Genomic DNA, 72,089 nt, shown 5'->3' with positions numbered 1-72,089 from the left:
TTTATGGTTACTGATCGGATTTTTTACTCTCTTTTCCTTTGACTGCTTTTCATCTATGTGACTGTCATGTAGCAAAGAAGTAAAAACCACAGGAAACAAGAATATATGACAAGAAAAAATTACAGAGGAAGTATCAGTCAGACTGACTAGGTAGCAGCTTCAGGCAAGAGAAGAGAACCTGTCAACCTCTTCATCACTGTGCCAATAATAAGTGAGAGTTCACACAAATAGCCTTCTTGGAAGTAGAGTTTGAAACAAGCCAAACCAAAAGAAGAAACTGATAGAGTAATCATAGGAATGCAGACAGTAAGAGGACATTTTAGGGCACTTTCTCCCTCCACATTTCACAATTTGGGAAGTTTGGGATTTAAAAAAAAAAAAAATCACTCTTAAGCATCTAAGAAGTCAATTCCTGTTTTTCTTCCACATCAAGTATCCAAATGTCAGGCAATATACAGTTCTGGGTAGAAATTAGTACACCTTCTGATGTAGACTTATTTCAGGATTATTCATATTTCAAGAACTGCAAGAAATAAACTCATGATTGCTAGCACTAATCACCTGGAACACATCTTGAACAACACTGCAAGGAGATTCCTGCCTTTTCTGTGAACTATCAGTCACCTTTTCTGTGATGAAAGTTGTAAGAAGGGGATGGGTGCTTTCATCTCAGATTATTTTCTTTGCTTTTCTTCCTTCAGTTGGTATCTCACTTTATTTCTTTGCAGACTTCTGAATTCCCCAGGAATAACCTTCAAAGCCAGGTAGGCATTTCGGGAGACTCTTTGGTTTGCTAGTAATATAATGATAGTTGCCCTATTTTAGATAGAAACTGTCAGCCTGATTCCCTTGTGTTCATTTACATCTTCAGTACAAACTTACTTATATGCATATGACACGCACAGGTCCTGAAATATCCTGGCTCAGCTGTTAAGATCTGTATCTTCCAATCAATACTGATCTAAAAACTTTTCAGTCAGATCTTCTGGGGGTCCATAAGGCCTCTAGATATCCTTTTTCCCTAATCAAATTAGTTGAAAATTAATTGCAAAACAGTCTTTAGGAGTGCATAACCTCTCTACCCCCTGCTAGTCCCCCCAGCACACATACAGTTACAACTTTTAATTCCCACTCATTCCTGCCCTTACATTACTGTGTGACTGGCAGGAAGTTAGAATTCTTTACAGATTTTGCACTAAAGAAAGACACCTTATAAGAATCCCATGTGAAGGAGATGTTACAACATGATTTCACACTTTGCTGGATAACAGTAAGTTCATGAGGTTAAAGCAAGACACAAATCAATAAGACATAGGGTTTTATTTGTTCCACATTTGATTAAACCACTTCTCTGATGGGCAAATATGTTCTGTGGCTGCCCAATACAGGGTTGACCAAAGTGCCAGCAACATAAAGGCTTGCTAAGGAATTGACTCACATGTGCAATCCTACTGCAATGGTGGGAAAGGAATATTGTACTAGGTGCAGAATGAGACTGGGCTAGAAAGGGGACATACAGGACAGGAAGAAAATAAAGACATAGCTGGCATGTTGTGCTCTTATTACCATATCACAACATAGGATAAATGTCTGCCAATGACCAGTACAGCGTAAGTGATATTATAGTGTTTCAGCAAGCATTTTTCCATCAGTACAGATCCCTTAACTCCCTTCCTGGTGGGTTAAATGTCTTGGAAGTGTGCTTGTCTCCAATAAATCTGAGCCACTGTTCCAAACCTTTGGCCATTCCTCAAGTTAAGAGTGCTGAGATTGCTTGAGTGCAAGTTAGTTGGCAACACAACGTTCAGGATCTCACAAATATACATCAGCAACTCCCAACAAGGGTAACAGCAGCAGCAAGGATTATGACACTGATTACTGAGCTTAGTGACCACTGACAATCTGGTGGATACTGGTAATTACAATGCATGATTCAGTTAACAATGAATTTCCCCCTCACAGGCTTGCAAACTTTAACGGCAGTCTCTCTTCCACTCTTCCCTGTAGATGGCTAAACTATGGGCACAGAAAGTAATAAAATCAATTCACTGGGATTTTAAAATATGCAAGCAAATGCTACCCGGGAAGGAATTAAAAAAATCTATGACACAGATCCTTTGAAAACAACAAGAGTAAAAAGAAAATGTAGCATAGAGCAGATAATGGGACAGTTCTCTTTCAAAAGATGCCTTAGTCATCAAAATTAGCATAGCACATCAGAAAATGGGGGAAAGGAGTCAGACAAAACATTTCAAGTCATGGAAAACTGGAAATCTCAATCCTTACTAGCAGACAGCAAGCTACTCACTTATAATAAATTACAAGGGCAGAAATAGAACAAGAGGCTAGAATAGACTTCTGAAAAATTAATATAACTCAAAGTACCACTCTCTATTAACATAACATCCAACGTAGATGCAGAAATGGAAAAAGACAGCTCTAACAACACTGAAATTTAGCTCATGGATGACTGGACAGAAAAGCTTTTGTTAGTCTTTATATGCTCAGGGTGCTCTTCTACAAGAGGTGGGAAAAGATGCATAACTATACTTCACACCAGTCAACAGCCACCTCAGCAGACTCAGCTCTCACACTTCAAGAGAGATAACACTTAACAGTTCAGGCCTAGGGGAGCAGCTTTCTGCTTATGATGTGTTGCATTGCTGTGTTTTGTAAGCATTATCAACATCAACATGCTTGGTCCACCTGTACTGCCTGTGCCCAGGGTCATAGGAAAGCAATGGGCTTATCCAAGCATCCTGCTTGCATGCTTTGAAACTCATACTAAGGACAAACACGAATGTAGCTTTTATAGGGACAAGACAGACAGTCATAAAGATTTAACCTGAGCACCAGTTGGAGGAGTGTGCTTAGCTGTGGAGAGCTAGGCTGAAAGGATAATGTAGGAGGGAATCTTTCCCAATGACTTGCAGCTGTACTGATTACCAAGAAGTGGAAAAACCTGAATCTGCCCAATCAGTTTGGGGGATATAAAGGAGTGGGTGATAAAGGAGCTGGACGCTAGCAACAGGTACTTGCAGGTTGAGACCTGGAATCTGCTGGAGTCTGGGAAGGGGCTGGCTGTGCTGTGAGGAGGCCAGGGATATGTGGTTGTGTAAGGGACAGACAAGGTAAGGAGATGCTGTGTGAGGGACAGACAGGGCCAGATGGCCGGGCAAGGGACAGCTTGGGGTTTAGCCAGCCATGTAGAGTGAAAGGAGAAGTCAGAACTATGTGGAATTACTTATAAGAAAAGGAATCAGTACAATATGAAACTACCAATAAGAGAAGTCGGAGTCATCAGAGAGAGGTCTATGAAAGAAAAGTGGGAGTTGGGTAAGAAAAAGTTCTGTAAAAGAAGGTGTGTAGAGTTTGTGAATAAAGACTGGTGGGAATGCCAGTTGAAGGGTTGGTAGTGATACTGGTCTTGTCTGTCTCCACATAACTGTGACACTTAGCTCATGGCACAGAAACAGTTCTCAGTCAAGACCTAGGAAATAACAGAATATACTGAGTTGAAAAGGACCCATCAGGGTCATTTAGTCCAGCTCCTGTCTGTGGTGTCCTGAAAACAGGGTTTCCTGTTGCTGCCTGTGGGGTGCCAAAATCAGATGAGCATCTGAAAGGTATTTGTATTGATACTTCTATCCCACAGCATTCACATTCAGGATCTCAATGTTTGTCTCTTAGACAGAATTGTATCCCTATCTCCTTGCCTGTGTTTTTGGTAATTAATATCTCAGTCAACAGAAACTTCAATATAATGTATTTTTTTGCCTAAAGTATCCATCTTTCCTATGCCTCCTAGCTGGAAGTTGCCTTTATGACTTCGTATGTAGTCTGGAGTGAGTAAATTAGAAAAAGAGCCAGGAAGAAGGCTTTCAGCTTCTACTTGCAAGGCAACAAAGTCCTCAAGAAAGCACAGCCTGAGACGATTTTATTTAGGGTCTTTGCTATTTATCTGTTTTTATGAAATAAGAGCACATTTGATTAATACCTTTTAACTAAGTATTTAAAAATTCTGCACCAAGATGGATAAGTGTAAATTCCTGCATTTAGGACAGATGCTGTGAGAAAAACAGAAGATTTGAGTTCTGCACAAGTCTAAATGCTAAGTTTTTATTTTAAATTATTTCAATAAAAATAGTCTACCTTCTCAGGAATCAAAAGTCTAAGACATAATTAAGAAGAACCCTGTTCTGAAATGAAGAGCAGACAGCAGCAACTGCCTGAACTGCAGGGAAGGCAGCACTGTGTTATAAAGCAAAGTTATTGTGAATAACACTGATCTCATGAGTCATGGTCATTATGGCCTTGCTTAACAAAGATATTTTTGTCTTTGAATCTTTTCTTATAAGGATTGCAGAGTTGAGTACAAGGTCTTAGGCTTGAACAAAAAAGCTTTTGGCAAAGGCTTTGAAATTTTCTAACGAAAATACTTAGCACATATAGAAGTTGGTATGCAGAAAAGTATATATTATATAGCAACAGATATTTTGAGACATCTGGTAGCCTAAAGTTTTTTGGTTAGTTTTTTTCCTCAAGTTAATGTTAGCCATGTATGATGCTAGCCTCTTCTTAGTTTGGCTGGCTGCTCTCAGGAAGTGAGTTCTTTAGTCTGATTGATCTAGGATACTAGAAAATGTGACCCAGTACATAAATTCTATGAGTGAGAAAGAAATGTGCTTCAAAAGAAGAACATAAGGATCAGCACAAGTGGTTACATTGTTTCCCAACTCTTATGCTTGCTGTCTTAGTACAGGGAAATGCTTTTGTGTGTCTATGATCTGAAAGAAATTCTGCTTCTGAGCAGTAACTTTTGCCTGGGACCATATTTCAACCTGCAGTTTCTCTGTTGATGCAGCATAAAACACAGCCTGATGACTTCCATTTTAATGTTGTGTCTGAAATCTGTGCTGCTAGCTACTAATTAAAAATAGGAAAAGTTAGTGACAGAAGAAATGAGAAATTATGAGTAGAACAGAAGGAGTAAATGGAAAGAACAGTGACTGTCATCTTCCTCCTCCCTGTTTAGAGGATTTTGTCTCCTTTTAACTTTGCTTAATGATATGGGGAAACACTTCCTGTGCCTCCTCAGTTTCAACATTACCATTTGAATCACGCAAGAAGGATCCACTTTTTCATCATTACATGGAAATATTAGCCACCCTGTAGTGAAGGACACAGACAGCTTCTACTAGAAGAATCTATTCAGAAATCTTATTAATTTGGCAAGGAAAAATATCCTGCCATGAAAATTCCTATGCATATTGTGAAGGATCAGGGGAGGGTCTGTAAAAAGACAGAAGAGCTATCAAATGGCTTTGTATAGGTGACTGCGCTGGTTTTGGCTGAGGTAGAATTAGTTGTCTTCCTAGTGGCTGGTACAAGGCTGAGTTTTGGATCTGTGCTGAACACAACATTGATAATACAGAGATGTTTTTGTTAGTGTTGAGCAGGGCTTACACAGAGCCAAGACCTTTTCTGCTTTCCATTCTGCCACAGTGGTGAGGAGGCTGGAGGTGCATGGGAGGTGACACAGCCAGGACAGGTGACCCAGACTGACCAGAGGGATATTGCAGAGCATCATGCTTGGTATATAAAGTGGAGGGAAGAAGGGAGGTGGGGGAGCATTTGGAGTGATGGTGTTTGTCTTCCCAAGGAACTGCTGCACATGATGGGGCTCTAAGCTGTCTTTATTTAGACCCATGAATTCTCTACCTTTTGCCTTTCTAGTTCTGCCCCTGATGCTGCTGGTGTGGGAGTGAGTGAGCAGCTGTGTAGGACTAGGTTTCTGGCTGGGGTGAAACTCTGGCAGTGACTCACTGGTTGAAGTACCCCAGCTTTCAGGTCAGCTTCTAAAGCAGGTAGAGCATTCTGCACTGCCTTCACCTCTGCTTGCTCTCAGGCCTGGCACCATGCAAACCCACCCTAACACCCACCTCTTGAGGTGACAGAAATGCAGCTGGAAGGTTTTGCAGTCAAAAGGACAGGGGATGCTCTCTGAAGACATGAGGGTGAAAGATGTGGGGTCCCATATGTTCCCAGGCCATCCAGATGTAGCAACCTCCCCAAGTTTCCTATATAATTTAGAAAAGAACATTTGTTTCCTTAACAGCTCACATCAAAAGAAATTCTGCCAACTCTTCTGGCCTCTTCCTTCACTCTAATTATTATTTTCTCTACTGGTTTATATCCCAGTGATTTACCTTATACAACCTCATCAAGGAATTAGGTATTTTGTTCTGATATCCATAATTTAAATTCCATGTTACTATTTTTATATCTAAAAACCACTGTTTGTAATTTTTTTCAAGTATGCTGACTTCTGAAAAAAGGTATTAGAATGTCAATTTGTTCAAATTGCAATCTCTCATTTCAAAAGAAGAAAAAGCACATACCCGCAAACACTGAAGATCAAAGAATTCTCTAAGAATTAATTTTGTTCAAGACACAACATTAATGCAATTACCTAAAAATAATCATGAAATAGTCACAATGTATTCTGACTTGAACCAGACATTATAGGTTACCCATTATCTGAAGCAATGAGACAATGTACAGTAATTTCACAATTATAAACTGCACCATGTTGACTAAAATTTTGGTCTGAACCCAAAGTGCGGCTCATAATCGGGTGTAGCGTATATACGGACAAAGAACAAAAAGTTGCTGTTTTAGTTTGGAGGACAGGTGTCTGCTGAGAAAGGCAGGAACATCTCTTTGAAACAGAGAATGTAAACTCCCTCCCTAGAAATTATTATAATTTTGAAATCAAGGGGATTTCAGGCAAAAATATGGGAATTAGGAATAACAGTTCTTTTCTAGGGAAAGTAAAATAGAAATATAGTACTACAAAGAAACAAACTCCATACCCTGACAATGTCAGAGTACAACATGGTAGCAGTCCCATTAAATGGTGGCTGCATCCTCCTGCAGTGACAGATGTGATTCAGTTGGAGCAGTGCTCCTGCAGAAGGTGCAGTTTTCCTGTGGAGTCCAGTGGAAAAAGGGGTTCCCTTAGTGTCCCAAAGCCTCTGTTTTTATCTTGGTAAGAAATGTTGGGCTCTTCCCCCTGGCTGGAGCAACTCCCAATGGGATGAAGTGATTTTTTCAGTCCCACAGTGGGACTCAATGGGCCGTTAGCAGAAGATACCTCCCTGGAGGAAGGATGGGTTGTGAAAAGATAAAGAACAATGCCCTGCCTGGTTTCAATGGATGGCCCATTAGCAGAATATCTGCCGTTGAGATAAGGATCACTGCCCCCACCCTCAACAGATGGTGATAGAATAGATACCTTTTATCACACTCTGTATTGTAATGTGTGGCTTATAATCAGGTGCGGCTTATATATGGACAAAGAATGAAAAGTTGCTGGCATCCGGAAGTGTGGCTTATAATCATTATATTACTGTAGTTAAAATACTAAGTGTTTAGCACTCTGTACTGGACTATCACTTAGACAGAAATACTATGCTAGTGTATGCAAATATAAATGTCTAGCATTTTAAATACATTTCTACTGTGTCATAGGAGAAATATTATACTTTAAGTTTCCTCAGTTATATTTATTTTCCCATACTTTAATAAACAACAAAAAACATACAACAACCAAATAAACAAAATTGACCCTTCCAGTGCTTTACAAATTTCAAATAATGATGCCTTCAGATTATTTTTATTACCCACACAACAACAGGCATCACAGATTATTCAGCAATGAACCAGATAAATCACCTTACATACAGGGTAAAATGTACATGTATATTAGCATTATACAGAAATAGAAGAGCAACACTCAAAAAATCTGATAATGACAGAGAAAAGCATGCATTTCCCCTTAATGAAAATAGCATGAAACTGCCTGATTTAGAAGGCTTATATCTTTGTCATAGCGTCTAAACACCTAATTTTGATTGCATCTCCACTGCCAATGATGTTTGTTTCATGAGGCACCAATAATTCTTACATAACATGTCAAAACACTGCAGTGTACTTAGAACTGTACTAAAGGCCAAAACCTATAGTTACAAAATAGCACATAAAGAGAGCAAAAGTGCTTGAGGAAATTTTTTAAGTAAAATCCTCAGTTGCTGTCAATTGTTTACTGCTCATATTAATGTAGAAGATTTAAAAAAAAAATATCAATCTCACATGAGGCAGATAAAATAGCAGTTAGCTTAGTTTGATTTTTGTTCAGATTGGAAAAGACCTAATTTCAGCCTTTCAGTACCTGAAAGGAATCTACAAATAATAGAGAGTGACTTTTTACAAGAGCACGTAGTGACAGGACAAGGGCAAAGGGCTTGAAACTTAAAGAGAGTAGGTTTATATTTAATATTGGGAAAAACCTTTTTAATGTGAATGGAGTGAGGCCCTGGAACAGGCTGCCCAGAGAAGTTGTGGATAGCCTATCCCTGGAAGTGTTTAAGGAGAGACGGGATGAAGCTCTGAGCTTTGGTCTAGTGGCAAGTATCCCTGTCCATGGCAGGTGTGTTGGACCTAGATGATCTCTAATGTCCCTTCCAACTAAAACCATTTTGATTCATTGTCAAGTGCCTGGAAGTTTTAATATCACAAAGACACCTGCACATTTTCTGTACTTTTTTTCAATATCTCTCCAGATTAGAACAATCCCAACTGTGATTTGGATCAGGTCAAATACCTTTTGCCAATATATTCCTGGGTGTGATTCAGGCATTAGCTCAGACCTGAGGCAATTCTCACTAGGAAATCTGGAATCAACCGCTCTGTTCTATGACATAGAACTCTTGATGTGGAAAGGGACCTCTGGACATTAACTAGTTTCAACACTTGGCTTGGAGCAGTGACAGTTCAAGTAAGTCAGGGCTCTGTCCAGACATGTTTAGAGCATCGCCAGTGAAGAAGGTCACAGACTCTCTATGTAACCAGTATTTGACTAAACTCACTGTAACAGCTTATTTCCTAAAAGTACACAGAATTTCCTACATCAATTTGTCCTTATTGCCCCAGGTCCTGCTGAGAGGATTCTGGCTCTTTCACCTTTACTTCCTGATATCCTCCCAAGCCTTCCCTTCTCCAAGACTAAGTCTCAGCTCTCCTGAATGTAAGATGTGCCCACCTCTCCATCATCTTCATGGCCCTTTGCTCGACTTGTTCCAGTATCTTCATGTCTGTTATATTGGTTCATTGTCTGTTATATTGGTGAGCCAAGGACTACACCCCCCACTCCAGATGTGGCCTCACCTGCGCTGAGCAGAGAGGAAGAATCACCTGCTTTTACCTGCTGGCAATGCTTTTCCTAAAGCAGACCAGTTTGGGAAGATCTTAGCATCTAGTTTTACAGCTGTGGTCAAGACCACAGTAACTGGTTTCAGAAAGAGAACATGGGTCTGGAACTGTTTAACTTGCTATGCATCTAAACTGATAATTTATACTATTGTTCATTTCCAGAACTATATGAAGTAATAGGGAGTTACTAAAAGTCAAAAATAAATTGGGAATTCACAAGGCAAAGGTTTCGGGGTTTCTACAAATTACATCCCTTTGCAAGACAAAAACAATAAAGAAAAACTGCTTTTTTTCCTGGTAAACACCAGTTTGTTTTGGAAAGTGAAGGTATGTGGAAGAGACTAATGTTCAATGCTACTTATCTTTTACTGTTGACAGGCTGTTTCAACACCATTTAAAGGTGCCATACACATATTGGATTTCAGCAGGTTCTCAAAACTAAATGTAAGAAGCCTATGTCTGTTTTAGTGTGATAAGATGTTGCCAATGATTTGGTAAACAGCACTGCTTTGGTAAAAAGGAAAATCTCTATTCAACATGTTATATCTCACCTTGTTATCTCACGTCTTAAGCAGGGAGGTGGGGGGGCTCCTTCCTGCCAGCGCCGCGGGTGCGAGCCGTCTCCATCCCTGCCTGCCGCCACGGGGCAGCGCCAGGCCGGGGCGAGCGCACTGTGCCACCTGGCCCCGTCGGCAGCCCTGTGCAGGGCCGAGCCCGCCCGGCCCCAAGCTGAGCCAGTAAACCCCACAATCCTGCGATTCAGTTACTGATTTGTTACTTTATTGCATATGGGTCCTCACTGTGAATGAGAGTGCAGTTTATAATCAGGTGTGGCTTATATATGGACAAAGAACGAAAAGTTGCTGACACTTGGAAGTGTGGTTTATAATCAGGCGCGGCTTATAATCGTGAAAGTACTGTAATTTGATCCTGATGAAGTTAGATCTTCCCAGGCTTCCTCTACAAGTGGCAATGAGAAATGAACTGTACCTCAAGGGTAACAGAGCACAGAAACCCACTGCAGCAACTCTGCCTATGTGGAGAAGGTTATCTTTCTACATCAGCTACAGAGACAGCCCAACGAGATCATCCATACTAGATAGGAGTAGTCAGTAAGGACAGAAGCAAGTATTAACATGGTCTCAATCCTGAACAGGCAGTAGTAAGAGCCCAGGCTGGCCCAGGATGAGATGTAATCTCCAGGGCAAGGTCAGTTGTTAGTTAAGAATATCCATAAGCTGGTGAGAGTAAGTAGTCTGTATGAATAAGTTTTTTTCATGCCAGGCTTTTAGTCGTAGTATTTACCCAGGATGTAAGAGAGAGGGTTGTAGGTATCTTTAATCCAAAGGGATTCTAGTCTGTTATCTCCTGCACCAGGGTCACATTAGAAAAATCACCAAATAAAAAAAAATAGCACAGGGGGTCACAATCCAGTCCTTTTACTGTCAGCTGGATAAATTCAGTTCCAGGAGCAGTTACTGGTTCCACTCCTCCTGCTTTAGGTGTACAGACCTCAGAGTGTCTAAAAGCATAAGCAAAACAGCAACACTGTGACAGACTTGAAGATCAGCTCCACATCCAAGGTTATTAAATTCAAGGAGATTAACGACCATATGATTTAAAGTTTTTTTCCATGTATGGATAGGGTTATATGCCCAGAGTACAGCAGATTGGACACACAGTGGCTATGGCTTACTGAAGTATATTGGCAAATCACAGCTAAAATTGAAATTTCACCTACATAATGCAGATTTTAAGAGCTCTGTGAAAAGGGAGAACAGAGTGTTACTAGCACCATACTCTTTTCAGATCTACTATTCAATCTAAAATGCTATTTGCTGAAACTTTCCCACATACTATGGCTTTTCTTTTCTTTTTTTTTTTTTATTATTGCACATTGCATTTAAACTCAGGCAAAAAAAATTTTTTTTTTCTATGCACACAAGGTAAATGGTAAACCTCTCCTCTGCAGAACACCAGATGATCTATCTTAATAAAAGTGACAGGAACTTTCCCAGAACACAACTGCCATTCATAATGTAAAACTAAAAGGAAGGAAAAAGATCGATACAGGCCTTACAGATCTGTTGTACATACAAAAAGATTATCCAATCCTCAGTCACACAGCTTGTCAATGGGCCTGATTATACTATTCAACAACTCCAAGAACAATGCAATTCTTCCAAAACAGCAAGAATGTGAAATATAAGAATTGACTCTGTCAAATTTTCCTGGCATATTAGAGCTTCACAGCTCCACGTAAGCATCCTGTGAATGGTAAAATATAATTTTCATTTACAAGTTTGGGATGTGGGAGTATAAAGTTTCCAAAGACCAAGGGTAAGCCAACACAAAAGTCTTTCTGGCCAGTGTCTGGTAGAGCAGACAGCATGAGATCTCTAGCACAATGGATTTGAACACCTTAAAGGTGATGCACTTTTAGCGCATGCAGTAAATAATACATTTTTCTTATATGAAATTGCAAAAATAGCAGGAATCATTAGCAATGATCAACAATTATTAAAAATGAGATCTTAGTAGAACACACACAGAGCCTTTTCCACAGACAGCAAAGCAACAGCAAGAACCGCTAGTGTAAATTAATTTCCCCACATCATAAAGGACTTCCCAAAATGCAATCAATCTTGAGATAAAATGTTTGAATGATCCTTCTATACCCTGTGTACTTATTTGTATCTCACAATCCCAGCAGTGCAGATTAGTCAACTGCAACGGTGCTTTGTGAAAAAAAGACACATATGATGAAAAATGCAGTCACAAAAAGAAACTGACCATAGTAATTTGTATTCATAGAAGGTCTGCCATGTTTCTTATTCATTAATGAACAAAAAAACCCTAGAAGTTTGATCTTTTTTCTTTTCCTCCCTTTATTCTTTCCTCATTGTGCATTTTTAAGCTATTATTGACAATTGCAAATCTAAAGGAAATGCCTTGCAGAATAAACATCTGTGCACCCAACCTACTTATACTGCATGTGGTAGAGACAGCAAATTTTCCTCACAGAAAATTTCCTGCCAGATTGAAAGGCCTCAAAAAATGTCCCCATGAAGGGGAACGAGGCCATCATCAGACTTGCTAATAGATATTTCTACGAAGAGTGTAGGAATGCCCCATTTGCCTGTCCCAAATGCATGTAGCAAAAAGGACATATACTACTAGAGAAAGGGTTTAGTAGAGTGTGAAGATGATATTATGAAATATGCACCTCATTGATCACTGTTTATAGATATTGAAATCAAGAACAAAGCAATAAGTTGTGTTGGGACATCACACAATGCAATTTTAAGTTAGCTGGCACAAGATGCAATATAAATTCTTTTATATAATGAAACATAACATGATTGCTTTGCTATATATATATGGTACAACATAAAAATCGAATTGGTAGAATTTCAAGCCTAAACAAAATAAAGTTGCTTCTAAAAATAGTAATACTAATTTAATAATTCTAGATGAGAAAAAGTTTGTTGATTTAAGGATATGGTAACAGAAATATCTATACAGAAAAAATAAGGCACAATAGCAACCATTAAACACTCAAATTTAATGCTAATAAATTCTTTTTAAATAGGGCATTTGGCATTGAAATGAACTTTTTATGAAATAATTGTAGTAAGATAAGCAAAAGATACAAGTCTCAACCCCATCTCATTTTAATATTTTAGATAATCTCTGTTTCTTCTCAAGATGCTGCATTTTACATGGGTAACGAAATTCATAAATTAATCCTTCAGATGGCATGTTCATCTTCTGTTTAGTCTACCCTTAATATTAATCTATTCACTTTGTATCTCATACCAGTAAAATATTTCAATTTTAGTTCCTTCATTTAATGCATTCTAGTCAGGAAACTCTTTTATCGCTTACCTATCAATATATTGCTGGCTTTGTTTCTATTGCAACTCTTGTTTCACATTAAACCTTGTTCAATATCAGAGTCAGTTCTATCACAGAAGCTGATACAATTTCTCTAGCTCCTCTTATACAATCCGTTTCAAATTTACTGTTTTGTACTCTGAAAGACAAACTGTTCAGTGTCTCTCTTTAGAAGGAATTAAATTCTTTATCTTTCACTACAGCTTTTGCCTTGTAACCTTCTGAAAGGTCATTTTGCACAAAATCTGGATCAATGTTTTTAGGCAATCCCAAAAAGGTGTCTGATAATATTCAAGGAAGAAAATTTCAGGAGTTTTATTAAACTATTACCATTCCACTCTTTTATTTAAAAAGGTTTGATTTTACTGTGGCTTTTATCCTTTTTTAAACAGAAAGATGGAAAATTAATTCCAGTACCTCTGAATCTCTTGAAAGTGGTTAATAGTTAGAAAATATTCCATCACTTTATACTATCTCACCAATACTCTCTGATGCCCTTGTGTTCAGAACTCCCTATTGCTCACCTTTATGAGAGTTCTAACCATCAACCTTAAAAAGATGTCATAGATATTCCACGAAATATGTCAAGGTGCACCACAATCTTTTTATTCAACATTAAGTTGGAAGGAATTTCTACTGTCCTATTGTTGTATAGGGTTTTTCTTAATGAGAGAATGCTTAAACTCAGGAGGATTTTTGCTTACCACCCAGCATTTTTCCTTATTAGTATTTTTACTATTTGACATTTACTTCTTTATGAGTTCCTTATTATGCTGACCTTCACATAGTTACTCAAGTTCCATACACCAAAAACTTTCCAGAATATGATACATAAACAAAGGCCATCCAAGTCAATCCTGAACTAAAATTAAATAAATACATAAAAATATGAAGTCTGGAGACACAAAGTAAATAGTAAGGATATCTGTAGCAGGTGTTGGCAAATTTCACGGTTCCATGTTACCGATCTTCCTTCCAGTATTCTAGTGAGTGATGAAATCCAGAACTTTGGTTACCCACTGATGTGCAGAGCAATCAGCTCCATTTGTTACACTGAGCAACCAGAGACAGCCCAGCAGTGAGGCACAGTGATTGTGAGCTCCTTTCTCCATGTATTCTAGATAATTATGAAGACACGTTCTGATTCATAGTCTCCTACAGTGGCATTCAGCTGGCTACTGTTTAGTAGAAGGTGTCGATTTAATGATGCTACATGGTGGGATGTTTGTGAAGATGACTGTTCTTGCAAACTTAAATAAATACAGTCAGTGCTGCTTTGAAATTCACTGTACAGTCATTTCATTTCCTGGAAACATTCATTCTGCAAACACAACTACTTACCTTGTTCACAAAAAAGGAAAATAAAATATAAATAGAAAACTAATTTTGTTCTCCTTTATAAAATTTTTATGCAACGAATCAAACAGTGAAAGTGTAAGATTTCTTCATTTAAAATAACTGAGTCAGAATAGTATGGGCTTAAAATCTATGGGGCATGAAAGTATTCTTCACTTTCATCTGATTCCTAGAACCTGAAGCACAGAATGATTTCAGATGACAGGCTTTCAAGTGAACACGAGAGAAGAATGAGAATTGCCTGAAGAAAAGTAAAAATCTTTTTTGTAAGAAAGTTCATCCAATGCTATGCTTAATATAACTCAATTAGTAACAGAAAAAAAAAAAGAATCATATATAGTATGTAATTTGATTATAGAGGATAGTTCTTAATTGTATTCCTGGAGAAGAAAATAGTAAAAATTCCCCTGCTTTTTTGGCAGTAGAACAGGCAGTCATGTCTCTGATATGAAAATAAAATTGGTTGTCTTATATCATAACCAAGCTGAAAACAATGATTTTGTTTTGTTTTGTTATTGTTGTTTTGGTTCTTTTTTAAAATCTCCTGTGCCATTGGCCTCTACTTGTTTATGCTCACTTCTTTGTTTAATCACACAAAATAAGACATCAGAGTGGGACCAAGAATAGTTTTTAGGTGACTAGCAATATTATTTTCAACATGGAGTTAGGAAATAGTAGCACATTCTAGCTTTCATCACATTGCTGTTTCAGGTACCTCTTTCCTATGAATCACTAATGATCTAAGCAAATCCTGTAGCAGATCTGACCTATCAGTCCATATAGTTAGGAGAAATTATTTGGCCAAAACCATCTTTTACTTTTTCTTATAGAAAAGATTGAGATTAAGTTGTAAGATCTGTATTGCAATTTAGCAATCTCCACCTTAGGGAATGTTATGTGCAGAAGAAACAGCTAAATTCTACTGTGCTTTTGACCTTGACATAATATCCCAAACAATCTACAAAGTCAATGATTTGGTGTACAGCTAATAAAGAATGACGTAACTTGTACATACAGCAGATGTATTCATTTAAATAAGTTCGTATTAGCAGCAGGTATGCAAAGTGTAGACCACTGCATACTTCATGCAGAGCATTTTTTTGAAGAATAAATGTCCTTTCAGTATCAGGCATTTTGAAGTGAATCATCACTATCATTAATGGAAGACTGTTTGCTACATGGTGAGATGTTCTGATGCTACAAAAGCCTCCTACTAAAGGACAGTCCTCAGCAAACCCCTCACCTGAACCAGGGCTAACAGGAGCCCCAAAAGCATTAACACCCCCAGTGTCTACTCAGAGACTGGATCTCACCAGCAAGACAAGTGTTACGTGTCCAACAATGGTATCACCTCTGATCACAGCTGAGCCCCAGATACTTTTCCTACTTCTTGTGTTGAGCTGTGGTACCATCAATTTTTTTATCATTTCATGATTGGCACCAGGATGCTAACATCTCAAAGCTAAACAGTCTGGCAAACTGAATGGGTTTATTTGGCATGATCCAAAGCCTGTTGATGCTGCAGAGAATACATCTATTGATTTTGATGGGTTTGGTGTTTGCTCTTTTATTACTATGAAGAAGAAATATTTTGGATATTAAAAGAATCACTATTATTGCAGTGTATTAAAAACACCAAGTTCACACCTTAAAATGAGAGAGAATAAATGGCCAAGCATTTCAAGCTAAAGAAGAAATATGTCCTGGTCAAACTACAGCAGCCATGTTAACACATGGAAGATGGCTCATCAGTGGAACACGAATCAGACTCAGGACTATCTCCCAGAGTTGTCACTCAGGCAGAACTGATAGGGAATCTGGGATCTGTGAACAGAGTAATGACGGGTACTACAACTCTTCTAAGGTGTCATTGGCAATACCAGAGCATGGCTTACCCCTTCCAACAGGTGGCTTTAGTGTTATATCAGAAATGACAGGTGGAAAGAGCTCTAGGAAACCACAGTCACAGAAAATAAGCACTAATTGCACTGTTTCCAGTTTTGCTTTGGTAATTCTTTTCCTTCAAAATAATACATAAAAAACACCCAGAGACTTGCCAGATAGCAAGAACAGACAGAACAGCAAAACAGCCCAGGCATCTCCAAACTAATTCAAGACTCAGATCACCTGTCTACAATATAAGTACATACTAGGACATACATATCAGTAAAAGCCACAATAATCTCATTACCTTGTGACTCTTCAAGCAAAATCTAGAGCAGCAGATCTAAGGCACTGTTAAAAGCTGTGAAGGCTGGTGTGAAGCACAGTGTACAGCAATCAGCAATGACTTAACTTCAGCTGCAGCACTTATGGCTTCATATCCACAGAGATAATCAAACCAAAGGGATAAGCAGAGAAATATGGCACCTCATAAATGAAAATTCTGCAAAAGAAAAATCTTGAATTGGAACACCACTGGAATACTAGAATGGCAAAAATAAAAGCACAAAAAGACTAAACACTACCCTTCAAAATTCCATCTAAATATATCTGTTTGCTCAAGGCCTTTTACAGAAATACTCTGCAGACATCCACAAAAACACTTCCAGTTGGTAAAATAAATTCTTAACTGTCATTTGGTGTTGCTGTAAGTAGGATAGTACCACTGTCACAACGGAGCAGCCTCTGTTCAGAATCAGTTGCTCCAAGAAAACCACATGTGAAGAAGAAAGCAAAAGAACAAGTAACCATAGGAATTTACTTGTCTAAACAGAAATGTGTAAGATAAAAGGAAGTGCTCAATAGGGAGTGACATTTTAGACAGGAGAAGCTGAAAGCAACATAAACACAACATCTGTTCTTTTTTTTAACATAAACTTCAAATCTTGAACATAATGTCACTGAAAAGAAGCATTTATGAGACCTGGCGATTAGAGATTAAACCAATATCTAAATTTAAATACAAATTCCTATGAGAAGATCTGGGTGCTGGATAGAAAGGCTTTGTCCTTCAATAAGGAAAAATAAGTAATTACCAACCAGAGGTTTCTTTGCATCAGAAAGTGAAACTGGAAATATTTGAGGTACATATACTGGACCTTGACACAATAGTTCCCCCAGTGAACCTGGTAAATGGAAACCAGCTAATAGGAAGTATTACAAAGACAAGAGAAAGGCAAAGTCATTAGCAGTGAATGCCCAGCACCAGAGTGAATGTCTGCTCTAATGCGAAGGCAGGAACAGTAGCAAAATGCCCAGAACAGGAGGGACCCAAGTACCAGTTCTGGAACCAGGCAGCCTTAGCACAGTGAGCATACCTGCCACCCTTCAGGTAACCATCTCTATGCCTGCATGGTTTACACAAAACAAAACTGTATCCAGAAACAACTAGTATGAGCTTTTCGCTCAAAATTGTGGTAAGAGACAACATTTCATAGACTTTTTTTTCATGTTTAGCTCTCACATGAAATACAACATGACATGTTCAATCAAGGCACTTCCATCAGGACAGAGCATTCTTCATTACGAGCATTGGTATTACTTTATTTTCTTTTCTCTGACCCAGTGTAATTGTCACAATCTGATACCTGTCATGCAAAATATTTCAGACAAATGTGTTTGTAAACAAAAGACTTGATGGTTCCCTATTATTCAGCTGCCGTGCTATAAAAATCTTTCAAACATGAAAATTAACAATTCTAGAGGTAACTGATAAATTAGGTCAAAATCTCACCCTGACTAATCAGCTACTGGGTGCAGCAGATTCGCCTCAGACTAATCAGTACAAAGCCACCCCAGACATGTTTGAGACAGTGGGTGCTATTAATCTCTCTTCTTGGAGAGGGAACAGTGTCTATTCTCACTCTTCCCCCCTACAGTCTGTGACTGTATTTGCATTTTGCATATTTTGTGACTAAGTGCATTTGCATGCTCTGCTGGTGTCTTTAGTCATTTAGATTAGATCACTAATTAAGTAAACATACTTTTTCATTTTAAATTTTAATCAGTTGTGAGCTGCCTGTTTAAACAAAATCTAGTATATGTAGATCTTCCTTTATACTGTTAACCACTACCAGTTCCATTTGAGTAGACAGTCCATAAAAGGTAATTAAAACCAAAGAAATAAAAAGGCATATTTTCTCATTTACTTACCTTTCATCATGTAATTTACTACTGTAATATTGCTTTAGGTTTCATAAAATCTGATAGCCAATAAAGGCTTTAAAATATAAACCCAGAGCGACTCATCAACAGAATATCAAAGATGTGAATTGGAGCTATTTAAAATGAAAACCCCATCCTGCTGTCCTGTCTATCCACTATTGCAAAGATTACATTTTTCCCAGCCCAGTAACTCTCACGACGCACTCAATACATGGTAGAGCTGCATGTACATTGTACAGCATATGTAGAAGGTGGCAAGAATTTAAATTACTGTCTGCAGCCAAACATTTTTGTGTGTGTGTTTAAATGCATTTTATGCCAACTCTCTGCAGAAACAGACTGTCATGTATCAGCACTATGCCATCAAAAGCTTTCGTTCCCTTCCTATATGTCCCATCAATTCATTTGCTGGAATATTACCTGTCCATAAACTGCTCTACCATGGGAAAAAAAAAAAAAATTAAAAAAAAAAGGACAGTGTGTAAAAGTTTTAATTCTTGAGAGTGAGTTATATAAATGCTGAAATTCTACCATAATATTACTATTGTAAGTCTCTCTCTATTGGTGAATGAAAAGTTATTTCCCTTCTTATATTCATCTTTACTTAGTGCTATGACATATTACATTCTTCACTTCAGGTGTTTATGTTATGACTCTTATGGTAACATAATGGAATATTGAAACTGCAAAAGATGTTTGGATTTCAAGAGCATCAACTTGCCTCAGTGTTGCAAAACACAGAACACAAGCAAGATGTGCAATTTCTGCATGGCTTATTTATTTTGCTGTTTTGGAGTGGCAGCCAAGTGTGTCACCTTTCTTACTACGATAAATTGAAAAATCAGTCATAAATAGTCAGGAATGCCCTGGTGATGCACACCTTTGAGATAGACAGACTGAAACCTATAGAGAGGCTCAGGTTTTCCGAGAGAAATGAAAAAATTCTGTAGTTGGTAGTTAACTAAACCCAAGGGAGGATTGCTCCTAGATTCAAATATAGAGACTTGCTGTTATACCCTGGAGGATGACATAAGGATTGATATACTTTCTAACAGCTCCATATTTACCATTATAACACAAGACATTCATATTATACACATGAAACATCAGTTAGTTTTTTTAGTCTGTCATATATTTTCTTCATTCACACCTTTTGGCAGTCAATTATGCACATTAATTGCAGCTGATGCAGTAAAGAGCCCTTTCTTCAATTTTCAATAAGGTCTTTTATTTCCAGTAGAAACACCTTATTTTTGTATAGTGAAACAGTCCAAATGGGAATTACAAATTCACTTTCCCCATGCCATTTATTACTCTGTGCAATGTACAGCTTCCTATACTCACTGCTCATGTCATTTGGCCTTTATACCACATTTTTCCAGCACACTTCAAGCCCCTCAATATCAAACCTTCATAGCCTCTTTTTTAGTATTATATAAAGAGTAAAGAGTCAGCACTGAGATAACTCTGTTTGCTCTTGGATTCACTGATGCTACAAAAGAATTACTTCTTTCTGCAACAGAGATTAGTGATTATAGAACATGACAAAGGTGCCAGAGACAGGGGTCAGTTCTCTCATCAGATAAAGATGTGAGAAGCATTGTCCAGTTGATTAAATCCCAATAAATATTGCAAATTGCAAGTTCTGCCTTTGAAAGGTCATCAAGACGTACTATAAGGATTCTGAATGAATCCCCAGGATGCATAATTAAGCAATCAGATACATTGTATTATCTATTTCCATAAATTAACATCTGAATCAGAATAGTGTACTCAGTCAGTGTATCACAGAGGAAAATGGAATATCAAGAGAGCCACTCACCAGTCAACATTCTTCACTTTTCTCAAGGCAGTCTTTTCTGTAAGGTTAATATGACATTAAGCTGATGGAGTAATTTTTTTGCTGATTGTAGCTGCCTACAAACATTTTTCTGTTACATATCATAGCCTGTAAATAGAATTTGTTTCTGTTGCACAGTCATATGTGCTCAGTTTTTCTCACATGCATTATTTGGATTCCACTTAATGAGGAAAAAAAAAGTTGAAGCAGCTTCCATCATAATTTTACCACTTAATTTAAAAATTTTTATTCCTACTTGCAATCTCCATTAACAATGCAGTTTCATCTACAAATATAGAAATAACTTTGGTAAGGCAGAAGCATTAGACGAGTTTTATACCAGTCCTTATATTCAGAACTATAAAAACTGTTTATAATATGTAATTGCTATATCTCTCATTTCCCAGAATATGGCTGGTTTCAGTAAAGGTCACAACCTGTTTTAGCTACAGAAACTTTCCCTGTGTCACACCATTCAAGAAAGGAAAACTGACCAAAAGCATAATTGTGCAATGAAACGTGTGTTGCCTGTCAGCATAGAACTGTTCTAAATGTCACATGGTGTGTGAATGATCATAGTGTGCTATCTACATGGCAATACAGAAACACAACTGACACATTTCCAGATATAGCAAAAAGTTTCTGCAGTGATTGTACATCACTCATTATTTCATACATTATCATAATTTGAACAGAAATGAGATGCAATGAAAAATAGTAGCTAAAAATCATGTCTTCAGACAGATGGGTATTTAAAGATTATAACTTAATTTTAAAAAGATGCAGGAGTTCGTGTTTTGAAATCACATACTTTTCCCTGCTAATTCTTTCATAGAATGATAACATAAATTCTAGAGGGTTTCAGTCTTTTAGTGGCATTTAAACTTAAAAAAAAAAAAAAGGTGTTTTCCTCTTTAGAAATGCAGACAGCATCAACTCAGTAACCCTGTGTCCCACAGACAACTCTCCAGCACATTTGGGAAAGCAAGGCTGATTGAAGCAACTTTTCATTCATCTGCCAATTGCATGGCTGTGTCCCACAGCCTCTGCTTTATCCCACACATTCCGACTCCAGCCACAGACCTTGATTCTCTGCCTCTCCAGCACACCCGTTTCATCTAGCTTCAGCTCTTGCAAGCAAGCTACCTCTTAATTCTTGATAGATAAATTGGTTTGGACTGGCTTTAGACAAGGAATAATTCTGACAGGACACTGTATTTATTGAATAATCCACCAACTGCTCATTAGTCTTTTGAGACAGTAAAGCTGCAGAGTGGTTAGCAAGTTAACCAAGATCTGGTTTTCTAATGAAAGCACATATTTTGCTGCCTGGGCAAAGGTGTGGTGCCCATCAGCAGCTGCGTCAATTTTTAAACAGAAATTACCTGGAGGCAATGTTTTGGGTTTGTGCCTTACCTGACAGACAGAAGAAAAAGTATTAAATAAAATAATCTAGGGAAAATGGAACAATTATTTAATTTTAACTTTACATTCTTATTAGTATTATTCTAAAAAGACAGTGAAATGGTCTTATCAGCACACATTTATGGAAGCAAAAGTAGTAATAAAATAAAACAACAAAGTCATAATGAAGCCTTTATTAAAAATATATACTAAATTCTCCTTTTCTGGAAAAGACAAAGTTGAAGACAGTATCTAAAATCAGCTTCCAAATACCTATGAGGAGTTTAACAAGATGAAGCCAGACTCCTCTGTCATGTCTGGTGGTAGGACAAGGGAGAGAGACACAAGTTGAAATGAGGGATTCAGACTGAATGTAGGAAAACCTTTTAACCTTTGCTGTCTCAAGGACAGCCATGAGCGTAGGAAGTTGCCCAGAGATTATGTACAGCCTCCAGCCCTGGAAATTCACAAGATCCAACCAGATAAAGCCCTGAGCAGCTTGGTCTAATCTCACAGCTCACCCTGTCTTGAGCAGCAGGTTTCACTACAAACCTTCCACCTCGGTATGATCCAATGAAAGCCTAAAAAAGGTGTACGCATCTTCTAACTTTTTTGCCATTTAACCAGAACATACATCAAAATAGAAAATTCATTGTAGAAGATGTGAAATCACAGATTTTGGGAAAGTTTTCTTTCCTGGGGGAAGGTGGAGGGGGTGGGAGGAAAGAAAAATGGTAATTAAATTAAAACACTTCCGATTTTACTCCAACACTCGCCCTTGCAATGTGCTCTTCTCAGGGGTGTGTTTCTTTCTTTGTGGCTGGCTGGAGTTTTGCTTATTATTGTTTGTTTTTGGGGGGGGGGGTAATTTTAATTAAACAGTGGAATAATATATTAATTGTTAAGTTTATGAAGATGATACCACATTTAATTTCAAAGATCTTATATTTTCTCCTCTGAAGGTAATTACAAGACAAAGAAACAAAGTACAGTAATTTCACGATTATAAGTCGCACCATTTTGACTAAAATTTTAGCCCGAACCCGGAAGTGCAGCTTGTAATCGGGTGCGGCTTATATACGGACAAAGAACAAAAAGTTGCTGTTTTAGTTTGGAGGACAGGTGTCTGCTGAGAAAGGCAGGAACTTCTCTTTGAAATGGAGAATGTTAACCCCCTCTCTCCAAATTATTATACTTTTGAAATCAAGGGGATCTCAGGCAAAGATATGAGAATTAGGAATAACAGTTCTTTTCTAGGGAAATTAAAATAGAAATACAGTATTACAAAGAAACAAACTCCAAACCCTGACAAAGTCAGAGTACAACCTGACACCCTGTCAGGCAGGGTGCTGATAGCAGTCCCATTAAATGGTGGCTGCATCCTCCTGCAGTGACAGATGTGATTCAGTTGGAGTAGTGCTCCTGCAGAAGGTGCAGTTTTCCTCTGGAGGTCCAGTGATGATGTGGAGAAATCCGGTTTTCCTCTGGAGTCCAGTGGAGAAAGGGGCTACTTTAGTGTCCCAAAACCTCTGTTTTTATCTTGATAAGAAATGTTGGGCTCTTCCCCCTGGCTGGTGCAACTTCCAATGGGATGGAGTAATTTTATCAGTCACACAGTGGGACTCAATGGGCCATTAGCAGAAAATGACTGGCTGGAGGAAGGATGGGTTGTGAAAAGATAAAGAACAATGCCCTGCCTGGTTTCAATGGATGGTCCATTAGCAGAATATCTGCCATTGAGATAAGGATCACTGCCCCCACCCTCAACAGACGGTGATAGAATAGATACCTTTTATCACACTCTGTAGTGTAACCCAAGACAGTTGCAGACACCCAGACGTGTGACTTATAATCAGGTGCAGCTTATAATCGTGAAATTAATGTACTTTAATATTTTTTAACATAGGTGTAACCTCAACATTGGCAATAAAAACAGTTATGAGATAATCTTGAAATGTCTAGGTACAAAGCTCTATCTATGATTAGTTTTCATTCCACAACATAACAAACACAAAGCAAATACAGCAACTGCCCACTACATGCAGTCTTACAAGATTTCTAGTACAGAAACACAGGGTAGACAAAGATGTTGAAAAAAGAGCAATTGTTCTTTATTGATCAATTATTTCATTGTTCAGCATCACACAGTTGAAAAACAAGATTAACAAGAAAGAATGCAGCACTGCTACTTCTATTGTTATTCAGTCTAATTATTTTAAACTAAAATATTAAAATCACAGCACATTCAGCTACACTGTAAGGTAGCAATACTAGTTTTATGATAAAAATGGATGGTGATAATGCAAAACGTTGCTGAATATATTGCTTTTAAAAGAACTTTTGTCTCCATAAGTATATGTAATCAACACTGATTTGAAGCTCTTTGCAGCACAGTAGACTTGGACCAGTTTGAATACTGCCCATCCCAGTTGTAGGTCAAGTGAAATTTAGGCCATCTCAAAGCTGAAAATATCTTCACTAACAACAAATGCTATGAAACTATGTCAAGATCCTGACACCTACTAAGCTACATAGGAGCAGGAGATGTAATATCTTTTATTTGACCAACTGGCAATCAGAAAATAGACTTAATGCCTTTAAGCACGGAGTCCTTTCTCCAGGTACAATACATATCTTCATTTCATTCATTCATTCATTTCATTTCATTCATGCTTAGATGTCTATGCCAAAAATAAATTTAGGACCTGAGTTTGACCTCTGAGAACCTTGATATCAAAGGGCTTCAAGAGACAAGATTCTGTCTTGTGGAATATTGTTCCAGGAGTCAGTCTACTGTCTCACTCAAGAGAGAAAGGGGATACCTGCCAATGCAATCAAGTAATTTAAGGAAATAAAGTCTTTATTTTTCCTTAGTCACTTGGATCCTATCACTTTCTCCCAAATAGTTTACATTTAATAATTTTTTCTTGGTTTGGGGAGTTGCATAGTTGATTTGCTTGCCTCAATCAAGCCCAGAACCACCATGGGGTGCCTGAATGGAATAATGGAATCACAAAGTGGCTGAGGTTGGAAGGGTTGGATAGAGGCCATCTGGTCCAAGCTCTCTGCTCAAGCAGGGCTGCATAGAACCAGCCTTTGAGGACCACATCCACATGGCTTTTGACTGTCTCCAAGGAGGAAAGACTCCACAGCCTCTTCAGCCTATGCCTTCACAATAAAAGTAGACTTGTAAACTGCTTCATTATGATGCTCTTAATAAATAAGGCAGAATTTCCGAGAGCAGTTTATTGACAGTACTTTTAAAACATATCAGTCAGACCAGAGAATAGCCAAGGATTGCATCTTAAAAATGTAACTGTAAACAAAAGCAAATCAATACAAGTGTTTAGACTAGCTCTCCACTATGCAAAGAATAAATAAATCTGAGACACTATTTCTCCTTTTTTGGCACTAGTCATTCTAGTTGTTAAAGACCATGTTCTCAACGAGGCAAGTTTTGCTTGCTCACAAAAAACCCCCAAAAGCCTAATCACAATTATCAATAGATAGTGAAAAGCAAAGAAAACAACTTAAATATGCAAACTACACTTAAGAACTCAGATACTACTATAATCTAACTTCTTTGTATCTTTCTCAAAACAGCACAGAAAAGCAGGCTCTCATGTAGTTTCTGATATTATATTTTATTTTACTTGACAGCAAAAGATCCTAATCTGACCCATTTGCAATTTACTTCAATGTTTCACATTGCATTTTGTCTTAACAAGGAAGCTAATTTGAGACAGCTGTATGTTGACTAGCTTCAGCAACTCAGAATTGATAGAAACTTCATTGTGAACATCTTGAAAAAAATCCCTCTAAGTATTTTTTCACTTTTTTTTTTAATTGAAGGATATTCTTTTTGAAGAAGTGTTGCATGCATCTTTGAGGCAAATTGCTGCTATACAAGATAAGTAGGTGTTTTCTTAGCAATCAAAGCAGGTAATATCTCCAGCGTATGTGAAACAATGGTCTGACACTGGAGAGGCACATACACACACAAGAACATGAATACAGCCAATAACTCCTCCAACACAACTGTTCCCTTTTCAGCAAATCCCCAGATGGCTCTGACAGAAAGCACAACAAACCAACCCGCTCATTTTGCTCTGCTAGGCATCCTGCAGTACCAGGAAAATCCCAAATTAACTGTGACAGGGAGGCCCCAGTATCACAGAACAGGATGGAGCTTGATAAAGTGATTTTAGAAATATGACAAAACACACCAGATAAACAGGTTCTCTTCAGAAACAAAAGAACACAAACTAGAAAACAAACCAGGAAGGAGTAGTGTTGATGTCCACTGTAACAAAAGCACCCCCAAGTTTCATACAAGCTCCTCACTGCCAGGTAATAGCACATACAGAAGAGGTTTCTTATCTATAAGCAGTCCGTGAATAGCCTCTTCAATGCAATTCTCAAAATAATCTATATATCTTCCATGGAAGTGCATTCTTTTAAACCTAGATCTGCTAAAGCAGTTGTGTGGAGGAAAGGAATTTTTGTAGGGATTCTCATAGCTTCCTTCAAACACAGCCCCACACCCCTATGAACGGTGTGCCAAGCCCTGTGATTCACTCATACAACACTGACATATACACAGAATTACTCTATACATTTTCACACATAATAGAGATATCTTCTACAGAGCTAAGCTTCTTTCAATTTATGTTGAAAAATCCTGTAAATCACATTTTCAAGCTCCCCATAACAACAGCTCAATAGTTTCAAAAATTTAATGTCCTACTTTTTTGACCTGCACTGGCACTCCTTTACCCTAAAAATTTCATTACTTAAAATGACTGCAGTCATTCCCAGGAGACGAAAAATGAGATTCATGGATGTTCTCCTGCATAGCTAGAATAACTTGGTTTTGCTTCCTTCCCGATTAAATTTTTTTCATTTAACCAATTCCCTGTGATAAAGGCACCACATAAGAAAGTGGGAAACTTCATTTCACTTACTCCTCTTCTATACTATTCTTTGATTAAGACATTTTTTTGCTTACTTTAATTACTGTATTCTTTCACTGATAGAGTATTCAGATACATATTGACAAAAGTTATACATTGTTTAAAAAAGTGCACAAGCCACATAACTGTGTTTTGTCGTAACCAGGAAGCTTTACATTTTTCTGTGCATATCAATTGGTTTAACAACTTTTTTTAATGTTTGCTTAATAAATGAGTAATTCTTCATTTTCTGCTGAAATCTTATAAAAGACAGTAAAAACCACTTCTTATACACAGATGTCATTTTATAAAAAGCCCAGTGAGGTCCAGATAATCCAGCCATGAGGTGAGGGAACACAGCTGGGCACTGGCATGACCAGTAGCAGTTGGGACAGAGGGCCCTGGGCAGAGCCAGAATGGGTTTCCTGCTTCCTTGGGCAGGAGGGGAGGGGGCCAAGAAGGCCTATTACTTTTTCCTTTCTTAAGGATATGGTTTTAGGATGCTGGGGTTGCAAGTTGCTCAGACAGAGTGGTCATGAACTTCAAGAACATTTCAACACAACTAGCATACTCAGTCTTTCATTTGTGATAGTACATTTTTAACTACCAACCTTTCACCACCTATTCAGAACACTTCCTTTTTTAAACAGAAATATGTCTCAAACAAGAATCCAAATTTCAAAAGATCCCTAATATCTATAAAATAAATTTTCCATAATTGCTCACCGGAATCTCTTAATTTACCATCAATTCTCTCCATGAAAGGTTAGTAACAGAGCTCATACCAAGCTCCAAACTCATTCTTTAGGAGGGAAGGAGACTCAAGTCCCTTTTAGGCCTCAGCCATTAGACCTATCCTAATCACTGCTAAATCTTATTATTTATGGCATGTTTCACGTTCTGAAAGATTTTTTTCCCTCAGCAAAATAATCACAAGTCGTCTTACAGAATTATCCCAGATATATAAGTATTTTAGGACACAAAATTTATAAATGTGCCAAATATATTTTCATGTATTTTCTTCCACAAAAGTTGATGCTCTAAAGTCTAAAAATTAAGCATGAATATTCTTATTTTTTACAGAAATCTGTAAGAATAAGCACTTCTTAGGAATTTTGTGAATGATGCAAGAAAAGTCTGAGGCCTTACAAGGAATTTTTGTGCTGTCATTCTTAAGTTTTAAGCATCTGACTTGGAATTAAATCCTTAAACCCCATACCTAGTCATTTTGGCTCTTTATTCAGTGAGTGAAAAGTCAGGCAAGTCTCAGCAATCCTCCTAACACCTAGACCCTTACAAAAACAGAGTGTTGTCTGAAGTCCTCTTCTCCTTAGATTGGTCTTATTTCTGTGTTAGGGAGTCACAGCCCGGATCTGCTCCTGCATTTGGATGTCTTTGGATATGTCTTTTGTGCTTCATGCTTCTTAACACACAGAGGAGCCTACTCTACAGCTTGAGGAAAAATAACACACATCTCTCATCTCTTGCAAATGGGCTGCAGTCAACAAGCTGTGAGCTTTCATTACAGTCTGACAAATTTCTGTTATCACATAACTCACAGTAAAAGACTGATTGGGCCAGAAGGAGACTAAGACTGAGGTTTGGTAGTGAGGGCTTGCAATTGCTTTCTGTGCTATCACCGGTTCTGAACAGCTTGTGGATTAAAGAACCATTTGTCACTGAACACTGCTTTATTCAATACTAAAAAGCCTATACTCTATTAATGTCAACATCTTGATTGACTTTCAAACAGTTTAATGTAAATTTCTCTTATTGCCACAATAAATACCCCGTTGTGAGTAGATAGATATTTCTCTCTTTTTGATATTTTAGAATTTTACAGTACCACTGCTACTCTGAGATCTTCATGAAGTCCTTTATATGACTTCTCAAAGCAATAATTTTAAACATACAAGTCAAAACCTGAGCTGGAGCTCTATGTCAAAAATGATATATTTTTATGTGTTCCTGAGATTTCAGGCTATCCATCTGCTTGAAAACCCATGTTATTGACTTCAGAAAATATTATGGAAAATGTAATCTTTACTTAAGATTCTATCACTGCTCTATATTTGAAGATTTAAATTTTTCAATAACTAATTTTCCACTTACAAAACATGACCTGCCACTATCAGAGTAATTTGAAAACCATATCTATTTCTGATGGTGTAAATACCATAAATGTATATTTTCTTTAAATCTTCACAGAATTATGGTAGTATTCTTTTTTGCACTCCATGAGAATAGAGACTGAAAATGGGGTTTCTTCATGATTTGTGCATTCACCTGTTTGTTACAGAATCATTTGAGAAATTAAGATTAGTCAAGAGATGTTGGAATCAATATTTTCAAAGATTTATTAAATAAAAATCTAGAAAATAAAAAAATTTAGCCTGTAATTTCTAGGTATTGCCCTGTAATTAAAACACTTGACAATCTATAAATTATCTTGAGCACCACATTTATGGAGTATCTTAATGATATTTGTCAAGATGGTATTTCAACATAGTTCTTAGCATATAATAATATTCCAACATGGAGATCATTTACAACTACTCAAAGCAAATATAAGTGCACCATAATCACAGGCAAAATGCTAACCCAGAAGAGAGAATCAAAAGACAATGAGTCTAGATAATTGTGGATGGGAAAAGAAGTATCTTTTCTGCAGGTGTTCTCTTTTTCACAGAATGAGAAATTAATTGAAGGCATCATACTTGAGTCTCACCCAGCTTTTTGTCAAAAAAGCCTAACAGTGTCACCACATCTCACTGCAACAAAACCACTGAAAGCTGAACTGCAAATAGATGCAATTACCCTGGTGAATGTGTCCAATTTTCTGTACCAGTTTTCACTGAAGATGAACAGAAGATTCACTCAGTCTCAACAAGCTACAAAGGAAATCAGCAATATGATAGAAAAAAACAGAAATACATTCAGAGGCAGACAGTGATTTCTGTGAAGGAAGAAGTATAAAAGCTTGCATACAACTAAAGAGCATAAAGGTTACCAAAGACTTTCCAGAATATATTAAAAGAAATTTTAGTATGAACAAAAAAAGTAGAAGCCATATCCCTGTGGAATATAATACGTGTTTCTTTCAGTTCTTAATGAATATTAATGGAAGCTAGGAATATGAGTCTTTGACATTACAGTATGTTCAGTGTTGACTTTGTTTGAAAGTAAAATTATTTATTCACATAAGCATTGATTCTGGACCCACCAAACTTATTGTTAAAATTACCTTGGTCTCCATGGGTATGCCCTGCAAGTAATCAACAAAAATTTTGGTCCTCAAACCACACTTACGGATAAGTCAATAAATACAGGTTCAAGTATCTTTGAATTTTCCTGTTTAAAGCAGTTAGCACTCCTCATCCCCAAGATTACGACCAGCTAATGCACATTTTTCAGTGCATTTTATCCTCCATCAGCTCTCCATCCCACAGTTCTTGGGTCTACTTGGTACTATCAGACAGACCCTAAAAAGGAGATGACAATCACATGAGGAAAGCCGAATAACAGACCCAGAATGACCATACAGCCTCAGATGTCTCCCAGTTTAGCTCATGAATGCCAAAAGGGTCTGTAAAAGGATATTTCAATGTGCTGAAAGAGACATTGCACCAGAAGAACTGGAGCATGGAACAGACTCACCCTCACTGAGTGGGACTGTGTTGTGGTTTGATCTGGGCCAGATGCCAGGCACCCATAAAAGCCTCTCACTCACTCCCCTCCACAACTAGATAGAGGGAAGAAAATATAACAAAGGGTTTATGAGTTAAGGACTGAGAGAAAACACTTAGCAGTTACCATCAAGGGCAAATGAGCATCAACGTAGAGATATTAAGTGAATTTATTACTAACACAATCAGAGGAGGATAATGGGAAGTAAAATAAGCCCTTAAAAACACCTTTCCCCCTGTCCACGCCTCTTTCCCACCAACAGCACAGGAAGACAGAAAGCAGAGGTTTTGATCAGTTTATCATTTATCACATGTGGCTCCTCCCATGGCTCAGGGAGAGGAGTCATTCCCTGTGAGGCTGTGGGGTCCCTCCCACAAGAGACAGTTCTCCATTAACTTCTCTCATGTAACTTCTCTCATGACCCACAATCCTCCCAAAACTGATGCAACGTGAGTCCCTCCCATGGGCACATAGTCCCAAAACTGCTGTGGTGTGGGCCACCTTTCCATGGGGTGCAGTCCTCCAAGGAGAGGCTGTTCCAGCCTGGAAGCAGGGTCCCCTCTCCATGGGTCTCCCATGGGGTCACAGCCTCCTCCAGGGATCCTCCTGTTCTGGCATGGGCACCGCCCCATGGGCTGTGTGTGGATCTCTGCATCCCCATGGATCCCATGGGCTGTGGGTGGATCTCTGCATCCCCATGGATCCCATGGGCTGTGGGTGGATCTCTGCATCCCCATGGATCCCATGGGCTGTGGGTGGATCTCTGCATCCCCATGGATCCCAGGGGCTGTGTGCGGATCTCTGCATCCCCATGGATCCCATGGGCTGTGGGTGGATCTCTGCATCCCCCATGGATTCCATGGGCTATGGGTGGATCTCTGCATCCCCACGGATCCCCACAGGCTGTGGGTGGATCTTTGCATCCCCCATGGATCCCCATGGGCTGCAGAGGGACAGTTGCTTCACCATGGTCATCACCATGACAGAAGAATCTCGGCTCTGGCACCTGGAGCAGCTCCTCCCCTCCTTCTCCACTGACCTTGATGTCTGCAGAGTTGTTCTTCTCACATGTTCTCAGTTCTACTCTGTCTGGAATTAAAACTGCACTACAAACTGTTTTGATTTTCTTCTTAACTATGTCATCACTGAGGTGTTACCAACCTCTCGAATTGGCCCAGCTTTGACCAGCACCATGTCCGTTCTCAGAGCCATCAGGGATTGTTGCTGAAGGACATGATGGAATCTTCCAGCAGCTTCTCACAGAAGCCAACTCTGTGGACCCGCATTACCAAGAGCCAGGCCTTGTAAAACCAATGCAGACTGCTACTACTGAAAAGGTAGGAGATCCTCTGCACTGAATAGAAATGGGAACATGATCAGAAATGCACAGGTATGGAGGTTATTACCACATGGAACACCAGCAAATAGGAAGCACAGAATCCTAAGACTCATGGACTACTCCATCTCTCTTTAGACAGCAAAAGATTTAAATTTATTCCTGTGTTGTAATGAGATACAAGAAAACTTAAACTATTCAAAGAATGCATTGGAATTAAGACCTCAACCTGAAGAAATTTTTTTAAAAGTACAGTAATTTCATGATTATAAGCCGTACTTCCGGGTGTCGGCAACTTTTCGTTCTTTGTCCATATATAAGCCACACCTGATTATAAGACGCACTTTGAGTGTCTGCAACTGTCTTAGGTTACAATACAGAGTGTGATAAAAGGTATCTATTCTATCACCATCTGTTGAGGGTGGGGGCAGTGATCCTTATCTCCACAGGAGATATTCTGCTAATGGGCCATCCATTGAAACCAGGCAGGGCATTGTTCTTTATCTTTTCACAACCCATCCTTCCTCCAGGGAGTCATTGTCTGCTAATGGCCCATTGAGTCCCACTGGGTGACTGATAAAATTACTGCATCCCATTGGAAGTTGCTCCAGCCAGGAGGAAGAGCCCAACATTTCTTACCAAGATAAAAACAGATGTTTTGGGACACTAAGGGAGCACCTTTCTCCACTAGACTCCAGAGGAAAACCGGATTTCTCCACATCATCACTGGACCTCCAGAGGGAAACTGCACCTTCTGCAGGAGCACTGCTTCAACTGAATCACATCTGTCACTGTAGGAGGATGTAGCCACCATTTAATGGGACTGCTACCAACACCGTGCCTGATGGGGTGTCAGGTTGTGCTCTGACTTTGTCAGGGTATGGAGTTTGTTTCTCTGTAGTACTGTATTTCTATTTTAATTTCCCTAGAAAAGAACTGTTATTCCTAATTCCCATATTTTTGCCTGAAATCTCCTTGATTTCAAAATTATAATAATTTGGAGAGAGGGGGTTTACATTCTCTGTTCCAAAGAGAAGCTCCAGCCTTTCTCAGCAGACACCTGTCCTCCAAACTATAACAGAAACTTTTCACTCTTTGTCCATATATAAGCCGCACCTGATTATAAGCCGCGCTTTGGGTTCGGACCAAAATTTTAGTCAAAATGGTGCGGCTTATAATCGTGAAATTACTGTAAATAAATTTTATTCTCTTTATGATGTTTCATAAATACTGGCGACTTTTTTTTTTTAAATGGGGTTTTTTTCCCCTTCTTTTTCCTTTGCATAAGCCTTGAATTTACCTTTCTTGTGACTTTTTATGTTCCAATTTTCTGGCTCAGTAGTCGTAAGTCTTGCCTCTGTGTTCACTTTCTATGGTTGTTCTTCACACATATTAATTGGTCTTTTTTGATAATAATAATGATTTAAAAATCTTACACTGACTATATCATTTTCACAGATAGGTGATTTCTGGGGAGGAAAATATATCTGACCATCTCATGTAGGAATTCACATACCTGTGTTGGTTTGACCCAATCTATAGAGTAGAGCATACTTGCATATCCATGAAAAAATCTATTAGCATTAGAAGAAAATATAATAATGACTACTGAACAACAGAAAATGCCATTATTCAAATAGAAACTGTATTAAATGCAGTGGTGGAACAGAGTCTCCTCACAGGAAATCTATATACTCAATACTATATTATTCACCAGTCCATGTGATTGAAATCACAGGTAAATTTGTAAAATTTAAATGGTTCTTCAAATCATCACAAAGAGAAACTCTTTGAACATGACATGCCTCTGCTCACAGTCAACCACCTAAAACTCTTTACAGCAGCTACCCCTTCCTGAATCACATCAAGACAACACTATAAATCAAAACCACAAATGATAAGAAAGTGCAAATAGAAGCATTAAATAAATGGAATATCTACTCATCTCCAGTACAGAATCAGCACAGGAAGGAAAAACATGATAAAATGCATACAATTTAGAAGAAGACTCCCTTCATACTATTGCTCCTAAACTAACAGCTTCTTCACTGAAAACTCTAAGGAGAAAATTGTGACAATATTTACTACCATATTTTTCTCAAAAAGCAATATTTCTAGATCTCACATGGAGAATACATCTAATGGACCAATGAAAAGAAAGATGAAAAGAAAGCCTTAGATGCTTGTAATCTGAGTGTATGGGTGGTTCCAACCACACATTCTATCAATTTAAATTCCCAGATTAGATGAAACCCGAGGAAGTATATATAAATTCTGTGTAATACACAAAAGCACACTCTATGACTTGCTTTGTAATACCTGGTTGGCTGTGATAAAGGAGTTCCGTGTCAGTAAGTGCAAATCACATCTCTTTCACAGCATGTTGCAAAAATTTATGTTGCAAGCAGCCTCTCCCCTCACAGGCTACAGATACCATCCCGGAGCAATTTGTCTATTTGTGCAGTTTTGCTAGATTTGGCAGTAAACCAAAAATTTCTCTTATGAAAATAAACAATAAAAATCCAAACCAACCTAAATCAATGCTTCTTCTGTAAGAATAAAAGCTGCTTAATCCTTTGGTGCCCAGGATGCAGCAGTTCAGTGATGCTAAGCATTAAAGCAGGCTGTTAATTTTCATAGTCTTTACTGACTTTGTTGAACTGTCATAGACCTGTCTTTGAAGTCACTCAATAGTTCAGAGTTTTCTTCACACTTTTGATCCTTTGAAACATAAAAATGATGATGCCCGGCTGACCTTTGGTTTAGAAGAAACACAAAAGAAGAGACAGTAAGCAGAGATTTGACAAAGGATATGGACACAGATCCTCTTGGGTATAGGCAACTGTGCTTTCACAAAGAGAAGAGGTAACTGTGCCCAATATTTAATGCAGCGTAACTGTGTGTACCATACAATTACAGCAGTCTTGTTAATTTAAGCTCCTCTTTTTTGATATCAGGCATTGTTATCTAAGTTCGTTTATGCTGTTGGGCAAGAACCTTTGCAAATAAGTGTTCTGTTCCTTTCTTTTTGAGAGCTGAAATTATTCATACCTCTTCCTGGTAAACAAGGAGAGTAAAATGAACCAGGAACTCCAGGAGAAAGTGATTTCCAACACTGTCTTGATTTTGCCTGCTTACAGCTTCAATTCCCTCAAAGTATATTCAATTTCATTCACAAATGACAACAGATGACTTTTTATCTTTTTTTTTTTTTTTGCCCCAATGCAGGTGAGGAATCCAGACAAAGGAATGCAGTTACACTTATGACCCATTTGCTTCACAGGGAAGACATGGGAAATAGCGAACATTCTCCATCTAAGTCCCTTCTAAACAGATACAATGAGGAACTTTTAATCCCATTTGTAAAATGTTAGCAAGGTAGTAGAGTGAGCCTGGCTCGCAGTTTGTTCTGTCCATCTGGTCTCCGTAAGTCTGACATGTAGTTCTGCTCTTACTAGTCAAAGAACATACCCCTGGATTGCAGTTATCCATTTACAACTCTGATATCAAAGTATCAACTGCAGGAACTTCTAATACTTACACCTAATACAACAAATAAAACTGTCCCCTCCTTTTTTGGAGCAGGGAAAAGTACATCATGGCCTTTGAAATGAACTAAGAAAGAGTGCTTTAGAAGACAATGAAATTCAATCAACATTGGAATTCTAGTAAAAGCTAGGGATTCAGTTTGATGTTCTTTGTCTGATTCTTTATTCTAATGTCTTGTGGAAATTATTTGTAGCAGAAAAATATTATATTATTGCTTCCCTTTTAATCCATTTTAATGCAGGTGTTGAGAATGAGATTACCTCAAGGCTTGCATAAACAAAATATTTCCTCAAATACCAATGAAAAAAAAGGCAAAGAAAAACATGTACTTTCCTGAAGGACTGAAGATAAACCTATAGGATTATAGCTGTAATAGGTAACTGTGTAGCCTTTGCCAGCAGGGAAGCTCTGGATACTCCTACCCTCATCTTCTCTGCCTATATTCTCTTGAACAGCTGATCCTACAGGGTGCAGTATCAGGAAAACAGAGGGCAACCTGCAAACGAAAAGAGAAAATCTCACTTAGTCCAGGCTTGAGAGGGCCTTCAGCCAGTAAGATGTGCATGAAATAGGAAGGAAATTAGTGTGATATCTATTTTAAAAGTACTAATTCCAGAAGACCTGATTGCTCTCTAAAAATACATCTAGGAATATATCATGAATGGAGAATAGCTGTTTAAAATAAAGAACAAGACTTCAGAATATATGGGTATGAATTAGCAGTGTATAATTTTAGGGTTGAAGTAATAGAAAAAATTAAACAGCAGTGTAGGAGGGTGATAAGACAAAACAAGACAAGACAGTCAAGTAAAAGTTCAAATAAACTTTAGTCTCAAAAAGGTGACATTTGTGAAAAAGATTACAATCTGCAGTTAGTAACTGTAGCATGAGGTTTACAATCTAGAAGGCTTCTGGCTGTGTTTTCTACAAACACTGACGTTACAGCAATCTCTTCAAGCAAAACCATCTAATGGTAGCTACACTGTATTCAACCATTATATATATGTGTTGGCCATAAACACAGTAATAACCACAATTCTGCTCCCAATTGCTTTAAATTAAAATAAATGTTCAAGTTACTTTTTTCATTATTTATTTGGTTTTTATTAAACGGAAGAAAAAAAGGTTTTAACACTAACTTTAAAATAGAATATGGACTACTGCCATTCCTGAAAAGTTTCTTTTTTTCCAAGATGGATTTTCAGTAGTTCTAATAATGGCATGGGACTTGAATAAAAATTTGAAACATAACCAGAGTCCAATTCTGAAATAATCAGAAATGTGTTTTACACTGAAACTTTAAGGAACTCCTAAAATCTCAAAACTTTCCAATTAAATATATTTATTTCTAAAGTCCACACAGCTGCCCAATATATATAGGAAGCTATTGACACTCGATCCCCGGACAGGAGATAAATTAAGATATCTTCTCTCTATCATTCACAAAATGGCAGTGAAAACATTAGTAATAGGAACTTTAAGTTCCCACTTTTTTCACTGAACTCTAGCAGCTGAATTCCAATAATGCTTCTCCACAGACTTAGACTTGGCCATTTCACTTTAAGAATAGAGCAAACAATACAATCCTTGTTTCAGGAATGGAGGAATCGAGAGGCTGCATTTGCAGTTCACACTCAAGCTGTTCAGAAAGCCTTGTCTAACAAGATACAAAGTAGTCCTGTAAACACCACCTTCTATCTAAGTTCTACCAAATAATATTTGAGCCTCTTCTGTAAACATTTTTATGAGTAAAAAGATTCGTTAAGGGGTTCAAATTGCTGTTATAGAAAACAATGAGAGGTTCAAAAGGCAAAGGCCATAAAATGGAACATAGGAGGTGCTCTCAAACTTCAGCACTTTGCTTCTGGGAGGATGACCAAGGACTGGCACAGATTATCCAGGGATTTTGTGGAGTCATTAATCAGAGATATTCAAAAGCTATCTAGAAACGGTCCTCCGCAACCAGGTCTGGGTGACCTCGGGAACTGGCTGAGTTGACCTCCTGAGACCCCTTCCAACCTCCGTCACCTGTTACATACACCTTTCTTTGCTCGCTAAAAATCCTATGACATGGAATTTTGGGAACGCAAGAGGGAGAGAAAAAAACCACAAAACAAGATAGTATTCTTCCTGATGGAAAGACAAATATTATTGTTAAGAACAACCATCAAAACGAATTTTTCAGTACATTCTGTATCTATGTACTGTTTGGCTTTTTTAAACTTTTTTTTTAAGGGGGCTCCTGCTTCAGGTATAGGCTAAGCATTGATTATTTAAGGAATTCTGAAAAGACAGGAAATAAAGCTCTTCTAGGCACCCCAACTTCATTAAGCATAGACACTGGAGACTGAAAATATCAAGTATCAGCAAATTACAGTAATTTCAAGATTATAAGCCGTAACATTTTGACTAAAATTTTAGTCCGAGCCCAAAGTGCGGCTTATAATCAGGTGCGGCTTATATACGGACAAAGAACGAAAAGTTGCTGTTATAGTTTGGAGGACAGGTGTCTGCTGAGAAAGGCAGGAGCTTCTCTTTGAAATGGAGAATGTAAACCCCCTCCCTCCAAATTATTATAATTTTGAAATCAAGAGGATTTCAGGCAAAAATACGGGAATTAGGAATAACAGTTCTTTACTAGGGAGATTAAAATAGAAATACAGTACTACAGAGAAACAAACTCCAAACCCTGACAAAGTCAGAGTACAACCTGACACCCTGTCAGGCAGGGTGTTGGTAGCAGTCCCATTAAATGATGGTTGCAGTCCTCTTGCAGTGACAGATGTGATTCAGTTGAAGCAGTGCTCCTGTAGAAGGTGCAGTTTCCCTCTGGAGGTCCAGTGGTGATGTGGAGAAATCCAGTTTTCCTGTGGAGTCCAGTGGAGAAAGGGGCTCCCTTAGTGTCCCAAAACCTCTGTTTTTATCTTGGTAAGAAATGTTGGGCTCTTCCTCCTGGCTGGAGCAACTCTCAATGGGATGAAGTGATTTTTTCAGTCCCACAGTGGGACTCCGTGGGCCATTAGCAGAAAATGACTCGGTGGAGGAAGGATGGGTTGTGAAAAGATAAAGAACAATGCCCTGCCTGGTTTCAATGGATGGCCCATTAGCAGAATACCTGCCATTGAGATAAGGATCACTGCCCCCACCCTCAACAGATGGTGATAGAATAGATACCTTTTATCAGACTCTGTATTGTAATGTGTGCCTTATAATCAGGTGTGGCTTATGTATGGACAAAGAACGAAAAGTTGCTGACACCCGGAAGTGCGGCGTATACTCAGTGCGGCTTATAATCGTGAAATTACTGGACCAGCATACTTGTTTGTTAAACAATTTTCAGCCATTATCCACCCATGCTTCATCTTCAATTATTTAATATGAACAGTTGACTTCTTATCAAAACTTTCACTTTTGGCAAGTTTCTTCACTGCCCTTTGTGAAATAATTGGCAAAACTCTTTAAGACTTGAAAGATAAAAATTTGGACCACAGAAGGATAATAAATAATTTCATTAGCTGATTTATCATTTTGGGTTTTCAGATATGAGAAGTCCCAAATGAACTAAACAGAAAACATTGATGCATGTTAACCACATTATCAGTTTCATGTGCAAGTAATGCTTTAAACTACTTCTTTAAAAAAAAAAACACAAGATAAAAATTAATATCTTTAAAAATAGCATGATATGAATGCAATTATTCATGTAAAAATTATGTAGTAAGGTTTTAGAAAAACTATTTTTCAGAAAACTTTAACTAAAGATACCCAGAGATTTCTTATTTTTAATGGAATTAGACTAAGAGCAATGGATAACATTTTATGCACTGTTCTGTGCAGTTCTATAGACTATTCTCAGTGCTCCTCAAAACAATTATAATGAACTGAAACAATTCAACCTCAGTTTATCCTTACCTACAGCCTGGAAAAACCATAAACTTATATCTTTCTAAACCCTCAGGAACACAGTAAATAATGTAAGCCTCTTATCCCAACCCTCTTATTTTTAAAAAATGAGTTTTCCCCCTCACAGTACTTTCACACACCTTCTCTTTTCATTTTAACATTCTGCTATTGCAGAAATGGTTTCTCCATACTAGTGAACAGATTTTATCTTTAAAGTCATAGCAACATTTTATTCAAAGTGGTACATATCAAAATACCTTCTTCAGTATTTTCAAGAGGATTTAAAAAACCGATTGTCTCATTAATTGAAATGACACTATACTTTATCTTGCAGCATGTGTCTCTCTAGTCATGTAAATACTGGATTAGTTTCCTGTTGTCTAATATTAATATTGACAGGAAGTAACCAGCTGTAGTACAGTACTTTCTAAAATCTATTCTCTCATCAGTGCCAAGTGTAAAAAGAATTTATCACACTTTGACATATTTACAAGTTAGGTTTTGCCACGCATTTTACCTAAATGAAAGATGCGGGGCATTCTGCTTCTGATGCCTTGATAACTTCAGTCTGGGGCTGTATGGAGTTAGTTTGTTGTACAGGTCTGATGGTGTTTAAAAGATGAAGCCAATGAGATAAGCCTGGGAGCTTATTTTCTCCACATTTATAACTTTAACTGCTGCTTTACCTGAAAGTATTAGAGCAGAGAGTTCATTACTACCTGAAAAGGGCTACTACATTGTATGTGAAGAGGTCATCTGAAACTGATGCCTTTTAAAGGTCATACACAAAATGAATTTTGCTTTGCTGAAAGACTCTCTCCTTGGCACAGCAAAAATCTTATTTTAACAGCAACTGTAAATATTATGTAAGTAGAAATAAGAGATCTAAGCTACCTTTACCTTCTTTCATTCTGCCATGAATTTACTTTTGATCCAATTGTGATAGTCATCAATGGTGATGTTAAAAGTTGTTTTGCTCTGGATCATCATTTGAGTGATTAATTGATAGTTTCTATGATTTTGTTTCATTTTTGCAATTTTTAAAATAAATGTTCTGTTACATATATTTCTGTGATAATGAAGAAGAATCATTTTCATAGTTTGCAGCACTGAGAAGCTTAAAGCCTGCAACATCTGTGCATGCTACAGATTCAGAAATAGACAGACAGGCTCCAAAATAGCACAATAAGAGACACTTTCTTAGTGTGCAACTTCAGCAACTTTCCGATTCTTTCCTCCCTAAGGCTATGTGAAATTTATGGAATATCAGATCACACCTGACGTACAAGCAAACACACACAGAGTCTACTTCTTTACACCCTTCTGGTCACATACATACAAATGTTTTTGTTTTAGTGGATTCTAGGACTTGAATCCTTCCCACATAGCAATGGTACTTAACTAAAACTTCTAAATTAGAACCTCATCTCCCTCTATAGTCAGCACAGAACAATTGGCACTTTCAGAGAATGATTCAGATTTTTTTTGCATTATCTTCCTCACTCCTTTTACAAAACCTGTTGTGTAGCACAAATCCTAACTAACAGACAGGCACTGGTTAGACCTGGACCACCATGTCAGGAGAGAGAAAATGTTCCTAGATATTTATGTGCCACCTTGACATGACACACAGCATACAAAATCAAATCGCTTCTAACTTGCTCCAAGGATGCTAAACGCAGGATGTACGCTTTAGGTACTTATCAACATGAGGAAGGAATGAAGCATAAAAGGCAGAGGACAGATTAATTCAACTAAGAAATGTACTTCAGGTCCAACATAATGCATATAGAGTTCTAGACAAGCAAAAGATGCAGCCCAGCCTGCTGAAGGTGGAATATGATAATCATAAATCAGGAATGGCATGGCCTAAGGAGTCATGTTTGCACTGCACTCAGCCGTTACGTTTACGGGGCAGTAAGCATTCACTGACTAAAACGTACTGCCCGGGGTGCAGGATGAATTGTATTTATACAGTGAAAGATCCCCAGTGACAAAAGACTAGGGACAGAGGATGGGGCTTCATCTCTATGGTGAGGCTAAACTGGCTGGTATACAAAGCCGTCAAATGGTCGAGGAGCCACAACAGCCAGAGAACTACATTCCAAACAGCTCTGAAATATGTAAGGCCATGTCTGGATCAAGGCTACTCCTAAACATATCATACAGACAGAAGAGTGTAACAAGACCCAGGTGTTACATATAGATGCAGATTTTTTTCAAAAACATCCAGAAAAAGCTTCTGTCAACTAGGTATCATCCCACTTTGGAAGACATGGGTGCTGCCTGTTCTTTCCCTGGAGGATACTGCCTGAGCACACTTGTCCAGGCCACTTTGATGTTTTGTTTGGCTCATGCCTTTCACTCTTTTGTCTTTCTGTTTGCCAGTTCCCTTCCTTACTTTCCTGGCCTATATTTGTTGCACTTTACTAAGACCAAGTGTTGCAATAAACTTATTCCTGTTCTGCCAGTCTATCTCACTTTGAGGCTAAAACATAGCACCCCTACAGAATTCACCGCTCACCTTACATTTAACAGTTTTTACTATGGATTCTCTGAAAGGCAGTGGTGACATTACCAAACATCTAAGGTGCCCACCTCCATGTCAGTCATGTCAAATAAAAGTAGTTAAAGAACATTGCCCTGGTGACAAAAACCCTATGGATATAGCACGGAAATTCAAGTGAATTTTGAGCATTTCTCTCTACCGGCATTAAGAGAAGCTTTGCAAAAGGCATGTGTGACTGCCACAACTTACAGTCCACAGAATATTAAGACTTTGGGTAAGTATAAATCTTACTTGTATCTACAGGTCACAGTAGTGCCACAGAGCTGATTCCATTAGGTTCCACTTTGTGGGTTTGCCTCTGTAGGGTTAGAATGTTACTGCATCAAGGCAGAAATGCCCAAATCTCTCTCCATTGTTCATCAAATGATTTGAAAGTAAGACAAAGAATTATAAGCTTCTGGAGAATGCCTTATTCTATTTCCACTGTCATTCCTAAACAAGTGTTTGGATACACTTTTGTTATGTACACCGAATTTAATTACAGTAAATTCACGAATACAAGCCGCACTGACTATAAGCCGCATCTCTGGGTGTTGGCAAATATTTCGGTTTTTGTCCATAGATAAGCCGCACACGAATATAAGCCGCTCTGTCGTTCGCAGCGAGGACCCGCATGCAATTAGTAACAGAACCGCGGGAGGGCGGGGTTTACTGGCTGAGCTAAGGCTGTGCAGGCTCGGCCCGCTAGGGGCCGCTGACGGGGCCAGGTGGGCCAGCACGGTGCTGCCGCTCGGGGCCGGCCGCCGCTGCCACTGGGCTCGGTCACCCCGGGTCGGCGCTGCCCTGCGGTGGCAGGCAGGGACGGAGCTTCCCCTGCTCCTACGGCAGCGGCGGCAGGCGGGGACGGAGCTTTCCCGCGCCCGTGGCGCCGGCGGCGGGCAGGGACGGAGTTTCCCCGCTCCTGCCGCGGCGGCGGCGGGCGGGGACAAAGCACCCCGTCGGCTCCCAGAGCCGCGGCAATGGCTACGCGGGGCTCCCGTCGGCTCCCCGGGCCACAGCAATGGCGGCGCGCGCTTCCCCCCCCCCTCCCCGGGCCGCAGCAATGGCGGCGCGCGCTTCCCCCCCCTCCCCGGGCCGCAACAATGGCAGCGCGGGCTTCCCCCCCCCCTCCCTGGGCCGCAGCAATGGCAGCGCGGGGCTCCCGTCGGCTCCCCGAGCCGCAGCAATGGTGGTGCGGGCTTCCCCCACCCTCCCCGGGCCACGGTAGGGGCGGCCCGGGTCCCCCCTCTCCTCCCCGGGCCGCGGCAATGGCGGCTCCGGGCCCCCCCCCGTCTCTCCCCTGGGCTGTGGCAGAGGAGGAAAGAGAGCTCTCCCGCCTCTCTCCCCGCCCCCCGTGCTGCCTGCTGGCAGCCAGGCTCCACCCGCAGTGCAACAAAGTAGCAATTTGTAACAATCGCAAAATGCCGACTTTGCAGCTGCTCGGCTCAGCACTCTGGCAGGCACTTCTGAGGTTGTATTAGCCGCTCCTGATTATTAGCCGCATTTCCGGTTTAGGAGCAAAATCTTAGTCAAATTGGTGCGGCTTGTATTCGTGAAATTACTGTACAACTTTTTTTATGCCTACTGATATTCATGCAATATATAGTCTGCACCATGGACAAAATAGAGTCAAAATATGAACTTATCTTTAATGCCCAAAACTGTGCCTAAGGAAATGAACAGAACCTTCATTTTAATAGCACACAATCTCTTTGTCTCCAAGTACCTCTGAACAAAATTCTGTAGCTTGTACGGAAGTAAGTAAAAGACATAGAGAAGGTACCTTCATCTCAATTCAAACAGCTGTAAAGAAAGAAAGAAGTATACAATTTTTCAGTTCTCTTGTAAAGGCCAGAAAAATGGGACACACAACCAACATTTCATTCACCACACTAAAAAAAAATTTAACTGAAGGAGGTCTTGTGACTCTTGGCAAAAAAAGAGTCTTGTACTACCTTAGCATAAACTTGATAGGTCCAAATGGAATTGAAAGGTGATGTTCCATTGAAGGTTGATGTTCTATTGCAGCACTTAGTCACATAAGGAGAGGAATTAACTCACAGAATTTGTAACAGGTCTATATGGACAGACATGTACCTATCTCGAGGATTATCTCTCAGAACAAACCTACAATCAAGGGTGATATACAAAGACATGTCAGAGCTACAGAATTGGTTGCTTACAGTATTTCATGGCTAATTCTTTGCAGAGTATGCCATTAGCATGTGAAGAACTTAATCTATGCATAAAGTGGGTTCTCATTTCATACCTGAAATCAGAAGATCATATTCAAAATAAAATCTTATATATTTCTTTTTCTCACAAACCAGCACTCAGTGATCAAAATCAGTGCCCAAGGATATAAGTAAATTAGAAGCTATCTTGCTAACTACCTTGAGAATTTATGTCATAGCTGCTAGTCAAAAATTCCTTTCAAAAGTTTTGGGAGTACAGTGCTCATACTGCATCTCCATGGAACAGACTTTCCAGTCTCAGTTCCTAATTTCCCCTTTCCTCTCCTTCTTGAGCAAAAATGAGTGCCTGAGAATTATGAAAGGATTATGCTGAGCCATTTAAACCTATTTCTTCTTGAAAAAATTTATGACAGTGACACTGCAAAAAAACCCAAACACATTAACAGAGGCTTTGATGGAGGATTTCTTACTTTTCTATTGTAAACTGTACTTTGTGAACTACAAAATTTTTTATCCAACCTTTTACAAGCAATGTTATCTTAGCTATGCCCATGTGCACTTGCAGTGACATAGACCTTTTGCCAAGAGTCCCATCAGTTTTCTGGTCAAAGGTTACTACATTAAGGTTGAACTGGAATCATGGATAGCCTTGGTCATAGTCTTAGCCTCTCTTTTCCCTTCGATTGGTGAGTAATGCAAAATGCATCTATTTCACATTCAGACTGTGACATTGCACTGTCATTCTCAAGCAATAGAATTTTTGAGACTATCTGACATGACCTAAAACTTGCTTTTTTGACTTTTTAAGCAGCACCTAATAGCCAAGAAGTACAGATAACTTAAATACAAAACAAGCCTTAAGCCACAGGAACAACTGGAATGACCATAATATCCTCTGAATGACTGCCTGCTTTGTTCTGCACATTGACGGTAAAACAAAGGGAAAGATATTTTAAAGAGAATAACAATCTGAAGAAGTATCCTGATGCATATTTCATACAACTAGGGAATCCAGGCTACCACACAAAATACCCACCAGCTGGAGAGATATAAGGAAAAGATAAAGTGTGGGTATACCAACACTACTTTAGGTTACTACTTTTTCAGTATGCATGGTTTAGGTATGAAGAGTCACATCATTTGTTGTGCTTAATTTGAATAACTTTTCAGTAATAGAGTGGGACTTAACTGCTAGATTTGCTGTTTAAAACTAAAAGATCATTACTTGTTGTCTTGGAAATCTAGTAGTTTTGTTGTTGAATTTTCTGTTTGCTATTATTTAAACTCCAAGTCATACAGATAAAATATGGGTTTAGACTGACCTTTGTCTCATGTTTTGAATTTTGGATGTAAATTTGCACAATGTTTCAATCAACTGGAACAAAATAACTGCATTAAAATGAAAATCTCACTTGACCAAAGTTCCTCTATAACCATGTTGTTGTCGTTTCCCTCGTTCCCACCTCCCCAGCTCTCAGCAGTAAGTTGTTCTGAAACACCCAGACTCAATATCCCAAACACCATCAGCTTCCCCATTCTCTTTTTTTCTCTATTTAGCTACTGCTTCAAATTCCACTTCAATTTTTATCATGTATAAAAGGGAAAAATTGCTGACAAATGTATAGTTTGGGTCAGAGTGCTTTTGATAAAGACAGCACAGAATTATTCATAAATTTCCAAGACTGCAGTAATTTTTGACAAACAAACCCTTTTATATCATGATCTCATGATCCCTTTTAGGCAGAAAATCAACTTCTCCATGACTGTGGGACTTCCAGTGGCATTAAAAAACCAAAACAGCTACTTTGCTACCTTTCCAAACAGGACAGAAAAGCTGCTGGAAAGTTCTGTCTTCACCATCTCCTGAGACAATTACAAGTGTTCAGGGGAGAGAGAGGGGGAAATACTGTATTATAAATCTAAATCAAGTGTTTAAGAAATGGAAATACTGTGTGGGCTGTTTACTTCCATATAAGAGCCAAAGGATACTCCTGTTTAGAAAGGAAAAAAAAAAAAAAAAAAAAAAAAAAAAAAAAAAAAAAAAAAGTAAAAACTGGATAGGACCTAGAAACACAAATAGCCTTTTAGATATAAATTGACTGCTACTATTATTAAGTGCAGAAAATACTCTTGTCATGAAATTGTTTTTTGTTACTTCAGGAGAATTTAAATGGAGCTGTTGACCTCTCATATATGGATGGTTTTAAACCCAAATCATAGCTGACAGGGTATGCCTCAGATTGGGAAGTGAGATGGTGAAACTGAGAGTATCTCAGCTTAAGCATCTCAGTTTAAGCCTGGATTTTATTTCATCAACCCTTTACAATGTTATAACTCTTATTGCTTGTACCAGTGATGCCTGTGAAAATGCTCAGAAACCACTCCAGAGTAAAAAGTCACAGAGCACCTATGGACCTTGTGGGAACATTAGCACATTTCAGGAGTCACTTTCCACAAACTTAGTTTTCCCTTATGACTTCTACAACAAGTTGCCAAACAGCTCCCAATTGCTGTGCAGAGCTGTAATTCTGGCAGTGGTATTGCCACTGCTAGTAACAGGATACAATCTTTGTATGGAGTTTTCAAAGCCTCAGAACTGAGGTTTATCAAATCTGATTTGTGTGAACTTTGGTTTACATGTTTAGCTGTGACTGCAATTTCCTTAGCTGGTCAGTTGTCTGTATGTAATGTGTTTTACTTTTGTTTAACTCTGAAGAGTGCAACTGTACTTCTAAATGCATAGAAGTAACAAAGACTTATCCAATGTAGAATTAGATATTTATGACTAATATAACAGAATCATAGACTCATTGGATTGGAAGGGATCTTAAATTTCCAACCTTCCTGCCATGGGCAGGGACACATTCCAATAGATCAAGTTGCTCAAAACTCTACCCAGCCTGGCCTTAAACACCTCCAGGAATGGGGCATCAACAACTTCTTCGGGCAACCTGTTCCAGTGTCTCACCCTCTTCCGGTGTTCTGCTCTAATGGGTCCAACTCTTTCTTGGGCTGGACACAGCACTCCAGGTAGGGTCTCATGAGAACAGAGTAAAGAATCACACTGCTCAACCTGGTGGCCAAGCTTCTTTTGATGCAGCCTGGGTATGACAATAAGACAAGAACTACAAGCCTGAGGTGACTGCACAGGCTTTCAGAAGTGGAGGCACCGGATGTGGTACAGGGGAGTATGAACATGGGGTAGTAAGAGGTGGGGCACAGACCTGGCACTGGAGGGTCCATAGTTATGAACAACTCAACCATGGTCAGTTAAAGAAATGCAAACCTGAAGCCAGACAAAAATGGTTTTGGGGTAATAGAGAGAACAAAGACCCAATGACTGATATGTAAAATAGTCCTACATAGTAAGTTCAGACATAATGCAGAGCTGCAGATCAATTAAAAAAAAAAAAAAAAAAAGAAAAAAGAATGCTAACAAACAATAAAATTACCCTGAATCTAATTTTTGATGTAATGAGTGTGACTTTGGAGCTATTAAAATGCTTAGAAGTGTCTTAGATCCATACATAAAATCTATAGTTGTTGAGACTGATTTTTAGCACAGGCACTGAATCCATGAAGATATCACGGATGAGACTCTAGGACCTAACCTGTCACATTCCACAGATCAGATCAGAATCCCACTTTGGATCCAAGGCTCATATCACACAGTCTGCAAAAAAAAATAGGACAATCCCTACATCTGCTCAGCCTTAGTCCCTTCAGCCTTAGTCCCTACTTTCTCCCTCTAGCTGTATATAAAATTTTCTCTAAATCATTTCATGTAGCATTGCAGATCTAAGCTTTCATCTCTCCCTACTTTGCTAGCCAACATTACACTGACTAGTAGAGAAATAGAGATGCTTACAGAAGAACAGAATTCAGTTGTTTAATCTTTTTTTTTTTCAGAGGATGGAGCTGAACATTGTTTCAGTGCAGCAAAGAAACCAACACACCATTCCAGAACTGATTAAACCACTGGGTATCAGTGACCACAGGATGTGGTGCCAGGAGGATGTTTTAACTAGACTATTTCAGTAGTACCTTGTTATTCATCACCTTTCCATCTCTTATTTAAGAGAGTCTTCACAGATCATTTAATACCCTAACCTCCTAACCACTGCTATTACTGTTTTTCTGACCGCCATCCTTTCTTTTTTATGTTAAAATAATTGTAGCAATACAGATATAAGAGTCTAAAGTAAAGGTTTCATTTAATATTTCAGTAAAAATTTAGACTTGTTAGCATGTATGTGGTTAGGACAAGAAGAAGTATAGTGGTATTCATTAGACGACAAGAAGCAAATGGAAAGTGTGCTAAGGATTTTCTCATCCTGCTCTGAGAATAAGGAACTTCTTTGGGCACCCAGGAATATAGAGGTTTCAGTCCCTGATTGCTAGTCCCTCCCTTTCCCAAATGAATATGGGATGTAAAGGAATGTCTACCACAAATATCCTGGGCATAAAAACGGTCATTTTGTATTATTCACATTATTAACATAATTAAAAGAGAGGTCTCTCTCCTGGATTAGAGCGTAGGACATGATAAATATAATCAAATAGCAGCTGGTCTGCGAAATGCAAACCATACTCAAGGTCAAGCAGGAGAGGTGATGCATGATTCCAGCCTCCCTAACCTTTCCAAGGCCTCATATGAATCACTATGCAATGGAAACACAGTTTGGGGAACCAGAAAATATAAGCCACAACAGGAGGAGGAAAATATAGGGGGGATAATTGCCAAGTTCATAAACAGCAAATAAATGGAACTGTCTCCAGTTACTTCCTATTGTTACTGCAGAAATATTTGAATCTAGAAATTTCATGTACAGTAATTTCACGATTACAAGCCGCACCGATTATAAGCTGCACTTCCGGGGTATCAGCAATGTTTTGTTTTTCCTCCATAAATAAACCGCACGGGATTGTAAGCCGCACTTTTGTTCGCAGCGAGGATCCGCGTGCAACTTTCACAAAGTTGCCAATTAGTAACAGAATCGTGGGATTGCGGAGTTTACTGGCTCGGCTCAGGGCCGGGCGAGCTCGGATCAGCCCCACTTTTTCCCCGTCGGGGCCATGCAGGCTTGGATCGGCCCCGCTTTTCCCCTGCCAGGGCTGTGCAGACTCGGATCGGCCCCACTTTTTCCCTGTCAGGGCTGGGCGAGCTCAGATCGGCCCCGCTTTATCCCCCGCCGGGGCCGTGCAGGCTCGGATTGGTCCCGCTTTTCCCCTGCAGGGGCCAGGCGAGCTCGGATTGGCCCCGCTTTATCCCCCGCCGGAGCTGTGCAGGTTCGGCTCAGCCCCACTTTTCCCCTGCCAGGGCCGTGCGAACTCGGATTGGCCCCGCTTGCCCCTACCGGGGCCGTGCAGGCTCAGCTTGGCCCCGCTTTTCCCCTGCAGAGGCTGTGCAGGCTCGGCTCGGCTCGGCCCCGCTTTTCCCCTGCTGGGGCCATGAGGGCTCAGATTGGCTCAGGGCCATGTTAGCAAATTTCTGAACCTCATCAATATATAAGCCGCACCTGATTATAAGCCGCTCTTCGGGTTCGGACCAAAATTTTAGTCAAAATGGTGTGGCTTATAAACGTGAAATTACTCCTAAAATTTTGCAATTCTCCACCCATTTCCTTGGAATATGTCTTCAAAATAAGGCATTGATCAATAATGTCTGTTACTTCTTTCAAGGTGTTTTGCAAGGAAGGAATGGAAATAACCATTAAGATAAAAGTAAAAGAAAAAGCTGATGGTTTGGTTAAAAGTAAAGAGGACATTGGATTATTATCTTTGAAAATTTGCAGCAAGAAAAGGACATCATCAGTTAAGAAAAGGCAAACTAGAATTTTGCACAACCTCACTTTAAAAAATCAAAGGTAATTTTGGTGAAGACAGGGATCTAAATCAAAGGAGAACTCTGATTCTACCTTTTCATAAAGTGCATTCCCTGCAGTCCCTAAGTGACTATTTTCTTCTTAAATTTCACATCAATTAGCTCACCTTCTGCTTACAGCATCAAAGTACTTTCATGCTTTGATATAGCACAGCTGTGAGTGGTCACTGCTCCTTGAATGAACCTCATAGATGTAAAACCAGCAATTTTACAGTGGGTTAGAAATCAGGAAAAAAGTTACCTCACAAGAGCTACTGAAAAAGAAGGCAGGATACATATGAAACACGTTTGCTTAGGGTATATCCCATTATTCTTTTCTGTGATTCCATCAATAGCCTAGGTCCATTCTCGATTTTTCTCAGAGCTCCCTACAGTTGCCAACTACAAATGATGTTTTGGGGTTCATTCATTTTAGGGCTTCTCTTTGTCCTTAGATACAAAAAATCAATTATAGAAGAACAAAAATCACAGAAGCATAGTGTCATAGAATTGTTTAAGTTGAAAAAGACCTTTAAGATCATTGAATACAGCCATGTTCCTAAGTGCCACATCTACGCATCTTTTAAATACCTCCAGAGATGGTGACTGCACCACTTCCATGGGCAGCCTATTAGAGTGCTTGACAACCCTTTTGGTGAAGAATTTTTCCCTAATATCCAATCTCCTCCTCCCCTTGTGCAACCTGAGATGGTTTCTTCTAATTCTGTTGCTTGTAACTTGTTTCAGGCAGTTATAGGGAGCAATAAAGTCTTCCCTGAGCCTCCCTTTCCCCAGACTAAACACCCCCAGCTCCCTCAGCTGCTCCTCACAGGACTTGTGCTCCAGGCCCTTCCCCAGCTCCTTTGCCCTTCCCTGGACTCCCTCCAGCCCCTCAGTGTCTTTCTGACAGTGAGGGGCCCAGAACTGGACACAGACTCGAGGTGTGGCCTCTGCAGTGCTGAGCACAGGGGACAATCCCTGCCCTGCTCCTGCTGGCCACACCATTGCTGACACAGGCCAGGATGCCACTGGCCTTCTTGGCCACCTGGGCACTGCTGGCTCGTGTTCAGCTGCTGTCAGCCAGCACCCCCAGGTCCTTTTCCACAGGGCTGCTTTCCAGACACTGTGTGCCCATCCTGCAGCACTGCAGGGGGTTGTTGTGATCCAAGGGCAGGAGCTGGCTCTTGACCTTGTTGCACCTCATACAATTGGCCTTGGTTCATCGATCCAGCCTGTCTAGATCCCTCTGCAGAGCCTTCCTACCCTGCAGGTGATCAACACTCCCACCCAACCTGGTGTCATCTGCAAAACGGCTGAGGCTGCACCCGGCCTCTCATCCAGATGATTGATAAAGATGTGAAACAGGCCTGGCCCAAATCCTGAGTGCAGAAGAACATCTATTGTGACGGCTCCCAGCTGGATGTAGCTCCATTCACCAGCGCTCTCTGGGCCTGGCCATCCAGCTAGCTCTCACTTCACTTGTCCAAGCCATAAGCAGACAGTTTCTCCAGGAAAATGCTGTGGGAGACAGTGCCAAAGGCTTTACTGAGGTTCAGGCAGACATCCACAGCCCTTCCCTCATCTGCTAAGTGGGTCACCTCATCATAGAAGAAGATCAGGCTGATCAAGCAGGACGTTTTGCCAACCCCTGCTAGCTGGGCCTGATGCCCTGGTTGTCCCAGAGGGGCTGTATGATGCCACTCGAGATGATCTGCTCCAGGAGGAGGTCATACTGACAGGCCTGTAGCTCCCTGGATCCCCATTCTAGCCTGCACCCCAGAAGGATGGGTAGGGCTATTACTGCTATACGTCAACAGAATGTTTCTGCACTATGTGTTTTATAATAGGCTTCTAACACCCAGACACACTGCTTCCAGTTTTATCTCTGGGCTCTGTTAGAGCTCACATTAACATCTTAGTTAACCTCCTAATCTCTTAGAGCCAACACAACAGGCCACATTAAACAAACAACAGATGGAAATGTGAGAGACATTATGACTACACATGTGAAATACCCTGCAATCAGCAATGATTTGCATTGAATTTTAGCAGCATTCCTTCCAGAGTCATTCAAGTTTACTCACAGAGACACATTAAGTTCTCAAGAATGAATTTAAATCCAGCTCAGTGTTTTCCACAGTGAGAATTGTGGGTGTTTGATATACAACACTGTATTATCACAGTATATTTTACTTTCAGCAGTTCATCCTACTGTAGACTGATGAAATAATTCCCTTTGTTTCAGTCTTTGTCTACTAGATTATCTGAAGAACATTGTTCATATTAGGTTCTCCTCTTTCAAAAAATCCACCTTTATTTTAATTTAGTACCACTGCAGTGAAGCTCAGAAGCCATCAAACAAAACTTACTTTTGTACTTACTTGAATACTTGGGTGTTCTGGGAGAAACTGCTACTAGTAAAGAGGAACAGATGTCTTTCCCTATCATGGACAGGTTTGGTTTGTTTGGTTTCTTGGGGCTTTTTTGTATCTGCCTACCCAAGCATTGTAAATTGTTAATATTACCTTTTATATCTGGGAAGAATTTGGATCAGTGGTTTGCATTGTCCCTAGAAAAACAACCAGGGAAACCAGCTGTATTGTGGGTATAAGGTGTCTTGCTACAACCCAATGGTGAAATGTTCTCTGTAGATGCTTCTTATTTACCCTGTCCTAAGACCACAGCCAGTCACCCACTGGTTACTAACACAACCTGTGAGAATATTCATGCAAAGGAAAGCAAAGAAGAGAATGGCAGAGATTCAGTTTGCAGGCAGAGAAGCAGCCAGGTGGAGCTCAGGGAAAAAGTCATCTTCTGTTTGCATATTCTGGGGAACTCCTCAGTAGACAACTATTTGGCAAATAGAGCCATCAACTGCCCTGGCTCAACTGGGTAAAGTAGTTTCTGAAATCCAGGTATTAAATTAGGATTATTCTTCACCCAGACAAGTTACACCAATTCAGTCACAGTTTTGGACACTCCTACAGCAAACATGTCAGAGTCAGTTATTAATAGTCAGTTCAGTTTGCCACTGTCCATTTGCCACATGTCCATTGATAAAGCACACACAGTGCAAAAATGACACTCTTAGTACATCAGTCTAGGCTTCTGCTTCATGTCAAAATCTTCCTCTAAAGGCCTTCAAGAAAAGGTGGCAAATGGCTAACAGACGCTTATAATTTATGATTACTAAATTAGCATTCAACTAAATTCCAGGTGTTTGGCCTATGTGCACAGGAATCCTCTGGAAACTGTCCCATGGATAGCAAAATAGCAGCCTTGTAAGAACTCCTAAGATTCTGAGATTCTTCTAGATGTATTCAAGGGAAAAAATATATAAATCTTATGATTAAGCATTGATATCAAAAGCCTCCATGTAAAAACGAAATTATCTTCAAACTGAAAATGGATCCAGGGTAGGGAACACTTCACAAGCATTGCCTAGGCTTTTTTGGGATGGCAACAGTGACTGGCATACCACCCAGTTATTTTGGACATGTCAGGACATTAAAACTGGGATCTAAGTACTACTGAAATTACTACCACAGGCACAGAAACAGATCTGGAGTATTTCTGTCATGCCATGGTGAACCATGGCAATCACAAGCTTAATCACATGTCCACACAAATACAGTTAGTTCAAGATGTAGTGCCAGAAATCTCAGATTTAATTTTCTCTTCCAATGACTGTGTCCCTTCCTATGACAGTTCATTACACAGATTCTAGAGACATTTTTATTGATTCAGAGACAAAGGATTAGTGACAGACTGCTACAAATTCTTCTGTGCCTGACGTGTAATTATTCCTGAAACAAACTAATAGCTTTCATTTATCTAGAATGAAAATTTCAAGAAAAATAACTCAATCACTTAAAATGTGCCTGTTAGTCCATTTTCTTTTCTTCTGTTACAATTAAGAGATAATGTCAGTGGAAGAGACTTGTTGTGGGACTAACTACAAGATATATAGGATACTATTGATCACAAACTTCAAAACAAAGTAGTTATTTTCAACATGAGTGGACAGTTTTTGACAATAGTTGGCTGTTAAATCTTTAACTGTCCTCCTGCCTTCTTTATTTCTTGTTCTTCTTGTTCTTCTAAAACAGACTCAAAGCTAAAATAACTTGATAATGTAATACAATTAACTTTAAAACTATAAAATAAATTTCAAAATAAATCAGACTCCTTTCTTCCCCTCGTAAAGGTTCCCCTCTCTTTTATATGTCTGGGGGTTTTTCGCATTGAAAGCTTAAGCAAGGAGATTACTCAAACTTTTTTCATAGAGTTTTACTGGATAGTAAACTAATTTGGAATGCTTAATGAAACCAATTACACAAAACCAGATGCTTAAGTGAACATTATTTCATAAATGCTCATTTTAGTTTCCCACAGAATGTATGTATCTAATAAGCTTTCAGACAGGAAAGACTATCTTTAATCTAGTACATAGAAAAAAAATGCAAGTATGTAGCAACATTCTTCTGAGAACAAGCGATCAAAGAGAATAATATGGGTAGAATCGACTACTCACTTTTGCAGATTTTAGATGAGGTGGCTTATTTGAAAAAAATAGACAGGGTAAAAATACCTTTTTTTTCATCTTCATAGTATTTTTTCCCTAACACCTTGAATTCTTCTACCTGTTGGGTGTTTTGATACTTGAATCTGCTTCTGATAGAGTCCTGTGAAGGGACTTCCTCTGTTGTAACAGCACTTCATGCACTCAATTAAACAAGCCAGCATGGTAGAAGAACAATACCAGGAAGTAAGCTAAATACTTGCAGAACACAGGAAAGGGAGGCTTTATAACTTTTCCAGGTGGAAGTGCAGTGTTTGTTGCAGGCTGATAGGAAAAAAAAACCTAAAAATCTTTTCATATGTGACATTCATAGAAACTGACTCTGAATATGAGGGCCAAAAAATGTCGTGGTATCTATTTTCTAAATATATTAGCTGAATGTAGAATACTTTGTATTGCAATATACATTTACTATAACTGTAGAACATACACAAAATAAAATTTGCTCAAGGAAGTAGAGAAGATACCTGCAATGTGCAGTGATAGAGGAAAGTAAAATTTCTTCTATGGTAAAAGAATCACCACTGGGCAAACTCAAAGGAATCTAGTAACTTACATGCATACCAGGTAGTGAGTTAATTTTCTATTGCTTCCCTCATTACCATGTACAGTCATACAGAAAACTGGATGGTAAGCTGATGCCTAGAGAAAAAAAAACAACATACACCTCCCATACACATAAAATGTAAAACCAGAAATATTTATTGGTTGCTATATTTGTGCCAGATCTTGCTAAAATTCATTCTGGAAGAATTAGGAAAAAAATGAAGGAAAAAAGAAAGCCATTGCATTTGTTAACAGACTTTAACCTAAGGGGGGAAAAAAAGCACACCATAAAGAGGAACCTTGATAGAAAATATAAACCCAAACACTTCTACATACTTTTACATTATCATGGAAAAGGTGACTTTTCAAATATGTATTTTACATGTCTACAAGTTTGATTTATATAAAGAGCTAAGCCATATTAGGAAAACACCGTGCAAAGGATGCATATATTTTTGAAACACAGCTTAAAAACATTAAAATAATTTAATGTAGAGACAGTTTTGAAATACCTTTTTCTATATCAAAAGATATTTCTCTAGTTCAGCTGTTTGAGCTTCAAAATAGGAGAAATGCAGTCCAGGGGAAAAAAAAAAACAAACCCAAACAAAGAACAAAAAAAACCCCACAAAAAACCCAAACAAACAAAAACAAACCAACCAACCAACCAACCAACCAACCAAAAAACATTAACAAGCATCTTTCTATGTTTAGATTAGAAGAAACTTGATGAAACTGATTATAACCTTGAATTTAATTTGGGTTTTGCTGAATAATGAATTCTTCTTTTGCTTTGTTGGTTGTCATTTTTTACATTAAAGCTTGTTAGGGACTATAATATATTTGACTTCCCAAAAGTATAGCAGGCTGTGAACAAGTACAGTAATTTCATGATTACAAGCCGCACCATTTTGACTTAAGTTTTGCTCCATACCCGGAAGTGCGGCTTGTATTTGGGAGCGGCTAATATATGAAAAACAATTCAGAAATTTGCCAACTGGAAATGCAAGCACGCAGCAGCCCCGGGCCGGGGCAGCTCCGCGGCTGGGGAGGGGGAGCCGAGCCGGGCCAGGGCACCTCCCCAGCAGGGGAGGGGGAGCCGGGCCGAGCCCACACGGCCTCAAGCCAGTAAACGCCGTGTTCCCACGATTCTGTTACTAATTGGCCACTTTGTGAAAGTTGCACAGGAATCCTCGCTGTGAATGACAGAGCGGCTTATAATCGGGTGCGGCTTGTGTATGGACAAAGAACAAAATGTTGCCGACACCCGGAGGATGCGGCCTATAGTCAGTGCGGCTTGTAATCGTGAAATTACTGTAATCACAAATACTTGATGTTAATTCTTTTTGGAGTTTCAGTAGGGGCAGAGATATAGAAAATGTTTTGGGCTTGTGGAAGATTTATCCTTCATTAGTAATGTAATCAGAATTTTTCCAAACTAAGGCTACCTGTCTTATTCCAAGACAAGCTTGTATTTCTTATCTTTTGAAAACTTTATTTAATTTAGTTGATTTTTCTTCCCTAAACTGTAATATAACCCCTGCCTAGTATCAAAACTGATTTACTTGATAGCTAAAAGGCATATAGTTTAATCTGTATATTTTAATAGTGGTAACATTTTTTGTATTAAAATATCGTCAGGTATTTTAATATAATGCTCCTTACCAAGTAAACACTTAAATGTCTTTCCTTAAACAAGGTAAGTTTCTGATTTTTTATAGCCTCAAAGGATACAGGTATTAGCTAACACCTGGCAATACAGTCCAATCAAGTGTGCCTGTTAAGTGCATTTTATGCAGCTGAATGCAATCACAGTCCTTGAAAGGACTACAACATTTTAACCATGGTAACTGTGCACTGGAATACAGTGACCATGAAAAGCCACAGGGAATATATGCCTTGAACAACTTTCCCTGAAAGCAAATTACTGAACCACATGGCATCTTCTGGTATAAGAAGCAGCAGCTCATATCATTGTGTTGCCACACTCATCTCTTAGCATGATAAAGGAAGAGCAGAGGAGGATTACGAAAGGTGACACCTTTCTCACTGTCAATATGATCATGAAAGATCTGCAACTTTCTTTTCAACAACGAGCTGCTGCCATTCAACAGTCAGTAGATGATAGAAGTAGTACTGAAACAGTTGACATTATAATTTGCTATCTCAGATAATGCAAACAGAAGGCAAAAACAGCAGCACCAAAAAAAAGACAAATGCTCTGGATTTATTCATGGCAGATGCTAATCTTCTTTTCTGGAGTAACAAATACAAAGCATCTTCCCATCTGCATCAGACATAAGTTTGGGCATCAGACTGATTTTCAGTGCTGAGTAAAGAAGGCTCCAGACGTAACAGAAAGACACTCTTTGACTCCTCAGCTGTATCTCAGATTGTACTTTGAGGGATGCTGAGGAACGTGTTTACAACACTGTACTAGAGAACATTGCTTCTTGAATGTTCAGCCTGACTAGAGCTGACAATGAAAGAATTGGATTCAAGCACACAATTTACCAGAAGACACAGTAAATATTTATTCTGATTTCTTCACCCACACAAGAGCAAACATTATCTTTGATAGTCAGTGCAGCTGCAAGAGGGAATTGCCTTAAATATACCTTTTTATAGCCATCGGCCAATTTTGCAGGCTTGGCCCATTGTAACTTCCTACACGTGTTAAGACCTGCAGGTCTTGCTTCAGATTCAGATCATCAATACCTTACCAAAGTAAGGTAAGGTTGATTCTCTTCAAAGGTTTATTGTGCACCCTTACATTCACTCATCCAACTCTCTAATTGTCACGATCCGCTCAGCCTGGGTGGGAGTCGTGATGGGTCATTTGACCCAGGGTGTAAAAGACGAACAGCAAGGGACTAAAGTTTTACTCAATAGCGAGAAGCAATGCAGTTTATTGAGTGCCAACAACTCAGTTTTGCAATAGAGGGGAGAGAGAGATAAAGGAAATGAAGTAAAAGGGGAGAAAGAGAGAGAGAAAAGGAAAAGGAGGGATGGGGAATAGCTACCAACAGATGGGACTATGTCCTCATGGGTCTTCAGCCAATAGATGCGTCTTCTGTCCGTGGGGAGAAAGAGATCTTGAAAGTCTCTTCAGAATGTATCTTCAGAATGTATCCTTTTCCAAGGCAAGTGGCCTCTGGCCAAAAGGTGGCGAGATTTATGGACTATTGTGTGCGGAGATCGTTGCTGCAAGAAACAGGTGCAGGACAGAAAATACAGCCAGTACCCTGCTCGAGAGCAGCATACCATGGCAAGTAGCAAGTACTGGCAAGCACACCTGTACACAGTCCCTTGGCAAGCATCCACCTTGGCCAGGCTAGAAACTCCTATCCAGACTGAGCACTGGGGTCCCGGGGTCTCAGTCTCTGGTGATGGTCATGAGGCAGATTAGGGAAACTTTGGACCGACCCTTACAATAATGCATGCTAAGTCAGAGAAAAAAACACAAGACTCAAATGTAATACATTGCTCTGGAAGTCAGTGCTGGCTGAGAACTCCTTATTGAAATATCTTGTTTTTACCAGATGAGTCTTTGTCTTACTGTCTCTTTTCAACTGTGCATGATAAGCATGTGGGTGGGCACACAGCATCCTATCATCTCATTTAAAGCAAAAATAGCAACCCATATAAAACAAAAGTTGTCATGAAACACGACTTGGCCAGACAAGCATTAGACAACCATTTCTGAATTCGTAAGTGTGACAAGGAGCATGATTTCAGCACAAGGACTCTGACCACTGCATCTATCATGCCATGCTGACTGACCACAATTAATTAGCTTAATGAGGAGCAGCAAGCAGTTGAGAAAGAATGTTAAAAAAATAATGTCTTTAGCATAGTAAAAGGTAACTGCTGGCACAATATCAATTTTCAGAAATTTTTTAAGTGCCAACTCCACAGTTGTTTTGTTACTGTAAGGTACTGTATACATGTACAGTGTTTAACAGCCAGCCTGCTGCTGGTGTGCTGTCCTTTCTGTGTCATGCTAGCAGTGGCTGGGAAAGAGGTAGGAACAGCAGAGCTAGACAAAAACCTGCAGTCCTGCAACCACGCAGCAGCAGGAATCTGAGTAGCTATTTAACAATGAAGCCTCTCTTGAGATCTTGGCAATACAAAATTCTACATGAATCTTTGTATGTTAAAGGCGCAAATAGTTATATTCATTATGACCTTTTTTTTTTTCAAATTGCTATCAATATGATGCATTTCCATTCCTGAGGACTGTGTGCATCTATACTGAAGTCTCTAAGAACTCCCTAATATCAACATCATAGTCTGGATGATTCCAACTCAGTGCCCATGGCATATGCTGCTATTTATTAATAGAGACAGCATTCCTTCATCTAAGGTTATACATATTCTTCATATCACTTTCTTACCTCCTGACTGGCCTACTTTTCTGTTAGAAGGCCCCTGGAGCTCCAGGTGCTGCCCAAGTTGCTTGAATTGTTCCTAATGTACTGAGGTTGCATACATTTACTTCAGGAGTGCTAAATCAGCCTACTGGGATCAGGTTTCTACTACTCCATTAATTAAGATTGTGTAAAATTAAATCTTTTACAAAAATACATTAAGAGCCTGATTTCTTTTATATCTAAGCTTATTAGTTTCAAGGTGACAGCTTGTCAACTTGACACATTGTTCAGCATTAACTTCATTAGGTACTTTTAACATCGTGCATCACTTAGGACCTCATTTACCCCTGATCAATACAAGGGGCCAAAATCCTGTGTCCTCTTGTACAACCTTTAAAAAAATATTGGCATTCCACTTTTCTTTTACATCTCTTCCTAATAGCTTCCATGTTTATTGGAAGAACCATTCAATTTCCTGCTTTAAAAACTCCTGTATGTAAAATACCTTGGCCAGATAATTGTAAAATATTTCATTTTAGCACAGGTTCTTTGACATATTTCTGAGTTATTATTGGAGTAGGATGTGTTATCATTATAATCTAAATAAATCAGGCCAATCTTTTTTCAACTATGAACTAGATCTATCATTGAGCATTTTCACTTTTTCATCCATAAAACTGGCAATTTCTCCACCTCCATCTAGTAACAGTTAACACTAATTGGAGTTAGATAATAGATATTGATACTATTAAAATAGATCATAAATAACATAGAATATATAACAGTAGATGGAGCTTCATTTCTTGCTTTAATGTTTATCTCACATTTAAACTAAGCAGTAATGTTTATCTAGCTTGACTGCTTATTTTAAACCACTTCTTACCCATAACTCCAGACCAGAGTCATGTGACATTTTCCTGACAACCCCACCCAATCTGTCCTTGCCACTCCATCTGCACAAATCATTCTGTCTAACCTCATCTCTAACCTCAGTAATACTCAGAAGCTATAATATGAAGCACGTTTCTAGATATAGCCCGAAGGGACTTTAACCTGTGTCATGTTACACTACACCATGTGCAGTTTATTTGCACCACAGAAACACCCTTTTTAGGTGAGACCAGTAATTTATTGGTTTATAATTATAATATTAATATTATAACCAAATTATTATTATTATAACCAAGTTATTATTATTTCAGATATAACCATTACAGAAAAAGCAAGGAAGAACACAAAATTCCATTGGTAAATTATCACAATTCTACAGCTAAAATTGCTAGACACATACATGCATACACATTTCTATCTCTGCTTTTACACTAACCAATTACAGTAATTTCAAGATTATAAGCCGCACCATTTTGACTAAAATTTCGGTACGAACCCAAAGTGCGACTTATAATCAGGTGAGGCTTATATATGGACAAAGAACAAAAAGTTGCTGTTTTACTTTGGAGGACAGGTGTCTGCTGAGAAAGGCAGGAACTTCTCTTGGAAATGGAAAATGTAAACCCCCTCCCTCCAAATTATTATAATTTTGAAATCAAGGGGCTTTCAGGCAAAGATATGGGAATTAGGAATAACAGTTCTTTACTAGGGAAATTAAAATAGAAATACAGTACTACAAAGAAACAAACTCCGAATCCTGACAAAGTCAGAGTACAACCTGACACCCCGTCAGGCAGGGTGTTGGTAGCAGTCCCATTAAATGGTGGCTGCATCCTCCTGCAGTGACAGATGTGATTCAGTTGGAGCAGTGCTCCTGTAGAAGGTGCAGTTTCTCTCTGGAGGTCCAGTGGTGATGTGGAGAAATCTGGTTTTTCTCTGGAGTCCAGTGGAGAAAGGGGCTCCCTTAGTGTCCCAAAACCTCTGGTTTTATCTTGGCTGGAGCAACTTCCAATGGGATGAAGTAATTTTATCAGTCACACAGTGGGACTCAATGGGCCATTAGCAGAAAATGACTCCCTGGAGGAAGGATGGGGTGTGAAAAGATAAAGAACAATGCCCTGCCTGGTTTCAATGGATGGCCCATTAGCAGAATATCTGCCGTTGAGATAAGGATCACTGCTCCCACCCTCAACAGATGGTGACAGAATAGATACCTTTTATCACACTCTGTATTGTAACATCGGGCTTATAATCAGGTGCAGCTTATGTATGGACAAAGAACGAAAAGTTGCCGACACCCGGAAGGGCGGCTTATACTCAGTGTGGCTTATAATCGTGAAATTACTGTCCTCCTCCAATCCTCCTCATAAAGAAGAGGAGGAGAACCAATAGAGGATAATATTGACATTGGTGGTGGTGTTTCCTCCTCACTTCAAAGTGTGGTGTGGTTTGACTGTAAAATATTTTTATGTTAATTTGTGCTACACTTTGTGGTTTTTTTTCATGGTCCATCATTCAAGATCTTTCCTAAATATACTATACATAATGTGTTTTATATCTGTTGAGTATTTGGGTTTTATTCTGTAATTCTCAATGGTTTTACAGAGCTCCCAAGATAGCATTGCTTTAATGAGCTATAACTGACCATTGGTGATTTGTTTATAGCCTCTGGTACTTTCCTGCTCTTGCACCATCAAGGCCTCTACTACCATCCTTTACTTGCATTCCAATTCACTACATTATTATTCTAGGGTCATAGACAGTTCACTGTACACAGAATAACTACTTGGCATTGCTACCTGTAATTTGCAGGATATCAAAATTACTATTCGACTACACAAGGGCATAACGCTAGCTTATGCTAAACAAGTTACATAATAGTTACCTGCTTGTTAAATTATTGCTGGTTTAGTCAAACAAGCTAAAAAAAAAAAAACTCTATATAGGGCAGAAGAGTCCAGACAAACTAAACTTGGAAAACCATAGTCCAGAAGCTTTCCAAAGTAAATAAAAAGCTACAGTCAGTTACTAGAAATGGCAGCACTGTATTTAATGGGCTATTCAACTGCATCACATCTCCATTTACTGAATCAATGCTGTGAATGAGGGCTTTAGATGGCTCAGTCACCAGCAAATGTATTGGCAAAAGCAGGTCTGTTATTTCAGTGAAAGCATGAAAAGGTTCCTTGGCAAGGTTTGCACTACTGCTTACAAGATGGTTAAAGCACACAGAAAATTTTGACTAAAATCCAAAATAAATCAATCTAAACATAAAATCAACCAAGAAATATCTGTGTGGAGGCTGGGAATAGAAAAGGGTAAGGACAGGAAAAGGTAAGGATAAGGGATACCCTCTCACAAAGTTAGAGGACAAGGGATACCCTCTCAATGTTACAAAGTTCAGAATGGAGTCCTTTGCCAAACCAAGCCCTAGATTTCCCAGTTTAGGCCTAAAAGTTTTAACACTTAAACTTAACAGCACTTAATAACCTAATTTAAACAGTTTAACAAAAGATTCAAAAGCATTTACTATAGGCACAACAGGAACTCACCTATAGGCAATACCTGCCTATGAATCTAAAGTACTTCAGAATCTAGAAGAGCAACATTCCTAGGCATTTGCTATAGGATATTCACACTTGCATGCACACAGACCTAACTGAGTGTTTACAAGGTATACCTATGAAAAATTCCCCTTTCATTTAATGCTCATGCCCAATGCCTTTGCATCCTCACCATCAAGGAATGGGGCTATTGGTCCAGGCTCTGCTAGTGGTCTTTGGTGGCAGTCCTCCAAGTATAGCAAACTTAAAATTTTGCTGGCTCTGATAGGCCCCACTCAGAGAGAGTTTTCTGGTCACAGCCCCATTGCACACTAGGAGAGCTCAAAGGCTCTCACTTAGGATTGCTGTTTAGAGGGTGACAAGAGAGACGACTTTGGTTATAGGAATTTTCCATCCTGGCTGCAATTCAGCTCAGTAACTTTCAAAAAAAGTTCAATAACAAAACTATTGTTCCACTTGGCTTGTTATTCAGGCAAGAAGAATCCATTCCCAAGGTTGTTTGTTAAAAAAACAGGAGCTCATTAGACAGCATAGGTTTGGGGAGCAGAAAGCATTTCTGATCAGGTCAAGGGGAGCTGAGCCCAGGGCCTATTCATCAATGCTGAGACCTAACGAGCATTTCCAAGCAGCCAGAAGAGGTGAGGGGGAGGGGATGCATCACCACATCACAGAATTACAGAATGGGTCAGGTTGGAAGGGAGACCACAGTGGGTCATCTGGTCCAACCTAGAGCATTCTAGAGCACACTGCACAGGATTGTGTCCAGACAGTTCTTGAATATCTCCAGTGTGGGAGACTCCACGACCTCTCTGGGCAATATGTTCCAGTGTTGGGTCACCCACACAGTAAAGTTCTTCCCTCAAGTGGAGCTTCCTGATCACCACTTTTTGCCCATTGCCTCTTGTTCCATTACTTGGCACCACCAAGAAGAGCCAGGCTCCAACCTCTTGACATCCTCCCTTCAGATACTTGCAGACATTGATGAGGTCCCCTCTCTGTTATCTCTTCTCAAGGCTGACAGGCCCTCGCTAAGCCTTTCCTCATAAAAGGGATGCTTCAGTCCCCTCATCATCTTCATCACCCTCTGCTGGAATCTCTCCTCCTACATTCCCCTGCAGTCTTTATTTGCTTGGCATCTTCTCAGTGCTATCTCAATTTTTAGTGTCCTCAAGCACCTAATTAGAAATATTCCACAGACCAGTTATAGGTGATTTTTACAAAACAAAGCCTAGAAAAAACCAACTCATTTGACTTTTAAAGGTCATATTCCGGTATGCTGCCAGGCAAGTAGAGGCATCTCTACTCCATTATCAAGATGCCAAGTGACCTCTGTCATCCGCACAGTGGAAACTGTACGGCTCCTCAGGTCTGGTGAGGGAGCACATCACCAGAATGCACAATCAGTGATCAAATTACAGTGGTTGCTGTAGGTGATACAGAAAAAAAAAAGCAAAAGGCAGTTCAGTAAGGCCGAGCCTGTTGTGTATCTTGCCAATTCAGAGTATACAATTATATCCTATATTGTAAGTTGACTGCTCCAGCCCTCTGCCACAAAGGTCAAACTACATTTGAGTGCAGAAGAAACAGCTCTCCACTGTATAGAATTGCAAATGGAATACACACAACAAAGAAGAGTGGCAGGAAAGGTTACTGACAGCAATCAGCGAGCAGAGCAGGCACTGAGCACTTTGAAAGACCCTTCAGAACACTCATCCAGCATCCCCAGCACAGAACAGACACAGGACAGTAGCAGGGCATAAGAAAAAAACAAGACTCTCAAAAGACTATTTATCTGCCACCAAGAATAGCAAGAACACCTTTGAAACCTACCCAACTACAAGTCAACTTGAGGCCTATTGATTCATTTATCTGCAAGCCAACTCTGAAAACCGAGAATTTTAATCACAGCCAGAGATGTCTTGCTACCTCAGGGGAAGATGCCTGGCAGTGATACCTACCGTCTTTATTATTATATTGGAGAAGTTTACTTGCGGTCAGGAGCATTAGGGAGAGATTTCTATACTGATATCTGCATTTACAGTCCACACATTGCCCAGCACAAGCATCATCTTCCTTGATCCCCTCAGACTTCTAAAGCACACCAAGGACTCTGCACTTGGCTGCAGAGCAACACTCCACTGTGCTACAAACGCATGGAAAGCCAATTCTGGCCCAACTTGCCTTCACAGACAAGATAGGGAGATAAACCTCTGCCAACATGCAGCCACTCCAAAGTGTCACAGATGGTCACTCCATAGGCAAGAGGCTTTCATTAGCAATCCACAACTGAGGACAAAGGAATCCCAGCCCACTCCTGAACCCTCTCTGCTATCCAGCCTTCCCAAAGGGGAAACAGCATGAGAACTAAAGGTGATTGTTGGACAGGCTCCGCTTTTAACACTTGCTTTTAGAGCCTGCATAAGCATGGCACCATTTAGCCACTCTCTGTTCAAGTCTCACTATCAAGAGTCACAGATGTTAGAGAAGGATACATTGGTATAGCAGCCTTATAAAGATGAGCTACCCAACTAAAAGAGCTAACACTATTTCTAGTGGCATTGTACATGGAAGAAAGAAAGAAGTTCTTCAAAGTGATTTTTTTTCATTTTCTGCATTAAGTTCAGATAGATGACTCAAGCTATCTAACCTAGAGGGTGATTAGGCATTCTATTCAGGATCCCAACAGTATTATTTACTTTGAGCATATTGCAGCAGAAATTACAAAAAGGCAAGGATGTTTAGGTAAAGAGTAGGCTGAGGCCACTGTGATAAAAACTGTAAGACATTTTTCGTGGACAATTGCAGATGTTGTTGTGATTATACAGGCTCAGATCCCACACAGAATTCTTGGTTTTCTCTACTTAACGATTTCTTTTCATATACTCCACCACGGAACACCACCAGAACCAGTTACAAGTGTTCTAGTGGAAAGGAGAGCTTCTTGCCAAATGCCAGAACAGAATTCTATGTCTGATGGGAAAATGACAGAGTGCCCTGGCAGCCAGGAGGACCAGGAAAACCAAATCGTAAAGCACAACAGGCCCAGCATCGCCAGCTGGGCAAGGGAGGGGATTGTTTTGCTCTGCTCTGAACTGGGGCAGCCTCACCTTGAATATTTGCAATATAAATAGACCCTAAGCGATTAGAATGTCAACAGGAGGCCATGAGGATGGTGAAGGGGCCTTGAGGGGAAACTGTATGAGGAGCAGATGACGTCACTTGGTCTGTTCAGCCTGGAGGACATTGAAGGGAGACCTCACTGCAGTTACAATTTCCTCACAAGTGCAAGCAGAAGGACAGACACAAATCTCTTCACTCTCATGACCAGTGACAGGACCCAAGGGAATGGCCTCAGGTGTGTCAGGGGAAGTTTAGGTTAGATATTAGAAAAAAGGTTCTTCACCCAGAGGGTGGTTGGGCACCGGAACAGGTTCCCCAGGGGAGTTATCACAGCACCAAGCCTGACAGCTCAAGAAGCATTTGGACAATGCTCTCAGGTACTTGGTGTGGTCCTTGAGGTATTCTGCACAGAGCAAACAGTTAGACTTGATGATCCTTATGGGTCCCTTCCAATGCAGCATATTCTATGATTCTATGACCTCTCAAAAGTCTGGTGGGAAAGTATGACCACATCACGTACTATGCAATGCATATGCAAATACAAAGCATAAGAAGGATGCCTACTGAAGCAGCAGCACACAGATGTCTACAACCAACTAATATAATTGTCTGAGATGGTACAAGACTAGTTGATATAAATAGAAAATTAAAATATTATTTCTAAATTAAAAGTAAAATACAATTATTAGTAAAAGCAATAACAAAGGAAAAAAATGTGTAGGAAGGAAAAAGACAGCACAGAGAAATCAGTACTTTTAAAAATATATTCAATCCCTGTAAACAGACACTCAATTGCAATCCCTGAAAAGATACAGAACTCAAGTCCTTTTGTTCCTGTTACAATCTAGTGTGTTTCTAAATGACTCTATGGAACTGAAATGAAAACATAAATTTCTAATAAAAGCACTGGATATCACTGATCAGAGACTTTGGCTTACAGCAGAGCAGCCACCATGTTATTAGGTTGCTGTAAGATTTCACCATAACAGCAGCCACTCTTTTACAGTGTGCACTAATGGCTAGTATCCTGCTGATTCACAAAGCTGCCAAGGTGATAATAAAGCATTTGCCAGCAAGAAAGTTACAAAAGCATGAACAATTAATACCAATGAGAGTTACTACATACACATGGTTTGTTGGGGGGGGGGTGGGGGAAGGAAACAAAAATAAAATTCTGGGAGACTGCTGGGCAAAGTGGTATAACTTCTGGAATGGGGAAAATTTATTTCAAGCCACGTTGTTTTCCCATCACACCATCGTGCTTGTAAGCTTCTGCTTTTAAGCATGACAGCTTAAAGAAACTACATTACCACAGAATGTAACTCCCCTCCCCACCTTTCTTCAAATTTGATCTTTGATACTGATAGATTTTATCTTTTCTAGAGCAATTATGGTTCAGAGGTATCAGACCATTCAAAACTCCCTAATAAGTTGAAATGTGCAATTTTTTCCCATGATTTGCATCTTGATTGAAGTTAAAAATCCCTTTTTTATTACTTAAAAAAAAAAAAGTCTTCCAACACGCATTCCAACTGAACCACCAAATCAGTAGGAAATAAAGCTTCTTAAGTTTCAGCTAGATCTGATGAGTAAGGTGATAGCCTCAGGTGCGTTTCAAGCTACAAAGTGAAAAATAGAAGCTGGGAATGAATAAATTCCACTTGGCAAATCTACACCTGTTACCAAACAAGCTAGATTTCTTTAAGAAATCTACACAGTACTGGGTGAAGATATTGGAAAATTCTTTTAACTTTAGCACAATAGTATTTGGTCCCTCTATTCATGGTTAATGCTTAGTTTTGTACTATTCAGTGATCGGTAAAAATACCAGAGATTAATGTGGCCTTGTGTTAAAACTAATAAGACTAGTAAGTCTTGTGCCAGGTAATGCTTTCTTATCTATTTATATTAGTGATTAATATGCATTAGCAGATATTTTAGTTCTGAAAACAAAGATTGTATGTCAGAATGAAAAATAGTAGGATAAGTACATTGTGCTCTGATCACATATTTGACATACTCTCAAGAAGGTAAGATTCACCCAAAGATCTAGAACCATATCCAGTAAGTCAACCAAAATAATTAGCATATATGCATATATTAGGAAATGTGATGAATATGTATTGCTCTGAGGACTATAACCTGGTCTGTTAGGTTAGAGGGTATGCATGCTTTGAGAATTCCCCATCCATCCAGTACTGGCAATAACGTAACATTGACTTTCAAACCTAGCAAATTGAAGAGTTTATTTCCTGTTTTTCAGTGACACACCTAGATAAGTGACTCAAATGCACAAGTAAAGGATGATAAAGAAACTTGACTAAAGATTGAAACATTACTTTTTTTTTTTTGCCTTTGTATCCCTGTGTACAGGGTGTACCTCTCACCTGACAGAAACTGACAACACTGTTACCAGACTTACTTTAGCCAGGTTTGTTGCTTCTTTGAGTTAAGAAAAGGTTTAGGAAGCCTGAGTTCAGCTCCCAACCTGTCAGGTGTTATAGCAGATTGAAATAGCCAACAGGTGAGTCCTGTTAACCCAGAATTAATCTAATATATTACCCTAGCACATCAATAGTCTTTCTTCCTGTCCTTTTAAGAGACTTCTTCACTTCCACAAAAATTATTCTTAGAAAGAAATTAACATACCACTCCTGCCTCTGGAAATGGACATTATGGACATTCTGAAAGAGCATTTTCCTGAGGGGGAAAAAAAAAAAAAAGGATGGGGAGAACCCTTAAAGCACTAGACAAATCAAATTATTTCTCTTATAAGCCACATAGTTCAGTGACCAAATCACTCAGTAGTTTGTGCCACAAACTGAAATTCTTTGTATCTTGTCATATCATTCCCCATTTCCTTACTTTTTCCTGAGAATTAAAGTACAGTTTCACGAGTATTTTGACTAAAATTTTGGTCCAAACCCAGAAGTGCGCCTTATAGTCCGGTGCGCCTTATGTATGGACAAAGTTGGGAAATTTGCCAACCCAGAAGTGCGAGCTCACAGCAGCCCCAAGCTGAGCCCGCCTGGCCCCAGCAGGGCAGCGGCAGGCCGAGGTGAGCCCGGCCCCAGACCAAGCCAGTAAACCCCGCAATCGCGCGATTCTGTTACTAATTCATTACTTTGTTGTGCGTGGCGCAGCTCCTCACTGCAAAAAAAAAAAGTGTGTCTTGTGTGTCTTATAGTCCAGTGCGCCTTACAATCATGAAATTACTGTAATTCCCAAAGGTTCTGAAACTGGAAAAAACAGCAGTACAGGTAACCCACACAGCAGATGAGGGATCACGCATGCTTTTCCAGACTGAGTCTTCTGTAGCACTCTGAGTAATGTAGATTAACAATGTGAAAGGATGCAAACATCTTCATAAAATCCAGGATGTTCCTTCTTTTGTGTTCTTTCATAACCTTCTCATATGTGGTCTCAGGGACCACTCTATAACTCACATCTGATCCAGACTGCAAAACTGGTAATTCTCTCCTGTGCAGGAGGTAGCAAGTGCTCATATAAATATGGACATAAATCCCAGGAAGCAACAAGAATATTCATCCTTCTAAGTGCTTACAGGCTTGCAAAGTGACAGATTTCGCTATAGGTTGCCCAAACTCTCATTGTAATAGAAAGTTACAAATGTTTGACTGTTTTTTATTAATATACAAAAGAAGATCTTGCCCTTGAAAAGCTGGGGTATTTTTTTACCAACTAGGGCTTTCAGGCTACTGGGCCAGATTACTGAATCTATCTAAAATTGTTATCTGACATAGGAGTTCATTCCTGGCATGATCACCTACACTCAAATCCATGCCAGGGTCACAAATACCTGCATTAAAGTAAACAGAGATTTTAAAAAAACAGTATTTCCTGAATACTGGAGGTCTAGTACTTGTCATTAATTCATCTGACACATCACCAGAAAAAGAAGAAGTACTTGAAAGTAGGAGCAGACACAACTGTCATGCCTGGAAGGCTGATCTTTCCTATTGCTCAGATGCTCTCTCTCCTGTCTATGATAGAAAATTGAACCCTGCAGAGAAGACAAAAAAACATCCATTTGGAAGCAGTTATCACAACTTGATTATGCTAGGTCTCCAGCATTACTAATACTTGCTGCCTGTGCTTGCCATTAGCTCCCATCAAGTTTTAATAATACTTTCTGAAGCAGAACTGAAAACATTTCTCACATCCAAATTAACACCTGATTATTTTCATTCTGGTGAGGGTGGAATGCATACATAAAGCTTTTTTTCCCCCTACTTTTAATTTTAGAACAAATAAATGTGGTTTTATAAATCATGACTGAGATTGTTATTTTTCAAGTTTCTTATCTTTCCTAAAAATGTGCATATCTTTATTTTACAAATGTTTTGCAAGGGCAATGGCAAGTTGCTTGCCTTAAATTCCTTTTGCCCTAATCCTAAATGTCAGTTTAACTAGAGTTTGTCAGTGAATTAACTTCTTAACTTGGAGTTAGGGAAGCTATCAAAAGCAAGTTAAAACAGTTTTTTAAACAATGTGGTTCTTTAACAGTCCTTTATGGTACACTTGCTTGTTCTTTTTTATGGTAGGAATCCTTCACTTGGCCCACTGTTCTTATAAAACCTCTTGCCTTCAGTTGGTCTGAAAAAACACATAAACACATTTTTCAAGATGGAAAATTGACAAGAATTATCTAAGCTCCATTTTCAATCCCTAGGAGTCAGATACACATGCTAGGATTCATCAAGGTCCTGCCTTGGTAGCAGTAGAATGAAAGAAGCGCAGTACTTGAAGGGTAGAGAGAAAATAAGGAAAACACAAGTATGGAAAAAGAGATGATCATAAGTACATCTTTCAGAGGAAAAAAAAAAGAAAAACAAGAACTACAAAAAAACCTCCTTGTTTATAAAACATTTTAATTCATCAGCCATATTGATATTATAGCACTGACATCATCAGTTTGGATCACTGAAAGCAGAAAGTTTCAAAATTTTTGCATTTTTTATTTAATACATGTATGCTGCAGTTCTTTGAAGAGAAGAGTGGGTCTTTGAAAACTTGTGGACCATTGAGGACAGCCCGTGTCAGTTGTCCATCTCACCAGAAGCAATGGTTGCATCCTATTCAGTTTTTTGAATGGTGCTGATGCACTGTAAAAGGAACTCTGTAAAACAAGATATTCAGAGATTCTGTACTTTCAAGTTATCACCAATACTCTGCAGCTCAGCAGCTGTGCTATGTATTGCTTAGTTGCAGGTTCTTACTCTGCTGAAAGATGGAAATAGTATCAATTTTAAGTTTGAAATACCACATGAGTCACATTAACAGAGCAGCACAGAACTAGTGCACATCTAGCTTTTTCTGCTGGGGTAGATTATGCACAAAATGGCCATGAAAGAAACAGGAAAACATTTACGTACAGTTTTATAAAATTGCAGCAACAGGGAAAAGCTAGGTTTTCCTCCTCCAGGGATTAAAAACAACTCAGGGAACAAAGAACAGTCTGCAACACTTCAGAAACAACTTCTCCTATCATTGCTTATCCATCCATGTAGTGCTGTTGCACTTAAGGTCATTATACAGTAGTGCCCTCGTGGACACATTATGAGGCTAAAGTGCCTTTCAGCATCCTTCAGAATTATACATGTGCTTCTGACAGCTTGTTCTCCTTCTTGCAATAGTACGCTCAGCCTTATTTTATCTTCTGGTGAGTTGAAGCAGGCAGCACAAAAACCACTTTTTTCAAGCTGTAACTGAAGATAAAAATCTCAAGCATAGATTTCAAAGACTTTTGTCTGCCTAAGTAAAGTATAGTGTTCTATGAGCTCTCTTCATAGCCATCCCCTGCAGGTTTGGAAATGCCAGACAGCCCCCTGATCCTTCTTCACCTCATCTCCTTCCTTCCTCCACCCTTCTCAGAAACAAGAGCTCCTGTGGCTGATAACGCTAAAAAGCCCAAGACATCCATTTTGCATGCAAGGATAACATCCAAGGACACAGTAACAGTGCGAAGTCTCTTGAGAGCCAGAAGAAATCGCATGGGGCATGACTGCAGTTGAAAAAAGGAGTTAAGTGCCATCTGAAGCACTCCAACAGTGTCTACATCAGCAGCTTAGTGATCAGCAGA

Source organism: Catharus ustulatus, chromosome 3, assembly GCF_009819885.2.
Source record: "Catharus ustulatus isolate bCatUst1 chromosome 3, bCatUst1.pri.v2, whole genome shotgun sequence".
NCBI classification, from domain to species: Eukaryota; Metazoa; Chordata; class Aves; order Passeriformes; family Turdidae; genus Catharus; species Catharus ustulatus.
Note: the sequence above shows the minus strand (reverse complement) of the source record.